Raw genomic sequence first — 72,089 nt, 5'->3', positions numbered from 1 at the left:
TGCTAAAATGCAATGCGCCAGTTTATTGAAAACAACTGGGCATTCCCAAAAGATGGCATTATTGCGGGTCATCCAGGCAGCTCACCAAGAAGAGAGAAGCCACGTTCTTCAGATAAGCCACCATCGATTGTACTTACGAACAGGTTGCGGGCTCCACAAAAGAGCAATAGCGAAATACTCTTGACGCATGTTGACGGCAGGCTCATTCCAGGTATGCTTGAAAAGATCCCGAAAGATGGGACAAGCACATAATACACCTACTTGGTAGATGAAAGCCGATAAGTTTTAGGAGACAGTCTGTCTGAACCTGATCATGCATAATTAGTCATGCGAGGAACCACGAACGAGGAGTAGGGCCCCGGGCCTAGATAAGGCTCGCAGGGATCCAATCGACACCAGGAGGAAGGAGGGAAAGGTAACAGGATTTGGTGTGGAAAGCTCCGCTGGGCGCAATAGCCCAACGAAGAAATTGGGCTAGAGGATGAGGGTCACCCTCCTTGGAAATGACGATCGACCATGCTTTGATCCAAGACCGACGCAGTGGAGAAGCGTAGCGTCTGCTGTGAGAGTGACGATCCAAGTAGAGTGACTCAAAGGAGCCGTACTTAGCGAGGAGGAAGTTAGCACACAGAGAGTTAGATTGGTGCGCGATCCAGCTTTGCTTCACGACAAGGATGATACTTCTCATTCGGGAGTCAAATATCCCCAAGCCCGCCCCACCCCTAGGAAGCGGCAAATAGTTTCAACCCACCAGATGATGCTTATTCTGAAGATTGCGCCCTGACCAAAGGAAATTCGCCAGTAAACGAGAGAGGTTTTTGTGCACTCCAATGGGCATCACGAACATGGGCATAAGGAATTTCGGGATAGACGTTAGAACATGCCTGATGAGAGTTAAGCGCCCAATGATGGAAAGGTAGGAAGCCTGCCAGGAGAAGATTTTAGATTAGGATTTTTGGAGAGTGGCATTCCAAGCGGCAGAGGAGATACGCGATAGCTGAAGAGAGAGAGAGAGAGAGCAACTCCAGGTCCAGATCTACAAAAGTGGATTTGACCCATTTTCATCATTGTTTTTGTGTAAAGAGAAAATCATGCTAACGTAGTCAGACCGGATGAGAGAGAGAGAGTAGGATTTTTACCGTCAGATCTACACTTTCTACTCTTTTGTTAGTTATTTCCTTTTTTTTTTAAGAACTCACATATAAGGATGTAAACAAGAGGGATTCAGGTTGGATTCAAGCATTACTGATTTCGACTCAATCAGATCTGGCATAATTCAGATTTAGATTTAGAGTCGAATAGAAATCAGCTAAACCAAATTTAGATCTAACTTGCTTAAAATCTGACATTTACTTGTATTCATATTCAGATTTTAGTTAGATACGGTTTTTTGTTGGATTCATATGCTAAACTTGATATCAAATATAAATCTGATTAATCTGATAAATTGGATCTCATTTTGGCTACTGAATCTGACTAATTGGATTTAGATTCTGTTGGATGTCTGTCCTGAATCCTAACCGTTTACATCTTTAGATATATAAGATGGACCAGATTGGACATGAAATGGGCTTACACTACCAAAAAATGGGGTAAGCTTGAATCATATCCAAGTTTCAAGATTCTTGTGCTGAATATGGGAAAACATGTTAAATTGGTAATCCTGATCCAATATTCATAACTGAAACCTAGTATGTGTTGGGCATCCAGCTTAGATCCTGCATCAAACTTGGTACTTTTAATATTTTATTTTATTTTATTTTCTATTTTGTTTCATGTTACATAGGCAAATAAGGGAAGACATTCATATCCTGATTGGTAAGGAACCCTTTATTGGGTTTTTGTCTGAAAAAACACGTGGGTTGCGCCAGATGTTATCTATCATCCACCTAAGTTAGTATTTGTAGGAAGAGAAGCGAGACCTTCACATGTGAGCAAAGCCCACGAAAGCATGATAATTGAACTTTGAACCTTTGACTTTGGATTTAGCTTGTTTTGGTATGTATCGAGCTGACCCTGCTCGTCTCAGTTTGATTTGATTTGGTTTGACTATAGTCAGTTTAGTTTGGTTTGGTCATAGTCATGATAATGGGTTTTGAGTAACTGATGCTAGCATTTATCATCAATCAATCATCCAGCCACCCCTATTTATTCTTTGCCATTGACCTACTTTGACTGATGATTGCACTCCATATTTTGAAGCATTTTGGACTTGGTAAGCTCTATGTAAACTATCTTAATTGTACCAGACCTATAATCATATTCTTACTAAGCTCATTTAAGGACTTGGTAAGCTCTATCTAAACTATCTTAATTGTACCAGACCTATAATCATATTCTTACTAAGCTCATTTAAGAACAATTATTGCTAGTTGTTGTGCCAATCTAAGTCATTTTTTTAGCATTAAATATAAGCCATTAGGATTTGGACCTATACAAACCCAAACCCCTTTTTATTCTCACTGTATCTCTCTCTCAATCTAGTGAGCTTTAGCCTTAACTTATTCAAGGCTCAGCCTAGTTGCGTGGATGCATGTTTGAGCCAAGAGGATATTCAAGGTGGCTCGTGTCGAGTTGTTTAGACTCACTTAGTGCAAGTTATGGATCAACCTTCACAAGTAGGCAAAAGCTCGATTTTGTCCTAAAAATGTGGTTGAATGCATCCCATTGCACCAAGAATCTAATATCAAGTGAAGCAATTATCACTTTTATTGCTTTAAAGACAATGTGTCCAATGTGTGCATCTAAATCTACCTTCTAGTGACCTCAGTGTATACACTCACTTAATTTTCAATAATTTTAAAGTAATAGTTTGCGACAAAGCAACTACATTGATGGTTGGCAAATTAGAAGACACGACCAAAAAAAGGTTGAAAAAGTATGTGCAACGATGAATATTATAGAGGTTCAATAGAAAATTGAATGAAGTACATTTTAATCTTATAATTAAGTTTGATATGCTTGGCTAAGATGCCTAAGTTGGGTGGTAGATGCTCTCTTAGTATATCTAGGAAAATCATTGAGCATGTATTAAAAGGTTCCTCATATTTCAAAGCCAATGTTATATATATGAATAATATGAGTGTCTTTTATGATCTTTTATTTGGACTCTTTTATGGATCCAAATTTTGTTGTTTGGACACTATATTAGATTGGTGCTCCTTTTCTTTTCAAATTGGATTTTGGATCCATTTGGCATTGAAGTTCATCCAACTTCATTTTATAGTCAAATACTTAAGTTGGTCCATTTTATTATCTTGTAGCCTCTATCGGATCTTGCATTAGGTACACTTCATTTTGGCCTACTCATGTTTTTGGATCTAAACCTATGTTTGTTGAGTTTGCTTATGAGATTCAATTATGCTTGAGATATTTAAAGTGTCATGCACATGCTTGTGTATAGTATACTTATCTAAAAGTGGATTGGACCTTATTGTGATCCATTTTAATTGTAACCCATTATCATCGTCTTTGGATCTAGTTTAGATCCATAATTGTATGGAATAACAATATACAATCTTAGACTTAAACTTATGTTTTGGTTATATATGCATATTTTTATGGCTATGTACAATTAAGTCCATTGAGATAATCACTTATCTTATTTGATGAACAAATTACTCATATTTGAATCAAACCAATAGTGTAATCTCTTTTAAGTAAGGATAGTAGATCCATATCTACTTGAGAAGGTTTTTACTTGGTATATCTGGAAACTTTTGACATGCATAACTAAACTATGACTGAATGATCTTTTGAATTGGTCATTGATAAGAGCTTCTATTTGAATATGTTGAACTAGAAGGACCTCTTGTTGATAATATACTAACTTGTGAGATCTTAATATATATCCCTAAATGAAAAATGTGATATTTACATGAACTCTTAAACTTATTGATCAACATCATGATGTTTTAATGGTATTATCCATTTCATGGGAGGTATGAATCTTTTAAATATTTAATTAAATGTTTTTTTTAAAAGAAGCTTGTGTAAAAAATAATAAATAAATAAAAATAAAATCGAGTGTCACCCAAGATTCAAAGTTGGTCTTAAGATCAGGAATGAGCAACATTTTTATCAAAGAAAGCAAAGATTTATTATTATGTTCATATATGACTAATTGGGTCCCTTTGCGAGAATAATCCTATTCAGATTGAATGGTATCACGACAAGTATGCCCAATGACAACACTTTAAATGTTATTTATTGATTCAGATAAGGGTGATACTGGGATTTTGAATCTATAATTTATTAATGTATGATATCATGCGGGTAGACAAGTAGTCTACATGAGTGATTATCCTGAAGCCAACTTATATGGTAAATGGAGAGATGGACTTTTCACCTCCAAGGAACATTTTTTCCTCTACGATATACATCATGTACCCACCGAGACAAATTTGCTAGCCTACCTATTGATTATAATTTTTTCTTAGTACTTTATCCGACAACTTCATATTGTATAAGAAGTATGTGTTTGGTGGCGAGTGTATGCTTGATAATAATTAATCAATTTGAATACATCTAATAAAGCTAATGTGATATTGATTCTTTTGACTCATGACATTGCTAATTTAGTGTGCTATTTTTCAAGGCATGAGTTTCTTGAACCTCGAGCGACAATCAAACAGATATGTACTATATAAACCTCATTGTATTGTATCCTTAAAATCTGATTATGAAACAAGTACATGCTAAAAGTTCATGTTATTCCGATCGAGACTTGATCCAAGTTAAAACTGCATCCAAAGATATGCATAAGTTGAGACACCCTATATCAAAATAATGAATAGGTGTTTGTGATGAGTTTAGTTATTTGGCTAAATTTTTGGATATATCAAATAATGATTTTATGTTATTTAATCATAAGAACCAAATTAAGTTTGAATTTATGTTTTGATGAATCTATATTAAAATGATTTGTTGAGTTAAATGCAATTTTTGTTTACCATTGATAGAATTTTGTTCAAAATGATTTTGTTATAATATATAGAGAAAGTAGTGATTTAAAATGTTGAAACTCATGAGGGTAACCATTATTTTTGAAAATTCATCATGTTTAATTTTTTATTGAATTATGTAATCTATGATAAAATTAATAATTAAATTGACTTATCGTGATATTCAAGGCAAAAACTTATTTAAACCTTGAAGAAAATTCTCTAAGAGATCCACTATTTTCATATAGTGCTAACAATCAATGTTGGATTCCATTATGTGTCAATTTTGAATGAATGTTTAACTTGATCAATTTTTATGACCTTTGTGTAATTTTTAAAAATTATTTTCAAAGTGTTTATGAAAGTTTCAAAATGATTTCACTTAAGATTTAAGTTAAAATCTTGAGAGATATAAGTTTTGTGAAAATCTCAATACATTAAAAAGCTTTTTGAGAAAATGTATCATCCTTTGACCATAAATTTGTTACAATTCTATAAAATCTCGATACTCTCATTAAGGAAATATATTTCAAGTAGAACATTGCAATGTTTTAATCACATGTTTTGATGTGAAGGATATGTTAATTATATGAAATAGTGTAGAATGCATAAATAATACCAAATATTTTCTTTCATTTAATTTTGACATGAAAGATACAAGATTAATTGATGTTATACTTAATATTAAATTGATGCATTTACATAATCCCTTTATATCAAGAAAATATCATCATCATGGTTGGAAGCTTATTGCAAATCTTTATTGACTTTAATAAATGCTGAAAATGTTGCGAGTATTATACTATGTCTCTCCCCTACGATGCGGAGGTGTTGCTTGATTTGCTTCATAAATGACCCTACCTACATGAAACATGCCTCATGAGAGGGTTCTACTAGCATATCGGTCCAAGCCAAAAGATGCAGAAACGCTACGGTTCACCTAAATATGGATTTAGACTTACATCTACAGAAAAATATGCAGATTTGATTATTTTGTGGCTACTTGCTGAAATACATGTATTGCAGTACATGTATTCTTATGGCCAAATGCATATATGTGCCCCACGGCACTGCGCACACACATAGTGGAGTTATGCCCTTACCTCGATTTGAAGAACCGTGCACCAAAAATGGTATTGCTTCCTTCACTTCCGGCTGGAGGCTCCACGTAAGGTGAGGAAGAGAATCCACATAGCAAAAATGGAGGTTCTTTGGAGGGCTTAGAGAGGGGAGAGAGAGAGAGAGAGAAAGAGTCTAAATCGTGTTTCACGATTTTGGATATGAGAGCCTCTCCCTATTTAATCTCCTTCATTTAAGCATTTCAAAAAAAATAGAAACCATCCCCCCCATTCACGTCTTCTCTTTTTTTCTAAGTTCTAAACCAAATGTACGATATTGCCCCTCTCCCTTCATATACATTTGGTCTTTCAAAACCGTTTTCCCCTTTTTTGGTGTGCCCTTCCTATACTTATGGTACAAGCTCTTCCTAAAATCGTGGAAGATGGGAGAAATCTTAGCTTCTTGAAGATTCTTTTGGCAAGTGGTAAGTCCCCACGTTACCACCTACCTTTTGATTTAGCAAAAACGTAGGAGCTTAGTCTCACATTTTTTTTTTGCAAAAAGGGTCAAAATGCCAAATTACAAAAAGCCATATGCGCTGGGAGGTTTTGAACCAGGGTCAGTCCCCAAAGGGGCAACGAATCCCACCACTACACTATGTTCTGTTTCATTGCAATTAGTGTATCTTTTAAACTATTTATACACGTCTAAGCCTCTATGCATTTTTGTCAAAAAGAGAACATGTTTTTCTCAAAATCGTGTATGTGAGCATGGTGGGATTTGATCCTGTGTCAAATCCCCAAGAGGTAACGAGTCGCTCCACTATGCTACACTCCATTTCATTGCAAGTTTTGTCTGAATTAATTTAGATAATCTCATGTTTGGCATTTTTTCCTAAATGACTTCGCCTTTCCCAAGTGGATTCTCCCAACTTTTCTTACACCTATGAAACTTCATTAATTGTTCTTCGGTTCTTGAATAGGGACCACAAGATATTTGGATCCATCAGGATCCAATTACAATCAGGTTGGGATTCGGATCTCAAATTTGAGTTGGATCTAAAAAATACTTTAGATCTTCCGAACTCTCTAATTAGAATTTTGGATCTTGATTAAGATTTGATCGTATTTGGATCCATTGAGATCCAATTGAATTCAAATTGGATTTCAGATCCATCAAGGATCCAAATCCACTTGCTCTAACTAAATTCAATTACTAGATTCATTTGATCTTATTCGGATTCAAGATCCATTTGGATTAGATCCATATCATACTATTGTATTTATTTTAAAGATATTTAACATTTATTTATTTTGATAATTACCAAAATTTTGCAGGTTTTATAAATGGTACTTGTTTTTCATGGTTACTTGGTTTAGCATGTGGTAGTCTATGTAGAATCACATGGACCCATCCTTCTTCTTGACAAAAAAAAATGGGTGTACTTTATGGTGACACTCGGCCTGAGGAAACCTTTGTCAAGAAGTTCTTGCAGCTACTTCTTCAGGTCAACAAGCTCTGCAGGTGCCATGCGATATGGCACGCACGATACTGGTGTCATGCAAGGCACTAGCTTAATCGAGAACCTGATCTCCCTATGAGACGACAAACCCAGCAAGTCCATGAGAAAGACATCTGAAAACTCATGAACCACGTCCAATTGCTTAAAAAGTGTCACCTAACTATTTATAATGAACACACTGACCAAGAACACCATACAACCATCCTATGGTACTTGGATATCTTCATGGCTCAGACGATCTTCACCTCACTCACAGGCCTAGTTGCCTGAAACACCAGTATAAACAAGTCAGGGTGCTCCAACAAAACCTTCTTTCTCCGACACTAAAGAGTGGTATTGTGTCTGGACAACCAGTCCATACTTAGAATGACATCGTAAAAGGTCATGCTAGTATGACCAGGTCGGCAGATAACTCATGCTCCTCGATTACCACTCAAACTGAAGGAAGGTACTTTCCATGAGTAGACACGCCTATAGAAAACATAACGTCAAGAGTCTTTTCTAGGCTAGACAGAACGAGGTCAAGCAATCTCGCAAAAGATGAAGAAATAAATGAATGAGTAGCATCTGAATCGAATATAACACGAACAAGATGGTCAACGACTATGAATATACCTTCGATCAGGTCAGCCTTATTGCCATGCTCGGTAGTTGTGTCAACGTAAACCCTCATGTTTGTCTTTCATTGCACCTATTGAGATCTATGTTACTGTTTCCCGCCCTGAGCCGCTGGCTTGTTTGGGTAGTAGGAGGCGAAGTGTCTAAGCTGCTGGTACTGGTAACATACCCCTTTAAAGATAAGGTAATGACCAATGGGATGACTCTTGTTGCAGCACCTGCAAACAAACTGAGCCTTCCCCTGCTGTTGTCTAGGCTGAGGTCAACCCTGTTGAGTCCTCTGCTGGTTCTCCAGATAGGTTCTCAGCCTCTTCGCCTTACCCCCTGCGTCTTGTCACCCGTAGGTGGGTTCTTCATCGCATCGCCACTGTTGTCACTTCTGTGTTCTTCCTTCTTCTGCAATCCACCCTTGAACCGCTCTCATTCCTTGTTCATGATGGATGCAGACTCAATCACATCATTGAACATTGTAGGACGACTCGCCATCACATAAACCCGGAGACCATCCTTTAAACCACGAACATACTTTGTTGCCCTCGCCTTATCATCGGCAAACAAATTCGGGCAGTAGCACTCCAAACTCCAGAATTTGGTGGTATAGTCTGTCAAACTCATGTTTTCTTGAACCAACTCGAGGAACCGATGATGCATGCGCTCCTGGGCATACAAAAGAAAATAGTCATCCAAGAACTTCTCTCTGAACGTCTCCTAGGGGATGTCCTCCACACCTGCTATTTCACTCATCGCACAGTGTCCCACCACTTCTTGGCATCGTCCTTCAATCGGTACATGCCAAAATCAATTTGCCTGTGCACGGGCACAGGTAGGACATGAAAAGTCATCTTTATCTCTTCAACCCGGTTCTCAGCTGCCTATGGGTCGGCCTTTTCTGAGAAAGTTGGCCAATCCAACTTCAGGAACTTCTCAAATGTCACTTCACCGAAGTTCGGAGTAACATCGGCATAATGGATACATGTTGTCTGTTGCACCACTTGTGCTTGGACGTACGTAGTCACTATCACTGCTAGGGTGTTGAGGGCATTCATGAGAAAGTCCCTTTGCTCCTGCCAGTCAGCCGAAGCGCTAGAATACGAAGCTTGGGTACGATTATACATCTATCACATAAAGATTTATTAGTAAATTTATACCTTGATCAAACATATCTCCTTAGGATTGATCCACAACAACAATCACAGTCATACAAACACGATAATTTTAGTTCACACATATGGAATTAAATAAAATCATCCCTACCGTCAATAATATAGAAATTCAATTATTTCACAATAGTAAGGATAAATTTTACAAAATAGCTCTTACCAGTGATATAGACTGCTTCTGGAGTACGAGTTATGACTTTTTTATAATGGTTTTGGCATATCTAACATGTCTCAAATACCAACTTTGTCTTATACAAAGACAAATTGGTATCCCAAAAATAGTTCAATGCAGAGTTTTGTGGTATGGCTCTAATACCAACTCTGTAACGACCTCAACCAGTCTTCATAAAAATAGTGGGTTTTTTTTAAACAATTGCAGAAACAAACCCAAGGATCTGGGGTCTCATAGATTTAATATACCAAACCATAAACAAACTGTGCATTGAATCAACAAAGAATAATCAACTTTATTAATCAATGAATAAATGTCAAATAAGCTAAAACAATAAATTTGTCTAAGACATAATGAGCCACTCTGTTAGAGAACCCAAAACTTGTCACATAAGGCTAGCAGTCTCCAACTAGCAAGTCAACCCATCACTGAGCACCCGCACCTATAAAATAGTTTTTGAAAACGGGTAAAAATCAGTCTTTTGTACGAATTCCTTTGAAAATTCAAACAGTAAGAAAATAGCATAAACCAAATTCATACATAAATTTTAGAGGAATATCACAATAACAATTCACTATAATCAACTTACCACTCAAGCATTTAAAAAATTATCATGCAATAACAAATATCATGCAAAACAGAATAAGCATAAATAAATAAACTAATGTTAAACAGTAAATATGCATGATTCAATACACATGCCTGAATAACTTATTAAGTTATTTATCAGAGTTGTTTTTTCATGCATGTCCCTATCAAATGCACACAAATTTAGTTTCAACTTTTCCTTAAACTCGCAGATACTCATAATAGGTACAAATTACCAAAGTCCAATTTAGGTTCGTATTTGTAACTTATCACACAATTCTTCGACCGATTTAAAAAATAATCATCATCCATCGGAACATTAGAAATCAACATCTATTGTCAGGATATCAAAGAAATCAACATCAATTGACGCTACTTTTTTGGTATACCAATAACTACAACTGAGTCAACAATACCACCCCTGGTTGAATCTCCCTAAAACTGTGGCTGAGAGGTGAACCACTATATTGGGTTCAGGGGCACAATCGCACATGGAGTTTTAGTATCCTCATAGGTCTCCAAAATCGTCATCCAAGATTCTCATATTATGGAAAGGACATCAAGGGAGAAATTAATTACATTGTTTGGTCTCTTTTACTTTTTAAAATAATTTTAGGTTCTTTACACAAGAATCATTTTGCAAATCAACATGCAAAACCAATTTCAGACCCTGGCTCACACAATTTTAATAGTGTAATTAATTTTAGAAAATCAATAATTTCCATAAATAAATTTTGCAATACATAAATAAAATCAACACAAGTAGAGAAACAATGCTCCCAGCGTACACGACCTGTAATGATTCATATCTGACCACAAAAGCATCTCAAAGTGATTTATGCATCTTTTGCAAAATTTTAGTGAACATACAACACACATCTTGTTTCAAAACATGTCTACAATGCACATTCAACACAAAACATAAATGCATATAAGTTCAATTGCATACGCATGCGAATAGATGCTTGCAACACACATTATCATGATCAATTTCATGCATAAGTACCCAAACATGCACATGATCATATTTATGCAAATATCAACATTAACTTCATAATTTCTATACGTATGATATGCACATTTTCAACATGGTATTCGAATGCATAAGCATACATAACCAATTGAAACACATGATCAGATACATAACCCTGCAACAAACATGTATATGGATCCGAACATAGCAAAAATTGTTTAGATATAACATACATGACACAGTAGCAAATCTGATCAGATTGCAAAACATACTCATTGGCAAAACTGGTCAGATTGCTCATGCACACCTCCATCGGCAACCTGACTAGATTACATATGCACCAAAGCTGCCAAAACTAGTCATATTGCAATAGCAGAAGACCTTGGCCAATCTGATCGAGATGCACAAGCACACACTCTATCAAATCTGATCAAATTTTATATAATACACCACTCGACAGTCTGATCAGATTATACATGTGCAATCAGTGTCAAATCCAATCAGATTGCATGTGCACAATCAGTGCCCAAATCTGATAAGCTTGCACACCGCACCCAACTCGACAAATCTGATTTTTCACTATATAATCATGCTCAACGACATGGTGTCAATAACATGTCGTTGTTGCACGAAAGTGAGCAGCAACATGTTGTTGCATAAATATGCACAGTAGCATGTTGTCACTACTCGAATATGAGTAGCAACATGTCAACAACATGTTGCATAAATATGCACAACAACATGCTATCGATAGTATGTTATTGTTGAACAAATATACAACAATGTGCTGCCCTGAACAAAACATAAAAAATCATCTATATGCAACTGATAACAATCCACACTTTTAATAAATAATCAAATTTGTGGATAGCCAACAAAACATGTATATACAAATCTGGAACAGTCTACATAAAAGCGTAAGAAATCAACTTTGATAACAGTCATCAGAATAATAGGAACTTAGATTTAATAACAATCCACAAAATAACTTGTATTCAAATATGATAATAGGCAACAATTAACATATGATCAAATTCGATAACAGTCAATGAATTAACATGAAATTAGATCGGATATTAGTCCACAAGATAATGTGTAATATAGACTTATAACAGCTAATAGATTCATGTGTCATCTTATCTGATAATAGCTACAAAATAGCATAAAAAAATAGTATGTAGTTAAATCTGATCAGCATCAAACTGTGTGTAATCAATTCTAATAACAACCATCATAAAAGAAAATTCATATAGTTAACTCTGATGACAGTCGACATGAAATCAGATTGAATAACATGAAATCAAGCCCGATAACAGTCAACCTAATGACCAAAAATCAACTTTGATGATAGTCCACAAACTAACATATATAAGTCTATTATGAGTCATCAAAGTGACACACCTACAAATTTGATGACAGTCATAAGGATTACCTATATGTGCAGGTCTTAAATAGCATAATAAAGTCACTTGCAGTTGGCCTAATTAGACTACGCGCACACGGTAAGTTTAACCAGACTGCACCCACACATGGTGTCGATCTGATCAGATTGCACTTGTTCAAACACCTCATCAATCTTATTAGATTGCACATCCTGCGCATAACAACAGTCTAATTAGATCACTTCTGCAATACATTAGCAATCTGACCAGATGCTCTGAATCCTAAAAGCATAAAGGCAAGGCTGATCCAACCCATGTATATATTTTTTTTTAGAACATGAACAAAATTCATCAAATATCAAAATTGATACATTATATATATATTCAACATGCTTGATTAAAAGAAGAAATCAGCAACTTAAACATAGGTTAACACATGCTAAAACAAGGAAAAATCGATGGCATGCTTACATCAAATCAAAAATTTATGAAATCATGACTTAATGCATACTCTTATATATATATAATTAGATTTTTTTCCCTCTAAATTTACACATGAACCCGATTTAAAATTGTTTCTTCCTCTAAGAATCTAGAGAGAAACCCGTACCTTAAATCGAATATGAAAAAAGATCAAAAAAATGCGAATATAAGGTGAGAACACTGATTTCTTCCTCTTCTTCTTCCTTTCTTCTCTTCCCTTTCTTTTTCCTTTCTTTTTTCTTTCTCTCTTTCTTCTCTCTCCCAACGAGTTTGGGCTCTTAACTCTCTTTGTCTCTAACTCTCTCTATAGAAACTCGAGTTTCTAGAGAGAGGGGAGACTACCTCTCTTTTATATTGTATTATCTCTTTGTTTTATATTTTGTTATTTCTTTTATTTAAGGGTTTTCTCTAGAAGGTGATGTCCTCTCTAGAGACCCCAATTAGGTAAAGTTCTACTTCATGTAGAACTCCAATTTATCTATTAGATAAATCTAGAATTTATTTATTTGTTTATTTTATTAATTATTCAATATTTAATTATTAAATAATATATTATACGAATATTCCAAAGGGTGTCGCCCCCCCCCCCCCCCCTCTGGAAGTTTTTTTATGGTAGAGTTCTACTCCAAGTAGAACTCTACCTACTCAATTTAATTTTTAATGTGATTTTAAAGTTTTAAATTGGTCATATTTAGATTTCGGATATAGATTTGTATCTAAGATCCAAATCCATATCTAAAATTCATATGGATCCTATCTGTACCAGATCCTAGTTAATATGAGTCCTGAACTGAGTCTAGATCCATATCAACATGCATGGATCAAATAGAGCAGATCCAGTACAATCCAATCCAAAAAAAAGGCAAAAACAAAAGAGGTCATTTTTGAAAAATGTGATTTTTGCGCCAACCATAAGTCGATTTTAGAAAAACAGGCACCAACATTCTTAGAATTACGAGACGCATCTAACGATATTCTTACATGATTTTCACCTTTGAATTTTGCCTAAATTTTGCTCAATTTTCACTCGAATTTAAAGGTTAAAAACAAAAAAGTTCTCAAATATTATCTTATTTTGGTCTTGTCAGTGGGCTCTGGGCCACACCCAGACCCAGCTGATGTCACCTATATTTAAGGATATTTTTCCATGATTTTATCATTTTTATTCAACACTTAGTTAAAAATTCAAAATTTTTGAATTTAAAAATCATGAAAAAATACACGATATTAAACCAAATCCAAGCGAGAACGAGAAGTCAAAGTTGGCTTGATCAAACTTCAAGGTGAGTTTGGTACGATCAAAAGGCCCTAGGTGCCTCAGTGTGTGTCTTGTGCCACTTCGAAGTGCAAAGTGCACTATATATTGCACCTCAAGCACCCTTATGCAGACATGTGTATGTGCGGGTGTGTGCATCAACACATTCAGTCCTAAGCTACCCTAAGATACAAGGATTTTCTAAACCACTAAGATTTTTTCTCCCTTTTAAATACGAGACTAAACATTTTTCAAGGTATTTTGGAGGAAACAATAAATGAACCAATTCTTTACATACCTATCATATAAAATAATAAATCTTGAAACTTTTTTCAACAAAACCTGCCACACAAATCTTGGCATCCCGATTTTTACAGCAAGGGAAAGATCTTGGGATATAAACTCACAAATCTGTTCTTTGATAAAATCTCAAGAAAATATCAACATATACAAAATTTTAAAAATTAAAAAAAAAAATATGAATATCATTATATGATATATAGGAACTCAAAAAAGTGTTAATATAAAATTCTGATACTTTGGATTTGGAAATGGATAATTGTTCAAAAATATGTACTATGCTTGAAACCAGACATTCAAGACAATCTAGTGCTATGTATTAAGAGTCCTACCAATCATGGCCCTTCGCGGTGATGCTGCAGAATTAGCAGGCAAATGCTTGTGGTCTGTAGTTTTATTTCTCCCAATCATGCATCTAGGCATCATGAGAAGCATGACCAGGTCCACAAGGGCAAAGCACGAACCCTAACTTGTACGTCTAATATCTGTCCCAGGTGAACACTGTCAATGGGGACATGCAGAATTGGATCCCTGAACTTGGTCAAGTTTCACGGTAGCTTGGCCCAACAATGAAATCAGAGTATCACATGTTATGTTAATAACAGTAACATGATTAATGGGGGCGCACATTCAAACAAAACTTCCCAGTTATCTGAAAAGATAGGATAAGTTCTGATTGCATTGTGCTTGACAATACAAGGTACCAGCTTATCTACATCTCTGGATAAGCAAGTAACAAACCATTTTTCTTTCATGGATGAGGAAACCATGTTCAGGATCAGAGACCTAGCCGCGCTGGATAAGCGCCCCGGTCGCGGTCTCGATGGTATAAACTCATGACTCACCCCTTGTCCCCAACCCAAGGAGTTGTCAAGCTTTGGCTGAGCAAGGGCATATCCCTTGCCCTCATTAATGCAAGGGGCTGATGCTCATGGGAATAGAACCCTGACCACCTGCTCAGTGGCCAAGTGACCATCCACTGCACCAAACCCCTTGGGAAAGCTCAAACAAACCATATAAACAGGCTGTTTGAAAGGCACATCAATGAAATAAGTTAGGGTACTATATCGTGCACCAGAGTGCAATCTACTAATTTATTCAGCTATTTTTGGCATGGGTTAATGCTTCTGCATGTCACAAAAGATTGAAGAGATCCTGAGTTTTAAAATTCCCCTACACTTGTGGGAAATGTAGTGAAGGTGAAAATGTTGTCTCGTTTACAAATTTCAAATGAATATTATCTACATCTCTTGAAAGGCAAGCTGGGGTTAGGCAGATCCCTACGGGTTTCACTAATACTGTAAAACTTAATTACGAAGGTCATACATTCTCCTTTTCAGGGGACTTAGTCCGGGGGGTGATCCTTCCATAATTTTTGGATTCCCCCATCATTAATTTGGCTAAGAATCAAGCTGTATAGTTAGAATTGAATTTAAGTTTCTGTATGACTAATCTGTCAAAACGGTACAAAAAATCCTTCACTTCCTGAGGTATAGAATTATCATGATCTCTACCTTCCAAAAAATTTTTTTTTTGATCCTAGCCATCAAATCAGCTCTTCCAGATTCTATAATCACTTTTGAATCTGAATTAACTGAAGACAGAATGTATTCCAACCCACACCATTCCTTCTCCTCCAACAGCCTTGTTAGATGAGAAACGACCAGCCGAGATATAGAAACCAGCGGATTGTGAACCCATAATGCCACCCGGCCCGAAAATTCCCACATATAACCAACACGGCAGACGCCAACCGGTTGCAACAGCTTCTTCTGAGTTATTAAGCACTTGGAGAACGTGTTCCCTCACGATCATAATAACTTCCTTATGTAGCTGTCTCGCGGAGCGTCTCTTAGCTCCAAAATTTTGCGTGTTCCTCTTCTTCCCTACCACCCAAAAAAAAAAAAGAAAAATTGGAAAGTCCTTTCCCAGCTCCACCTAACAATCTTCTCTTTGAATTTAATTTGGAACCAGGATCGGGCATCATTAAACAAGTTTCCTGTTGTGGACCATTGAATGCCAAATAAGTTGGTTATAGCGCTCCATAACCCTGCAATCACCGGGCGCAGCAGAAAGAGGTGGACTGGGTCTTCACTGGCTGCTACACAGAATTCACATGGATCGGCTAGGAAATAGCTGCTTTGCACAATGTTTACTATTATTTGAGAGAGCCGAAAAGCGATCAACATTACTTAAAAGTGAAACTCAACAAAGCGTTGAGTCTCACAAGCACAAACACAACAGCAAAACATGAAAACACCATTTACATAAAAACAGAAAAACCCAAACACAAAACAGAAAACTCGTCCAAGACCACATACATCTAGATGAGGATCGGTTGGAGGCATAGGCAGGTTTTTGAGATATATGCATAAGATAGCATACACCTCAACCAAGACCCTATGAGTCAAACGGTTAAGGTTGAATAGGACATGCCGAAAAGTAGCATCATTTCTGATCATTCATATATGAACCACCGCACTGTAAATAACCAAACTCTCCAAATAGTCCACTTCTTTTCGCGTCTAATTATAGCAAGGCCAAGGATAAGATCTAACGCAACAACTGATGGAGCCCTCCAAGTTTTAGAAAACAGTTCTCGAAACACTTCACACGACCAAAAAAGATGTGTGGTTTCTTCAGCCTGTGGACAAATTACACGTCAATTGGGAAACTGAAACCCCATCCTCTTGATATTGTTATGAGTTTGTATCCGATCATAAAGAATCAACCAAGTCAATACCTTGGTCCTCTGAGATGGTCCCTTCGTCCATAAAGAATTTTTGGGGATCCAGTCCGGACCTAGAGGTAAAAGAGAACGGTAGACCTTATGGACTTGGAAAACTCTCGCATTTGAGACTGCTCATTAAAACCAAGATCTGTCTACCCAGAAAGAGAGAGAGAGAGAGAACAACTGGCAATAATATAAAACAACTGGTTAGGCTACTGTAGAGGTCTTGGTCTAAGTAGGAAACTATATTCAAGACAGCATCTGATATTTTTTACATGGTTTGCATGGATGACAGATTTTTTATTTTGGAATCTTGGAACGGTTCATGTTTCAAATATTTTTTATTTCTTTTTGACCTTTTTTAAGATTGATTAAGAGTGGTTCAAACTCCATTTTGGGCATGACCTTAAAATCCCAATTTAAATAAAGATATTTCAACATTGATTTTTTGGACAGAGAAAACTGGGGTTAGGTATTGCACTAACTGCTCCAGCCAGATAAGCGGAGCCCCCGATGGAAAGATACTTCATCATAGTTATCACTTATTTCCTTGTTTTCACATTTTGAGACTGTAAACTTGAGTCAATCTCACTGTTCAATCCGTGGTTACACGAAACTTTCAAACACATTGGCAGCCTTCTGGTTGATCGAACTATCCTCATATCAAATGTATATCACACTCAGGTTCGACCTTGTGACAAGGGAAGCCTCTTTGTAAGTTTCGAACTGTGGTCGTCCCACCTCTTACTAAAATTTCCCTTAAGGCACATTAGCGTGCCACAGAAATTGGGGCGTTTTCGCAGAAATGCACAAGACTCCGTGTGTTTCCACAGGTTCCACAACATCCTGTTGAAACACGGGATTCGCTCCTCTTTTCAGCGGAGGCCCTTCCTTTGGTGAAAAGATCAGGTGCAATATGATTGCACAAATATTTGTGCATTACCATCTTGAGGACAGGCCTGTCAAGTGTGAGACCCAAGACCTGATGGAGGGTGATGGGGGTGCTTAATGCACAATTTTTTGTGCAATCATATTGCACCCGATCCGGACTCCTTTCTTTGACACACAAACGTGCCCTTAGTCAGGATGGTGGCTAACTTCGATACGCTTCTTGCAGGTTCTCAAACTTCACGAAAAAAATCCCTCCCTTGAAAAGAATGCTTGCTTCTTCTGAAATGAAAACAAACTTCTATATTAAAAGAATTCGTTTTTTCGGAAGTTATGTTTTTTCAATAAATTTCACATATATAAGAAATATCTGATAGAAATATTTAAAATTCATATTAAACATAGTTTTAAAGTTTAAACTATATTTAGATGTTTTTATTTGTCTATTGTTTACCTTCCCTCTACTACTCGAACATTTTTTCCCCAAATCCATACATCTCTCTCTCTCTCTCTCTCTCTCTCTATATATATATATATATATATATATATATATATATATATATATAGAGAGAGAGAGAGAGAGAGATGTAACATCTAACTCACAAATAGGACGTGTGCATGTTAAAGGGAAAAAATACCTTAATTTAGAGGCAGTCATGGCTGCCGCTAAAGCGCATTTTCTGCCCCAGACAATTAGTGGCAGTCAAAAACCGCCTAATTCTCCTTTCTCCACCAGATGAACGTGCAGCGTGAGTTCGATGTTGTGTTTCATCGAAGGGGGTTCGCCGATACCTCTTTCATATATATATATATATATATGTGTGTGTGTGTGTGAACGGGGATTGTGTTGTCCCCTTTTTTGTTAGGTTACCATTAGGACCCTAAAAAAATCATAGGTTTAGGTGTTTTATACTAAATATGAACCATTAGATGTATTTAACATTGTTTATTCAATAGAAAACATGTTTTGATTAAGCATCTTTATGCTATTTTAAAGTGGTAAAAAAATTAATGGTTGATATTATACTAAAATTTGATGATAAAATATTTATATTTTTATATCAAATCAATTCAAAACAAAGCATGTTTCTTTGATAAATAAGCAACGATGAGCATATCTGGATCTGGCATAAAATACCTAAAACTTTGATTTGTAAACGGTTCTAATGGTGACCTAATGAAAAAGGACCCCCTAGCTACGCCGCCACCATGTGAACCGCATGAATTTTTTAATGAGTGCCCCACCCACCAAATGAAACATCTCAACTGCCTCAAGGAAAGGTCACATGCTGCTGTATGCCTCAAAAATGGCTCATCTGCCTGTCTAACTTATTGCCTGCATGTGCATAGCAGGCGTATAAATGTTGGCAATTAATATTGGTGTCATTCCTTGAAAGTGAAAACTTTTGTATTCATTCCCCCTCATGTGAGGACAGCTTGGTTTTGAGAGGATATCACAATTTCTTGAACATGTGAAGAGTAAGACAACTTTGTTTTTGGGAGGAAATCAAATTTTTTTTTTTTGCATTAGTACAAGACCTTATTAAATGACAATTATCTTAGTAGTCAAAAACTAATTTGTCCTCGTTGAAAAAATTGGCATTGAGAATGTGTCCTCTTTAACCTCATGTCATAAATAATTGGTTTCTTGATTTTCCAACCTTTTTGTTGCTTGGGCAGTGTATGTGTGTAGGGATGGCAGTGGGGCGGGGCGGGGGACAAGGTTTCCACCCCCACCCCGCCTCAAAATTTTATCCTCCACCCCCGCCTCCATCCCTGTTTCATACCCTTCATCCCCGGTCCAAACGGGGATGAGGCGGGGATATTGCGGGGAAAAGTGGTCGGGGCGGGGTTGGGGCGGGGATGAGGCGGGGACGGGGCGGGGCGGGGAAAAGTGCACGTCCACCCCCGCTCCACCTCCGCGGTGGGGATGGATTTTATCCTCCACCCCCGCCTCCATCCCCGTTTCATACCCTTCATCCCCGGTCCAAACGGGGCGAGGCGGGGAGGGGCCCGCTTTCCCCCCGGCCACTGCCATCATCCCTATATGTGTGAGGAGGAGAGAGAGAGAGAGAGAGAGAGAGTTTCCACAAAGCGCGTTTAGAAAAAGACCAAAAAGGAATTGTGGTTAGCCATCTTTATCAATCTTTTTCAAAAGAAACGGTCGTGCAGAATTTAAAGGGTGGGATGTGAATTTGTCGATATACTTGTCCGTTGCAAAGATCCAAATCTGGACTTGATCTCCCCACTTCTTATTTTGCCCTTTTCTCCCTCACTTCTTTTCTTCTTAATTTTCTTCTTTTTGTCTAACTTTGGATTAAAATTTGATCTTGACTATTTTAGTTTTTATAATTGGATGACATTTATCCTTCTCATACTGGGGATGTAAACGGGTCGGATTCAGTTTAGAAGTAGAACTTAATGAACTCGACCTATTGAATTGGAGTAACGGATTTGGCTTTAGTGAGATCCAGACCAAATTCCAGCATTTGACATCCCCAAGATTAGGAATATGTCAACATATGGTCTTTCTTTTTGCCTTTTTATACGGATAAGAATCAAAACTCCATATCCAATGCATTCTGCTTTTTTTGTTTTCCTTCAAAAACAGTGGCGCGTGTGAAACACTACCATCGTTCCTTCACAAACCATGTGTCACTTTATGTCACGAGCTCATTTTAGGTACTCCTTTTCAACACATTGATTAGTATCTATTGTTGTTTTTCTTTTATAAATCTCTGACTTTTTTCTTGTGGGGGCTAGTAAAAAGTGTACTATGTCCTCTTCAAACGTTACCCTCCATATCTTGGTATTCCAAAATGCCTTATTTATCCCAATATGATGTTAATTAGATTGGCCATCTCATATTACTTGACCATGATGGACCTGACCTAGGCATACACTTGGTTCTATAGGGTTAATGTTTTTTTTTTTTACTCGGAGACACCGTCCCAGGCGTAGAGACCTAGCCCGACTGGCTCAGCCTGTCCTACTTACGGTCTCTGTCCATGTAAACCCCTCAACCCCTAGGAGCCGCCAAGCTTCTCCTTACGCAGGAGTGATGCCAACCAGATTTGAACCTAAACTGCCCATCAAATGGTCTAGGCCTCATCCCACTACGCCAAACCCCTTGGGTCTCTCTATAAGGTTAGTTATTGAAGTAGGGTAAAAAGTGAATTTTGATATAGGGATGGCAGTAGAGGGCGGGAGACAAGGTGTTCACCCCTGCCCGGTCTCAAAATCCTACCCTCCATCCCGGCCTGCATTCCCGCACGGGTTTTGATTTTAACCTTCATCCCCGCTTTCATCCTCATTTCTTGTCCTCCATCCCCAGTCCAAACGGGGCGAAGCAGGGCGGGGTCCCATTTCTCCTCAGTCCACTGCTATCTCTAAAGAAGAATCAAGGATGGGGCAGGGCAAGATGGGGATCAAGGATGGGGATGGGGCGGGGTGGGAGATGGCATAAGTCCATCCCCGCCTCCATCCCCACACGGGTTTTGATTTTAACCTCTATTCCCGTTTCATGTCCTCCATCCCCGGTCCAAACGGTGCAAGGTGGGGCGGAGGGGTGTGAGGCAGGGCAGAGGACCGTCTCCCCCAGTCTACTGCCATCCCTAGCCTGATAGGGTTCACTCCTGACTTAGGTCACAGCATATCTTGAATGTTAGTTTTGTAAAACTAGAATTGCCTCGTTAAGCAGATCCAGGTCATTTTTATTATATTATTTAAGGCTCCTTGACATTTTTCCGCTTTGTGCCAGTGGTCCTTTGTCTTTGGCAAACCTGTAAGGAGTATAATTGCCTTTTTTTTTTAGAAGTGTAAAATCTAATTTCTAAAACTAATAATTGTTTTTTTTTTTTGTTAGAAGGAAGCCACCTTATTATTTGGATACTCCACGAATAGTCCCCTTTTGCTTGCCACTAAAGCTTTCTCTTATGCTTGGTTTGCACATGAGATGCACTCCAAATTGGGGCTGGTAAACGAGCCAAAGAAATAGAACAGGGCGTGTTCAGGCTAGACTCATTTACCAATGCATTGAGCTTGTAACTCTGCTCATGCTCTTTTTAGCCGAGCTTGGCTCATCCTTGAATGAGGCGAGCTGAACACGAGCTGGCTCGTGAAAAAACATTCCATGTTATTTATACATGGAATATATATGTTTTTACATATTACACTTAACATATATAATTTTATATAATATATTTAATAGTTCATATTTTTATGTATATTTTGCATGCAGATTTTTCTTTGTGTATATGTTTTATGCATTCTTTCTTTCATATATTATTACACTTAAAATATATATCACACACATAAAAATATATATTTTTTATTTATACGAGCTCTCCTGAGCTGAGTAGAGCCGAACACCCTGTGTATGGGATCGACTCATTTAAGCTAAAAGAGCATCTCATGGCTTGGTTCTTCAGCTATACGAACCAATCGTGAACAAGTTTGTGACGAGTGAAACTGAACTGAGTAGTCACGGCGGTTCATTTACCAGCCCTATTCTCAGGTATTAGATACTCACAATGTCCCTCCTTAGTCGTGTGTAATACTCGTGGTTTTTAAGGGGAAAAATTTTATGCCCCCCCCCCCCCCCCCTCCTCTCTCTCGACTTTGCTCGAACCTCAACCCTCTCGCCTCTAACCCCCCTCATCTTCTTCTCCTTCTCGTTGATGCATAAAGGCCATGCCCCCCCCCCCCCCTCAAATACATTGCCTCTCTCTCTCCTCTATCTATTGCCGGTAGGAGGGTGCCGCCCTCTTGCCCTTCTTTCTCTCGTTTCTATGTTGCCTCAAGGAGGGCACTGCCTTCTCTCTCTCTCTCTCTCTCTCTCTCTCTCTCTATAGTGGTCCCCTTTTTGAGGTGGCGGCACTACTTGGGTGTCGCCTCTTCCTCCTTCACTGTCCCTATTGGCATGAAGAGAGGTTGCCAAGCACTCTCCACTTTTCTTCTACCTATGCGGCAGGCAGGCCAAAGCCACCTGTGAGGGTGGCTCTAGTTCGCCTAAAGGGAGGGTGTTGAGCACCCTCCCCTTTTCTTTTCTCTCAACATTGAAGGCTGACCAGACTCTGGTTCGCCTGAAAGGCACCCTCCCCTTTTTTCGTTTTTGTTGGCTGACCAGAGCCACTTGCGACGGTGGCTCTGGCTTGCCAGGACAGAGGGTGCTCAACACCCTCTTCCTTCTCTTTTATAACCAGTAGTCGTAGGCTGCTGCTACTTTACAAGGATAGCCGACAGGGGGTGTCGAATCCCCTTTTGCTTCCTTGTGAACCCCTCACCCTTTGCTGAAGGACCAAGCAAGGCTCAGTCCTATCACAAGATTGGGACCAAGCCAGGCTCAACCTGACTACCGAGCTCACTCCCTCCCGTTGGTTGCTTAGCCAACTGAGCTAAGCTTGAGTAGAATTGAGCTCAGCTTGGTCTTCGCTTTCATATCGAGCCAGCTTAGTTAGCAAACTGAGCCTGGCTCAATCAAGCTTTACCCCCCCCCCCCCTCTCTTGTATCGAGTATGCCTTGGTCTGATTGGCTCGAACTACGTTCAGGTTTGACCCCTGCAACACAATCATCATTACGTTAAGGTTTTAATACCATCATTTATGCAGCACAACGTAATCTTTTGAGCGCTCCATGCCAGCACAACGGACATGACATGCTTACCAAGGTAGGAGTCTTTAAAAACCTAAGCTCAGAATCATCAGCGAGTCCAACTATCTCTGAGGTAGGAGAAAGTTGCATACGAGGACAAATGACAGAATACTTCTAATCTATACGTATATATATGCTTTTAACTGAAGAACACAGTTTTGTGTATTCTTGTCCATTTAAAATTGTCATTTATTTTGTCATGGCGCTATTATGTGCACATGGTACTACTTATGTAATTTATTTAGCAGATATACAATTTTGTACATCGTGCAGTATTTACATAATTTATTTAGCCGATATACAGTTTCATACATCGTGCATTGCTTACGCAAATTATTTAGCCGGTGTATAGTTTCATACATCGTGTATTGTTCATACAATTTATTTAGTCGATATATGGTTTCGTATATAGTGCGTCGCTTATGAATTTATTTAGCTTGATGTGCAGTTTTGCACATCGGGTGTTGCTTCATGTCAATTACTTTGTCGTCGCACGATAATGTGTACAGGCTTATGCTTTACTATATATGTATTTTATATACATAAATATAACCTTATAAGGTATGCGTACTCCTACCTACTTCGGATTACGCATGCATTTAAAGACGTAGATTTGTGCATCCTCGCCAAGTCTCTATTTTTAAAAGGGTTTCACATGAGAAATTTCAAGCTCGTCTTATTCAATGTCTTGAAAAGCAAAGCAAGTATTTGGCGTTTGCATTTTCACAATTGAGTTTTTCTCTCAAACCTGCGTAACAGAAAGACTTCGACTATGTAGCTCTATGTGGTACATATGTCTGGTCCTTCTCTTTAGTATCTGAAATGATTAAAAGAAAATCACATAAATGGTGATGATTCGCCTTCATAGGCAAGATGTTCGATTTGGTTTGAAAGACCAGAGCATGCAGAATGGGTCGTCAATTAAAAATAGAACTTGACATACCCATTTGTCTCTTTGGTTCCGTCAAGGGAGAGGATGCGATGGTACAAAAACTTTGATGAACAAGTTGTTAACAACTACGCTCTTCGAGTAGCAATTGACTCGGTGTCCCTGATCATCGGAGTTATGGGATGAGGCTACCAAAATTTATCCTAGGTGGAAGATCGTATATACTTCTGCAGAAGTTTGGATGCATCCCTTGCTATATATGCCTCTGGAAAATTCTCTCTCAGTCATTGGTCGTTCCTTTATGAGCGGACTCATCTAGTTGTTCGGGGTATCAAAATACATACAATAACAAACCTTCGGACAATCTCAGTTGTTTCTACATTTCTCTTATGTATACCCTCAAGACGGTATATATCGAAATAAGATTATCATACTCATTTTACTTATTATGAATTATACATCATGAAAGGAACAACGCATATGTTAGTCTTGTTTTGAATTTTGATATTTATTCACCTACTCAATTTTTATAAGTCTGGCCCATTTTATGAGGTACAGGTGATGATTACGTCAGTACGACAGGCGATGACATGATGACGTGATGATATCAAGATCCCACTCTTTCTCTGACGTTTTGTTCTTGAGCACATTTTATAATTTTCCATAAGGGTTTCCTTTGAAAATTCTTCTTTTGTATAAACTTTAAATTATCAAAAAACTTGTTTTAAATATATGTGGTTTCAATGCTTATATGAAAATATAAATCTATTGTGTAAAGAAAGGTTCACCTGTAATTCGCCCAAGGTTTGTTGACTTGTTATTTCAAACACTATTTTTTACTGAACTGACATCTTAAACTCTAAAAAGGATTGATTATAAAGCTTTCAATTTTTTCCTAAAAAGTTACAAGTTCAAAATTTTTGGGTGTTACAACTTGGTATTAGAGTGACAAGAAAAATAATGATTTTTTATCATCCGGCATCTGCATCGCACTAGAAGTATTTATTGATTAAATTATTTTTATATCTATTCTAATTAAAGAAATATATTTTGGTTTAGATGTCATACAATGAAATGATCGAAGCAATAGATGCCTTGACCAAAGCAGTTTAATGGTCCAGAACTTGAATCATATGGTGGATAGGTTGGCTTACGAAAGCACCAACCTAGAATGACGTGATAACCGGATAAAATGCCATCAATCTCACTCGGGTCAAATATGCCCTCGAGATCTTATAAATTGTATCTTTTGTGTTAAGGTGGGTCATTCTATAAAAGAATGTCATATTAAACAAAGTCATGACAAGAGACAGTTGATCGTGCAAGGCCTGGAGGATGAAGCTTCCTTCGTAAGAGGTTCTTCTGACATACCTGGCACTTTGACCTTACCCTCCTTCTCCTCCACACACAGTTAGGCGCACAAGTATTGTGATGAGCAATGTCAAGCAGTACCCGAATCATTCTTAAGGGGGGAAAGTAGAGAATGCTAGGATTTTGATGCTTTTTGTAGAGTCGGTGATCTCTTATTCGACAGATTTTAAACTTTTGTAAAATCAACCAGCAATGTTGGGTTTTTGTAAAATACTTTATAGTATATAAAAATATTGTTGTACTTATTTACCACGATTATTTTAAATCTTGACTTACACATCCTTTGGTGTGAATAAAAGATGATGTGAAGTACGAATGGCGAATTGCCTAACGAATGGTCTAAATAACGAGGATTCAACATGGACTCCCTTAGCACCTTGGCCAACGCAATTCAAAGTCAAGTTCGTGCGCAGAGGGATCAGAGTGCAACTACTAAGGTAAACCATCATCAGGGCATAATTACTTATGACAAAAAATTTAAACTAGATCCTCCAACCTTCATTAGCAAGGCTGATCCGGAGCTCGTCGAAAATTGGGTTGAGGAGATGGAGTATGTTTTTTAATAATTGTTGGTACTTGGGGAAAAGAAGATGATTTTTAGTATTTATCGGCTTAAGGACGCAAATTGTGGGATGTAACTCGGGGCATCTATTTTTCGGGAGCGACAATTATTCTATGCAAAGCTTTTAATAGTGCCTTTTTGGCAAACTATTTTTTCTCTCATACACAAGACAAAGAAAATAAAATTTTTGGAGTTATGCCAAGATGACTCAAGTTTGGTGGATTACACCACGAGATTTCAGAACTTAGAATGATACTACTTTAGCCTGTTCAAAGATGATCACAAGCGGGACAAAAAATTCATTCGAAAAATAAAGGAAGGACTTTGTCATTGAGTCCTGACCAGTATGCTATCAACTTTCTCTACAGTTGTTGTGGTAGCCACCCTTTTAAATGATGATTGAGAGCAAGTTAAGGGTGGACAAGATAGAAAGTCTGTTGGGAATAGTGGAGGTAACAAACGATAACTTGCTAACGACAAAATGTAGAGACCCTCATTCAAGAAGCAAAAACAAGATAGAAGAATCAAGCTACAACAATAGCCAAATCAATCACGCCCAAAGTGCAACTATGTTCATCTTGGACAACTGTGCCATCGAGACACTGAAGGTTGTTTATACTGCGAGAAGATGGGACATTACACTCAGAAATGTCGAAAGAAAGTGGTAGATTGGCATAGACGAACCTCAATTGAAGGTCAGCAACAACAACAATAACAACATCAACAACAACCATAAAGAGAAGTGTTTGGCTGTGTCTATGCCACCATGATCGAACAAGTAGAGAATAGCAAGTAAACAATCTAATAGTTGTAGGTTAAGACTTTTTGTGATTCAGTAAATTTATGACTTTTGCCAAACAAAAGTTAATCAATGAAATCATGTATAAATCTTGTTCAACCGAATGAGTAGGCCAAAACTTTTTCGAAGAACTTATTGTAAGTTATCTTTATCATTTTAAAAGCTTATATGTTTGGGTTTACACACAGGTTGTGCATCCACGTTAGCCTCAATAAACTTAGACTACAATCTTTGCAGATAATCTCTAAAGGAAATTTCGAGGATGAAATTCTTTTAAAAGGGGTAGAATATAATACTCATGGTTTTTAAGGGAAAAAAATTGTTTGGATCCAGGTTGGATCTCAGACCCCCCCCCCCTGTGGGGTACTTAAACCCCCTAGGGGGGTTTCTTTTTTCGAAATGTGCAATCCCCCCTCCCCTCTCTCAACTTTGCTCGAACCCTAACCCTCTCACCTCTACACCCCCCCCCCCCCCCCATGTCTTCTTCTGCTTCTCGCCAACTCATGGAAGCCCTGCTCCCCCCCTCAGGTACGCTGCCTCTCTCTCTCTCTCCCCCCTCTCTATGTTGTCGGTAGGATGGCATTGCTCTCCTGCCCTCTTTCTCTCATCTCTCTGTTGTTGACAGAATGCCCTCATGCCTCTCTTTTTCTCGTTTCTCTGTTGTCGGCAGGAGGGTGCCGCACTTTCTCTCTCTCACTTCTTCTCGATAGTGGTAGCACCGCCTAGTGTCGCCACCTTACCAGAAGCAGCGGCATCACTTGGGTGTTGTTGCTCCCCTTTTTAAGGTGGTGGCACCACTTGTGTGTCGCCTCTTCCTCCTTCACCATCCCTGTTAGTCTGAAGAGTGGGTGTCGAGCACCCTCCCCTTTTCTTGTACCCATGTGTCTGGCAGCCTAGAGCCACCTATGAAGGTGGCTCTGGTTCGCCTAAAGGGAGGGTGCCGAGAGCACCCTTCCCTTTTTTTTCTCTCAGCGTTGAAGGTTGACAAGAGCCACCTATAATGGTGGCTGTGGCTCGCCTGAAGGAAGGATGTCGAGCACCCTCCACCTTTTTTTTGTTTCTGTTGGCTGACCAGAGCTACCCGCGATGGTGGCTCTGGCTCGCCAGGACAGAGGGTGCCCAACACCCTCTTCCTTCTCTTTTTTCAATAGTAGTCGTAAGTTGTTGCTAGTTTACAGGGACAACCGACAGGGAGTGTCAACTCCTCTGCCACTCCCTTGTACCCCCCCCCCCCCCCACACACACACACACACACACCTTTGTCGAAGGACCGAGAAAGGTGCGGTCCAGTCGCAAGGTTGGGACTAGGCTAGATTCGGCCTGACCATCGAGCCCACCCTCTCCCGTTGGTCACTTAGCCAACCAAGTTAAGCTCGACTAGAACTGAGCTCAGCTTAGTCTTCACTTTCAGATTAAATAGGCTCAGTCGAGCTTTAACCCTTGCCTCTTGTACAGAGCCTGACTCAGTCCGATTGGCTTGAACTGGGTTTGGGTTTGACCCTTACGACACAATCATCATCATGATAAGGTTTTAATACCATCCTTTATGTCGCGCAACATAATCTTTTTAGCGCTCCATGTTGGGCACAACAGATGCGACAAGCTTACCAAGGCATGAGCCCTTAAAAACCTATGCTCGAAATCGTTAGCGAGATCGACCATCTCTAAGGTAGGGGAAAGTTGCATACAAGGACAAATGATAGAATACTTCTAACTTATATGTATATATATATATATATATTTAACTCAAGAATGAAGTTTTGTGTATTCTTGTCAATTTAAAATTATATCATTTACTTTATTGTCATGTTGTTAGGTGCACAGGCTACTGTTTACGTAATTTATTAAGCTGATATATGGTTTCGTACATCGTGCAGTGCTTACATAATTTATTTAGTCGATATACGATTTCGTACATCGTGCAATGCTTACATAATTTATTTAGTCGATATATGGTTTCATACACCGTGCATTGCATATGTAATTTATTTAGTCGATGTACGATTTTGTACATCATGTATTGCTTATGAAATTTATTTAGCTGATGTATGGTTTCATATATCGTGTATCGCTTATGCAATTTATTTAGCTCGATGTGTGGTTTCGCATATCGGGTCTTGCTTTATGTCATTTACTTTGTCGTCATGCTGCAATGTGCACAGACTTATACTTTACTATATATGTATACGCGTACTCTTGCCTACTTCAGATTATGCATGCATTTAAAGACGCAGATTTGTGCATCCTCACCAAGTCTTTATTTTTAAAAGGGTTTCACATGCGAAATTTCAAGCTCATCTCATTCATTGTCTCGAAAAGCAGAACAAGTATTTGGCATTTTTATTTTTATAATTGAGTTTTTCTCTCAAACCTGCGTAATGGAAATGCTTCGACTATGTAGCCCTACGTGGTAGATACATCCAGTTCTTCTTTTTGGTATTCGAAATGACCCGGATAGTCTCTGGTCTAAAGCATGGCATATTGAAATTTTTAAATAAATGTTGTGGTTTCTTTCTGAGAAATTGATATCCCTCTCATTGTAGTGGTACTATCAGACATGCATGCCATGTTAGCACTATGATGATTGGACGGGAGGTTTATGGTAGCCTCATAGCATGAAAATATGCAATGATTAAAAAAAATCACATAAATGATGATGATTCACCTTCACAGGCAAGATGCTCGATTTGGTTTGAAAATTCAAAACATGTAAAATGGGTCGTCAGTTAAAAATGGAACGTGACATACTCATTCGTCTCTTTGGTTCTATCAAGAGAGAGGATATGATGATACAAAAACTTTGATGGACAAGTTATTAACAACTACGCTCCTCGAGTAGCAATTGACTCGCTGTCCCCGATCATCGGAGTTAGGGGATGGGGCTACTAAAAATTATCCTAGGTGATAAATCTCATAGACTTCTGCAGAAGTTTGGATGCATCCCTTTCTATGTATGTCTCTAAAAAATCTCTCTCTGTCACTGGTCGTTCCTTTATAAGCAGACTCAGTTAATTATCCGGGGTATCAAAATACATAGAATAATAAACCCTCATCCAGTCTCAGTTATTTCTACGTTTTTCCTGTGTATATCATCAAAATGATTAATATCAAAACAAGATTACCATACTCATTTTACTTATTCTAAATTGCACATCACAAAAGGAACAAAGTATATGTTAGTCTTATTTTGAATTTTGATATATATGCACCTACCAGATTTTTATAAGTCTAACCCGTTTTATGGGGTACAGGTCATGATTAGGTCAGTACGACAGGTGATGCATGGCATGATGATACCAAGATCCTATTATTTTTTTGACGTTTTATTTTTTAGCATATTTTGTAATTTTGCATAAGGATTTTCTTTGACAAAATCTCTTTTGTATAGACTTTAAATTATCAAAAACATTGTTTTAAATATACGTGGTTTCATTGCTTATATGAAGATACAAATCTATTGTGTAAAGAAAGGTTTGCCTGAAATGCGCTCAAGGTCTATTGACTTGTTATTTTAAACATCATTTTTCGTTGAATTGCCATTTTAAACTCTGAAAAATGATTGATTATAAAGCTTTCAATTTTTTTCTAAAAATTTGCAAGTTCAGGATTTTGGGCATTACACCATGTATGCAAAATCCACATAAGCATGGCATAGCCATTTTTTCTTTTGATGAGGAACCCTCGCCGAGAACCAGGCAATATTGATCAATGTTAAAGTTGTCAGATAAATGCAGTCCATCTTATAAAAGAAATAAGTTGATATTGCATTGCCCTTTTTGGGGACACCACAAAGGACTACAGCTTATTAGTAAAAGGCGGCAGAAGCTATCAATAACCTGTTTTTACAGGCACTGTGGAACCAAAAGGTCCTCAAGTTCCCCTCTTTGCTTGGGCATGTGACCGTACAGTGACACAAGATCCCCTTAACCTATTCAAGGTGAAAACTTTACTCTGAAAAAAAAAACACGAAGACTTGCCATCTCACGAAAAGAATCACAGTTGCCTACTTTATGAATGATAATGAGAGTGACAACCTTATTGCCCCCACAGTTTTACCCTGCAATAATGATCGCACGACAAATAAGGTGGATTACTTAATTTTTACTTGATTTGTTATTATAAGATTGTAGTTAAATTTCCACGGGGAGCTTAATAATTCTATCTATTTAAGTAATTTATAAATAGTTTTTTCATATCTACACACTGTTTTCATAGACTTGAAAACCACCCTCAGGATCAGAGACCTAGCTGTACTGGCTAAGTCTTACTATCACTTCCCCCCCCCCAATGGAGTCACCCAGCTTGGCTGGGCAAGGGATAAGCAAGGGTTTAACCTTGCCGGGTTTGGCACTTATGAGAATGGAACCCTAACCACCCATCTAGTCGCCAAGGCTCTTCCACTGCACCAAACCCCTTGAGGCTACTTATCTATACACTACTGGTATTTCATATTTACAAAGGTTCACTATGGGCTATCACATCAAAGTTTTTCAACAACTTTACAGGAAAATAACCCCAAAGGGTAGCACAGTTGGAACTGAGTACCCTGGGGTGAGGGTACTCAGCCCTGGCGTTTTTGCTGCCAGGATGACAATTATGTCTCTAGTACTGGTCGTTTTCCAAGGTAAAATATGAAAAAAAAAATGATTCCTTTAGATTTATCGTCTTGTAGTCTAATGATATCATGGTAGTTGATAGATATATAGATTATTAAAGTAAGATCTCAGTAGCCCCAAAAGGGGGATGGGACCTAGGCCAATAGGCAGGTGGTCTAGGTTCAAATCTCATGAGTGTCACCCCTTCCGTGGCAACTCCCTGAGGGCAAGAGGTAAGCTCACAGAGTTTTACGCTGCCAGGATATTGATCATAAGTACGGAGAGCCAGAGCAACTAGGTCTCTGATCCTGAGCCTGTTTCTTCATGTAAATATCCAAACAAAAAGAAAACAGTAAGATCTCAGTAGTCACATGAGCATTTCTTGAACTCAAAGCTTCCTTATTTTCTTTTCCTTTAGTTTTTCCTTTCCATTTGCCTTTATTTCTTGCTTTTTGTTTTATGATCAAGAGGAGAGATAGCGTTAATCTCCACCACCTGTTAACTAGAGATATTATGATGTCAATGAACAGTAAGGCTGGTAAACAAGCCGAATGAACTAAGTAATGGGTGTTTGCACTCGACTTGTCCGGCTCAGGCGAGTTGAGCCGAACCAAGCTTAAGCTCATATAAGCCTGACCGGACGAGCCAAGCCTGAGCTGGTTCGTTAAAATAAAAAAGATTCTGTAATGAAAATGGAATTCATGAATTGGAGCTTGCATGCACCGTCCAACAAATTGGGATGGTATGTTACTTTTGGTATACATACCACACAAACAATATATACAAATCAATGTTCTTTTTATTAAAAAAAAAAGAATAAGATGGGGTTAGGCAGAGCCCTACCAGTTATACAACTTTACCATTGAACCTGCAACGTCCCAACAATACAAGGCGACAAGAACTAGCTGCTCATATCAGACAACGCCCCAAAAAGCAATAGTTAGTTACTAACAAATGAACCATATCAAACACATTTTTATAGTAAGATCTACGAAAAAAACTGCTAAAAATGGTCAGTCCATACATGTTATGTACGTATGGTGATATGTGAATACTCAATCTATTATAATCATGCAAATATTACAAGTTTACTCCTAAATCCAAAGTTTAAATGAGATCATGGCTTCCAATTGGTAGTTCACAACCAAGCAGCCCGTTTGTGAGGTTAAAGGCATTACATAAACTTGAATCTCATAAATGAAAATTCATGAATTTCAAAGATAACTGGTCCTGAATGCCAGCCAAATGGTCACCTTTGTCAGCTTAATTCAGGCTGTCGGAGCCATCTTCAAAGAAACTCTCTTTTTCTCCTTTTTCTTTTGGGAAATTTTCAAAAACACACCCAAGTTATTAGTGTTAATAAGAAACACACCTAAACTTTTTCTATTCTTAATTAGAAAGCCCAGACTTTACTACAGTCAAAATTGTCATTAGATTGTATGCTGTAATTACTATTTTGACCTTCAATACTTGAGCGGGCGCTTCAGTTAATTCCTGCCAATTTTTGGAAGCAAACTTTTCCTGTTAGCCATTTAATTTGTTCAGTGCTGCTTTATCTCTTCATGAGGACCTTTCTTTCATCAACTATTTGTTCCTTCGGTCACTAAAAGACAAAAATTACAGAAAACATGGTGAAAGAACATAAATGTGGTGGGGGCAATAGCGGAGAAAGAAAAGAGACATGGTGGAAGAAATGAAAACATGGTGGTTGATGGATAGCAAATCGTGAGAGAAGGAAAATATGGTGATGGTGGTAGGAGGAGAAGAAAGTGGGGATGGTTGGTGTTAAAAAAAAGTGGTGGTGGTGGTGGTAGGGAAAGGGGAAAAGTGGTGGTGATGATAGTAAAGGTAAAAAAAAGAAAAATGGTTTGCTCGTTGTGGGGGAGAGGGGGGAGCGATAGCAGGTGGGGTTAAATTAGTAAATTTATGTTTAAAACTCATCTTGGGTTAATGTTAACAAATAATTTTTATTAACATTGATATAACTTAGATGTGTTTTTTAAAGTTAATTTTTTTCTTTTTTTAATCATATTGCGCAATTAATGGGGACAAAATTGTCACATTACCAGAGCCAACTCACACCAACCCTTGTTTTTTTCAGCAAACCCACCAAGGCCTGCCATTCCTACAAAGATATAAGGGCATTATGGTCATTAAAATTTTACTCTGAGCGTTGTGGACTTTGTAGTACCCAATGTATTAGCCCAAATAATTAATATGTAATCAATTCAATATTAAATTCCTTTCTTCTATTTTCCTTTTTTTCTCTCTCTAAAAAAGCATAACGTCATTTGTTTCAGAGCATCACCTCCTTGTTCCCATGCTCCTGTGAATTATATGCCCAGCCTCTTCCCCCCACCTCAGGAGGGATCCATACGAGGTAATTTCCGTTGTAGAGCAATACCCAATTCTTAATTTCTCTTATAAATATTTATTTTAATTTTTATTTGTATCATTTTTTTTTTGCGTTTCTGGGGCCACGGAATTTGAAATTCTCGCTTCCATTTCAGTGATTTTTTTGTGGGTGATCTTGATTTTGTGCAGGCTGGTTCTGATCTTGAAACCAAATTCAGAACAGGAGTTGAAGGGCTGAATCCTTCATCTTCTGATTTTTTTGAGATTTTTTGAGGTTTTAATTGTATATATTTTGATAAATGGGTATTGTCTCGAGGAGGGTGTTACCGGTGTGTGGCAACCTCTGTTTCATCTGTCCTTCGCTGCGAGCGCGATCGAGGCAGCCGGTGAAGAGATACAAGAAGCTTCTAGCCGATATTTTCCCTCGGTCTCAGGTGAAATTCTATGATTCAGAATCATGGCTTTTTTTGTTTCCTTTTTCGAACAATTGTATATTTTGGAATTGAAAAATCTATAATTTGCCATGATTGGAAATCATGGGTTTTGTACATGTGAGGTTAGTTTCACTTCTTTTTCTGTAATTCTTTCTTCAGAGTTCAATGGTGTTTTTTTTTTACACTTTCCAAAAGAAAAATTTGCGCGTGGTAGCGATATTCATTGGGTTCTTTGATTGATTTCTCTTTAAGTACTTAATCTGGGCAGTCTTTTGATGGATTCGATCAATGTTCTTCAAGTTTATATTCTCCTGCAAAAAAAGAATTTACAAATTTGATTTGAAAGTGAAAGTTTTGGAGTTCATACTCAGTCGTAATCATTGTTGGTGAAAAAAGAATCAATGTATTAATGATATGGTGAGAAATTGGTCTTTGATTTCAATCTTCTAAATTTTCAGCAAGGTTTTAGATCAACTAGTGCAAATATGTTATTGTTCTCCCACTTGATTGATAAAGTTGAATTTGCCAATTAAGGTCAATGTGCTAAGAAGGATTCATTTTCTCGAAGTCTCCTTTTTTTTTCGTGCTTCATCAGTGTCGTCTTTAATTCTTTTCTTCTTCTTCTTGTTCCCCTCTTTGTTGGTTCTCTTCTGTCTAGGAGGCTGAACTAAATGATAGAAAGATTGGCAAGCTTTGTGATTATGCTTCAAAAAATCCTCTGCGCATCCCCAAGGTAAACGTTCATCTTCCTTCTTTCAGTCAGGTTAAGTTTAATTGATCAGGTTAACATTAATGACTTCAAATACCAACCATATCTTATGTCATAAAGGAGTCAGTAAGAATTAGACGCCTATGCCAATTGTTATAGTGTTAGTTGCAGCTTGGATACTTTTTTAGCATCTTGACCTTAATTATTTGTGTTTGATTGATGTTTATGACTTCTTCTATGTACTCAATTGGCACTTCTTTTCTCCACAAATTTGAGGGAATCGTGACAATGAAATACAATTGAGATTTATTCTTTTAATTGTCTTCCAAACTCCACATGTTGTGTCATTTGTATGATTTTGACTTTAATCCTTGAGTCTGACTTGACTCAGTGAATGCCATACATCAAGGATTAATCCAAACATGTTGATGTTTTTGACACTTTGCTAGAATAAGATACTCCTCTGTTAAGCCTTATGGTACATGTTATTATTGAACTTAACGTTAGATAGATTATGAAATATCTTCAAGCTTGAGTTTCAACTTCAGCTGGGGAAGTGCCCTACTTTTAGATGCTATAATACCTTGATAAGCACATAAATGTCAGGCCTTTTGTGCTTGTGCTTTCTGGTGAAATGTATTGGTGAAGAGGGAAAAAAGGTATATTCTTTAGAATGAGTGTGCTGAAGCATGATGTCTTTGAGATGGTTCTTATGGTTATGACATGTATTATTTGAAATAAATTCTTCAAATTATGAGTTCTCAATCTCATTGTTCATGTTCTGATCCTTTTGTAATCATAACATCCATTTGACTTTTTGTGACAACTTAGATCCTATGTGAACAGTGTGTATTTCTATTAAGCACTCTACTTTTCAAAAAGGATAATCTATCAAGAAAGAAGTATGTTTCCATGTATTTCACATTCTTTGAAAAATACTTTCTGTGGAAGTGAGGAATGCTAGCAACGAACTTGTCCGCTTTGTCTCTTATGTAAAATGTCCTCCATGAGAAGTGGTTAAGGGAGAAGAGTTCCCCTGGTGAAATATGTAATGTAATGCATAATCATGGAAGATTATGTTGTTTTAGGGAGTGAATTTCCTTCAACCATCAACATTTCCATTGCCTAATATAATGAGCTCAAAGAGCTAGATCTACCTATTTCTCTTTGTAAATGTGAAAGACTATGTACTTCTTAGCTCTTGTGCCATTTAGTTTCAATTATTCCTTCTCTAAAGCTTTCAAACAGTCATTTAATATGAAAATCAGGCCTTTTGGATATTAGAATTTTACTTTCCTTATAGAGGAATTGTACTTCCTTTTGAAAAATCCTGATGTTCTTATATAATCGCTTTATAATGGATAATTTGGAAGAAATCTGAAAAGAAGATGCACACACATGTTACAACTGTTTTTATGTCACTTCCTGCCTGCTTCCATTGTCACTTCATACTCTTTTTTCTAATGCTTCCACACTGCTTCATGCATTAGGGCATCTCTTAAACACTCATTTTTTGTCTCCTATTTCATGCATTTCTTCTTGTGCTGCTGTCTTTCTCTGGAAAGTATGGGAAAAACACTATGTTGAACAGAACAATGTCATAACAAGAGGACTTAATGGTAGGTGTTAAGACATTTTTTTTCTGGAGCTCTCACCTTAGTAGCTTACTAGTTGCACTGAATAATGAAATAGTTGTAAAGACTTTCATGAATATCTCATGAGGAGATTTACTTGGTGCCACATAAGGTTTGTTATAAGGGAAAGCAAATTACAAAAAGGTGATTTATGGGTTTGAAGTGATTGCTCTTGGTCTGAGCTTACTAAAGCATAATCAGTTTTAGTTACAAGATAAGTGCATCTGATCACATTCTATTTGTGAAATATGAATAAAAATTATGCATCTTGATTATATATGCTAATGATGTTGTTGTTGCTTGGAGGATAGAGGAAACTGAAAAGTTAAACAAGTACTTTTAGTAAGCCTCTTTTGTTTTCTATTTCTTATTTTTCTTTAAAAGGGTCATAAAGGAACTCATTGTACTAATGATGACAAAAGGTCAAAGGCCAAACAAAAAAGATGAGATCTGCAAAACAGGAAAATATCGATAAACAACTCAATGCAGTATGAACCAGTTCAATTTAGGTCCTTATTTGGCCAAGCCAGGAAAGCAAGATTTAGAAAGCTTACTGCAATCATTGACAAGATGAAGTTTTGTTGTGTTTAAGTGATCAAAGTGATCACACTCTTCTCCATCCAAATGAACCATGAAACACCTTTCAGCAAACAATTTCTTACTAGAATACTATTTTGATGAGAAGCTTTTGATATTAAGTATGTTGGGAAGTTGCAGTACTGATGACGAATGAAGTTTGCAGATCTAGGGGAACTGAGATATTGTATAAAGCCACTTTTGATGTATCCAAGGATTTCTTTATGTTGGGTTTCAAAGCAATTGACATTTCTACTCAGCAATAGAATGGTTAGTAGGAGTAAATGATGAATCTTTCATAGATAATGTAATGTACTAAGCCCCTGTAGATTCAATAATATAGTTGACATCTGGTACATGATATGTTATTAATGGAACTGACATATAAGTGCCTCTCTATCTCGGATATGCAAGTAGTAAGTTGTATCTCTAGGCATCATTGACGAAATTTGATATACCATATGCTGCAAGTGTAGTGAGCTAACATATCTCAGATATGCAAGTCATAAATTGAAGATCGAGTTTCTTGAGGAGACTATCTTGCCTGGGTATCTAGTTGATATAAAACCATCAAGTATTGCATGTTGGTGAAATTTTGTAGCATGGAGAAGCAAGAAACATGAATGAATGAAACAGTGAAGTGTATAATTACTTTCTTGGATAATCTGGCAAGTGATTGGTAAAAATTGAGCTATGATCCTTTACTTGTGTGAAGGTCTTTTCCCGAAGAGAAGCATCAAATTGATGAAGCAACCTACATAGCTTCCAGTGAGTGAGTCATGAAAGAATGAAGCAATGAAATGGATAATCACTTTCTTGAGAAAACATTAATCAAACTTATCAAAGACTGGAAACCAATTGGAGTTCAAAGATTTGTGGAGATCTCTGTCAAATCGAGGGTATTACATTTTTCTCCCAAATGAGGATTAGTTAGTTTTTCTTTTGTGCTTTTGTTTATGCCGTCACTGCTGTTTAGTCTGTGGGTATATTTCTGTTATATTAGATGTTCATTTTTGTTTTTGCTGAGTTACTTGTATTTTTTATTTCATTGCATGTAATGATCAATTGAACTTTTTTTTTATCTTCGCATTCCTCCCTCTCTTCTCTTCTTCCTTATTATCTTCATCAGTAACTTCTATGATGTGTTTATGCTTGGACATGTATAGTTGATTGTTTCCCAATGCATGTAACTTAAGATAGTTTTTAACTATGCTGAATTTCATTTCTATCTTCACTTGATGCGTGTTGAAATGGTCACCTGACATCTCCTTGAACTTGCTTATATTGAGCCACTCATTTTTTATCTCTTCCTCAAAATTCCTTTTTCCCATTACCACCCAAATTGCTTGCTCACTGCGTTTGTTATGCATTCACTTTAACTCTAATTTATGGTTTATTTTATTTGGTGTAGATAACAAAGCATCTTGAGCAACGATGCTATAAGGATTTGCGAAATGAGCAGTTCAATTCAGTGAAAGTTGTCTTGTGCATATACAGGAAGCTCTTAACTTCCTGTAAGGATCAAATGTGAGTTTCTAGTTTTGATATTTGGTTCGCCTATGCATATTCTGTTTGGTGATGTGTCAAATCAAATATTGCTTTTAAACAAAGTGTTTCTATTAACAATCTCAAGGAGAAACCAGTGCCATTGCTGGTGCCAATTATAGTTGGTGGAAGAGATATGGTTTCTAAAGTGGAACATGAGCTCTGTATCTGGCCTAATTCTCCCTTTCTGAATGATGTATTTTTTATGTTGGATCCTCCCACTGCCTTTCTCTTTTCCCTACTATATCATTTTAGAATTGTAATTTGAATGTAAGCATAAATTTTTAGCAGTTTGCTGAATATAGAAATGATGAATAAACAGAATGCTTGGGAAAAAAGTATTAAAATGGTTGGAGAAATCAGATCATCTATGTTTTATGTAATCAAATTCCATTGAAGAACCATGACTATATCACTTCCACTAGAATTCCATTGGGTTGTATGTCTTTATCTTCTTGTAATGGAGTTTATATCTTGTTAGGATATCTAATGAGAGATCTTTCACTATGAGCTGTCTAATGAGCAATTATTCATTATGAGTTGTTTTTGTTATGTTTGATCTGCTTATGCATTTTGAGTTATGATACCTGGTCTTCCTTGTTGTCAACAATTTCATATACTCTTCTCAGAACCATGAATTGTTTTGTTGTTTGTATAATAACAAGAATAGTCTTATGCATATGGTAGTTCTTTTATTGAACTTCTTCCGAAGATCCTTATGCCTTGAATTTCTTGTCCTGGAATTCATTTACTCTCACACTCTTCTTGTTGGGCGCTGAATGCAGATAGCAGATCTGTTGAAAGCAGATCTCTGTAAAAGATTTTTCTTTGATATGTCTTTTGTTTAGGGAATCCTCTGTAGTGGACCGTCCGTCATGTCTAGAGGATGTTACTGCATTAGTTTCATTGATCTTTGCTTGAGTTCATGGGTATACTGTGTTTATAAGTCCTTTAAAGCAATTTTCAAATTCTTTCAGGCCACTTTTCGCAACTAGCTTATTGTGCATTGTACGAACTCTTTTAGACCAAACCCAACAGGATGAAATGCGGATTCTCGGCTCTGACACTCTTGTTGACTTCACAAAAACCCAGGTAACATAATTATTGCCATCATAAGTTACATGAATGATACAAAAGTCTATACATTTTATGTTATGACTGAATATCAAGAGTTATGCTTGATTGATAGTTTCTGTTTGATAAGCTGTGCTTTTTTGTCTAGAGTACATCCTTTCCTGATGCCTATATATTATGTGTAGACGGATAGCTCATATGTCTTCAATTTAGAGGGCCTGATACCCAAACTCTGTCAACTAGCTCAAGAGTTTGGTGAAGATGAAAGGGGGCAATGTCTCCGATCAGCAGGACTTCGTTCTCTAGCTATTCTGGTATATGTTTCTATGTGCTTTACATTTTCTATTTCAATTCATGAGCCCTTTATAGAATTCCAGATTTTTCACCAAATTCATCCATTCTTTCCATTGACATACTGGGTCAGATAGCATAGACCTAATATCTTTTCTAGTGTATGTAGTTGAGAGTGCAAACTTGATACTTTCATTATGGACATGTCGATGGCCATTAAAATATGCCAAGGGGATATTTTCAATATCCTGTGTTATTGTATTTTTTTTGTTATATGTGTTTACTTGCCATTTGGTGTAAAATCATGTTCATAGCTATGGTGCTTATTCAACAATATATCCTTTTATTTGTGATCCCTTGATTATATTAATGACGATGATATTGGAAGCGTAAAACCCAATTATGTGACTGAGTTTATGTCCTTCAGTAGATAAGAGTCTCACATCTTGTTTTTTCCTCCATTATCGAATGTATTTTTGTTCCATCCATGACATGTAGTGCATTTTTCAGTTGAATCAATTGTTATTCCATCTATTTTTTGTGGAACGTTTTATTGCATTTTTTAACTCTTCATTAAACAGCATCATATCAAATTTGAGACATCTGTTCTTTCTAGTTTTAGAAGTTTTTCATTTCTTGCATTCATGTTTAAATTTACTATCATTTCAAAGTATTTTGCATGATTTATTTTGTCCTATTTGTGTCCTTTGTTTAGGTTTCTGTTTTATGGTAAAATATGAATAAGTTTAATCATTTAATTGTATTTTTATAGGTAGCTTTAATCCTCTACTGAAATGACTGCATGGTATTTATTTTTTCTATCATATCTTGCTCAACAAATTTATATGTTGTTTCCTCTTATATTCAGGTGCGTTTCATGGGGGAACACTCCCATACTTTTATGGACTTTGATGATGTAAGTATTTTCTTTTAGTCAATGTGTTGCACATGAATTTGAGTGGCATCTTACTTGAGTGTATGCTGTTTCTTTCATTTCAATAAACATGTTATTTAAGTAAACTGTTTTGCTGTGCTGCAGTGAGAGATTGCTGGTGAATGTACAATTTTTTTTGCAGAATAATCATGTTGTGCCTTTTTTGTTTTTCTTGAGGATAATACTCTAATTATTGGACGCATATACGTGTTTATGTTTAACAAAGTCTATTAGCTGCATTTCTTTAAGCACATCTGTATCTAATTCAACCATTGGGTATCAAGCAAGATCTTCTTGCATCACATTTATGTATGAAACCTGGCTGTCTCTTGGCCATGTGTTGACTTCCAATTAGTCAACCATGTTGCTTTTCAAATTTCAACTGTCTGTTTCATTACAATATCACATTTAAAATGTGAATAAGAGAAAATTTTACTTGATATTGGAGAGACCATTAGTCATGTTGGCTACACCTCTTCTTTTATTCAAGCATGTGAAATAGAGTATAGTTATCCATCCACCAATAAGTCATATGATATGGATACAGGAGGCATTTGGGACCAAAGGTCTACCATGCTGGACCAAACAATGTAACCACAAAGTGTTTGTTTATATAATCAAATGGTTTGAACCCTATCTTTAGAACAATAGCAAGCTATGTCACAGGGACTTGGCCAGCAGGGTGCCTCGCCCGCATCGATGCAACGCGACTCGGGTGCAAGTGTGAGTGCGGCACCCGGTGCGGTCAAACCGGCACTGGATGCGGTCAATGCACCCAAGATCATAATAGTCCAAATCTGAACTCTAAAAAAAAACACGATGAAATGGGGGTATGGTGGGGCATTAGGGCAAAAGAATTTACCCCTCCCTCCTCGACTCTGGCGCCTCCCTTTCTCCTCTGAGTCATCCCCAACCCAGCTCATCTCCTCTGGCACGGCGACTGCAAGTATTCTCTCTCAATCTCTCTCTCCCCCCGTCTCTCTCTCTCTTTTCGACTAAACCCCTGCTCCACCTCTCTCTCTGCGTACCTCTCTCCCCTTTGTGTATCTCTCTCCCTCTCTCCCCAATCTCCTCCTCTTCTTCCTGAGGCATGCAACACTCCCCCGTCGCCCTTTTTCTTCCTCTCTACCTTTGACGGAGGCAAGGAGGGCAGGGCTCGGCCACCTGCGATGGTGGTGGCCGGTCTTCTCAAACCCGAGCTGGGCTCGGGTTTCGCGTTTCGGCCATGCCACCAGTGGTGGGCAGGGCCTCGAGCTCTGCTCTTTTGGCTGGCCGCGAGTTCCGATCTTCTCGAACTTGATCCCTGCTTCGCCCTTCTCTCCTTTCCCCTGCTCTTTCGATAGGTCGCTGGCCCTCTCTCCTTCCTCTTGTTGGTGGATCGAGCCAGCTCGGTCCTGTCTCGGTTTGGGACCGGGCACGACTCGGCCTGACTGTCGAGCCACCCTTGTTGTGCTCGAACAGTTGCTGTTATCTCGAGTCAGGCCGAACCGAGCTAGACCTAGCTAAGGTCGAGCTCAACATGATTCGGTCTAGCACTCTGGGCCAGCTCGGCCTGACTATTGAGTTATCTCCCCTTGTTGTGCTCGAATAGCAGCATCTTCTTCTGTTGTTGTCTTGAGTCGGGCCGAATCAAGTTGGGCCCGGCTAAGGTCGATCTCAGCTCGATTCAGTCAAGCACTCTGGGGTGGCTCAGGTGCGCCGAGTTTGACTCGGGGTGGAGACAACTCGATCGGACTCTGTCAGCCCTCCCTTTGCCTGCTTTGTCAGGCACAACCTCAACTAGCACCTACCCCAGCTCGGTTCTTCTTGCTTCGGCTTGGCTAGCCGTCGTTGGGTTCAGTGCCTATCACCTTGGGCTGTCAAACCCAACCCTTTTGATATGAATTTTATTTTAATATAATATTTATTTTGTTTTAAGGACGAAAATGATGGATAAAAGAAAATGACTTGCATTATCCTCATCCCTACATGTAAGTTATGTTGCTAGTGTTGCTGATAGTGGTAGTGGAAGTATTGATTCAAGTTTGTTAGTTGCATCATGTGATGATGGAGGGCCACTATAGGCACATGTGGATAAGCTTGAAAAAGCTAGAAGAGGTGGTGGAAATAAAAGATTTTGATGCAAGCTTTGTGAGAGGGATTATGTTGGGTCTTACACCAGAGTTAACGCTCATTTGTTGAAGATATCAGGACATGACATTTTAGGATGAAAAAGAGTTGACGAGGCAATGCGAAAATAATACAAGAAAATACAAGATAAATACGAGAAGAGGAAGACAATGAATGATTCTTGTGCAATTAGTGTATCATTTTTAAGCCACAAAAAAGATGCTCAAAAAAAAAAAAAAAGTGAATGTAGGAGGTACAGGAAGAGGAATGATACAAACATCATTCAATACATATGGAAGGGAGGAGATGGATAAAAAAGTAGGGAGGTATTTTTATTCTAGTTCACTTCTATTTAATGCAGCTAGAAATCCTTATTGGAAGGATTTAGTTACTTCATTGGCAAATTGTAACTTGAATCCCTATGTACCTCCAAGCTCAAAAAAACTACGAACGACAATTCTTGCAGAAGAAAAGGCAAATGTTGAGATATTGCTAGAGATTAAGAAATTTTCATGGGAACAAAATAGAATTTTCATTGTTTCTAATGGGTGAACAGATATTTAAAGGCATTCACTGATTAATTTCATTGTTTCTTCGCTTAGTGGCCCAGTATTCTTGAAAGCAGATGATGCATCTGGGCAATATAAAAATGTTGAGTATTTGAAGGGGTTGTTTAATTGTGGTGTTAGTTTTTATGATGAAGAATAGAATTGTAGATTGTTAATTTGATTTATTACATGATGAATTGATGATATTATGATAATTGTTTTTAAAAAATTTATATATATATATATACCCTCCCGCACCCCGCACCAAGTTTTTTTAAAGTGTCGTATCGCTGCACCTGCACCTATGTGGCATAGGTAGCAGGTCTGTGCACACCTATGTAAATCTCTAGGTACTTCTATGTATATTTGGCCTAGGATGTCCTGCTATAACCCAAAGCCATACATTTTGTTATCTCCACTCAACCTTGGTTCACGTATTCCAGCAGTGAGACAATCATTTTAGGTGTATCTTAGATCCAAATAACAGGTTTGAATATGTTCAGTATCTTAGATCCAAATAACAGGTTTGAATATGTTCAGCCATCCCGCAGTCCCTGCCTTGTTAAGCAATTCAAGTTACATGAGTCATCATCTAAGTAGTCAAAAGTGCTAGTCAGCACCTAGGTGCCAATACCCCTAAAAGCCCTAATTGGTGCCTAGGCAGGGCTAGTCGACATAGTCGAAACAAAAATAAAAATAATAAAAAATTACAATAAATTCTTAAAATTAATAGAAAATACATATTCAACACAGTTTATGAAGCTTAACAACTGAAACAAACACATAATTCATGAATGAAGCTGAACAATTAAACCATGATCACATTAATCCATTTAAACAATATTTGCTTAGTTGTGTCGCGTAGAGACACAAAACAATATAATAATTTAAAATAAATATATAAAAAACATAGCAAAATAGAAAACTTAAATGTTTCAAAATACACAATTAAAGCATGATTATAATATTTTAAGCATTATAAAAAAACAAATATAAGATATCAGTCTTGGTGTCTCCCCACTTAGGTACTTCTGGGTACCTAGGCACTTCTAGATGGCCTAGGCTTTCTAGGCAGGATTTTAATCACATAGGTCATCATGAATATGATATAGATGATAAGTTCATCCTTCACCAAAAAAGATTATTAAAACTGACATGTGATTTTGATTTAACTTTTTGTATATGCAAGATAAAGTAATGTTGCATGAATCTCACAAGTGTATGCATCACGTAAATAAGAAATAGTACTATTTTACATTTTCTATTTCATGGTTAAAGATCGAAGTGCATGCAATTGAAATTCTCCAATAGAAGGATATCTCCCAGATTTATGGACTATGAAAAATTAGAAGCTAATTGTTTAGATAAAATCTAGCGGCCATACCATTCCACACCACATAACTCTAGGTTCTTGCAAGATCATTGAGGATCTTTAACATCATTTTCATGTCTTTGTGTTGGTGACAATTACTTCTTCGACTGTATCTTCTGGAGAGGAGATAAAATTAATACAACCTATTCCTAATTGTTCTGCTGGTCTTGCCAAGATTTCTTCTCCAAGATACTGATAAAATGTCTACAGCAGTAAGAATTTTTTTTTGTTGAGTTATACAAATGGCCAATGTATCCTTTTTGGCAAATGGCAATTGTCCTAGATAATGATAAACACCTTCTTAAACTTTTTCTGACTGAAAATTATCTTTTATATTGGTTAGATTCTCTAAGGTTCTTCCCTCAATTACTTTTAGTTAATCTTTTATCATTAGATTCGCTGAGGTAGTTTTCTCAATCAATGTTAATCTTTTATTCATAGGGATTTTCTTCTATTTTCTATTCCTTATGCAGTTCAACTTGCCATGTGTTATATGCCCATTGTTTACCACCGTGCATGGCATAGTGGCCCTAATGGACTTGTATCTATCTTTTTACAGCCACACCAAACCCCTGCATGTCTCACATGTCGCTTTGGCCTTGTATGGTGTTGTAATGTACCGTTCTATGAGCATGGGTTCCTTCATTGTTTTCCACTTCCTTATATCCATGGGGGTTGGTTCCACATTCTGTACTACCTGGTGCTAAGGCATTTTTATGACACTTGTGGTGAGATTGTTTCCCATTGCTGTCAAAATTTATCTCCATCATGCTCTTCCAATATTAGCATTCATGTACCCCTTTTGCTATCTTGCATAAATTTAGCTTCAATTCTTCCTACATATTTATGATTTTTGCAAACATAACCTGCTATGGCCCCTCTTAAATGTTTGTCTTGTGTTGCAAACACCACATAAATACCACATGGTTGATGTTGTTTTGACCATGTCACATGGGTTGTGCTTCGTACGCTCAGTGGTGATTACAACTTGGGTACTTTACTGTCTATGCATCACATGTAATCGGTCTCGTGTCATTGTTTCTTCTCTTGAAGATAAATTCTGTACACATTCTTCAATCCTAAGGTCTTTACATGTTCATCTATTATGACTTCTCGGAGACGTAATTGTGCACCCAACCTGTATGTTAACATGCTCCTATCCTATGGGACAGAACTTACACCGATAGTCTATGTTCCCTCTTGCATGTACTGTTGATATATTTTGGATGAAAATGCATCAGCTTCAAGTGATTTGAAATATCTATTTAGTTTCTTGCTGTTATATAAGCCTGGCCATGCCTGCCTTCAAATTCAAATATATTTCTGAAGTAACTGTGTTGATGTTGCTTTAAATCATGAATACAATGGCTCTAGGAAGTTTGCTCAGCTGAAACCTTTTTTTTTTGTCATGCTAAATAATCTTTTGAGGAGCATGTTTCTTCCCATCTGTTGGTTCGTTGTTTATGGCATTCACGTCTTGGGGACATTCTGGTTGTTGTCTGTATTGACATTCATGCTAAACCTGCAAATACAGATTGTATCAGTGGTTTTGGATAATTATGAACCTGTTCAAATAATCACAAAGAGTAATGGCCTTGATGACCAGTGGAGGCAAGAAGTGCCCAAAGTTGAGAATGAGGATCCACCATCAGTAGATACTGTAAAAAATGTTCCCCCATCACAAGAAACTGTATATAGTAAATGCACACTGGATACAACAACGTGAGGATCTACATTATGATACATTTTTTCTTGGTTAATTCCATTGAAATATTAATCTTTCTAATCTGTTAGTTTACCTATTTGCAGCAGTGATGTAAAAAGTCCCATATATTGGTCAAGAACATGTTTGAAAAATATGACCCAGATAGCCAAGGAGGCAGCCACTTTACGATGCATCTTGGAGCCTTTGTTTCAGTATCTTGATAATAGAAATTGTTGGTCGCCGCATAATGGGCTTGCTCTCTCAATTTTATCTGATATCCAGCGTATGATGGAAAGCTCTGGTAGTTTGAAACTCTAGTCTTTTTAGCTAGTGCTTAGATTCATGGTGTAATTTCTTTTCCACTGTTTACTCTTGTGGAACGATATTGTTTACATATTTGGGTTATTTATGGCTAATTTTATCTGGTTTACCTGCAGGGCAAAACACCCACTTGTTGATATCTGTCCTAGTGAAACATCTTGAACACAAAAATGTTGTAAAAAAACTTGATGTGCAGGTTAATATTGTTGAGGTGATAACACGTGTTGCATATTACTCCAAGATGCAGGCATCTGTTGAAATTATTGGTTCAATAAGTGACCTGATGAGGCATCTGCGCAAGCATATACAGTATTCTCTTGAATATTCACATCTTGGGGATGACCATAAAAAACTGAATGGAATTTGTGTGTCTGCATTGGAGGATTGCATCAGACAGCTAACAAATAAGGTCATTTCATTGTTTTTTTCTGTTTGAACTTTGAATGCTTATTATACAAACGCAATGTTTCTCCCCCCTCTAATTATGACACTTTCATATTGAATGGTGCAGTTATATATGAAAAATATTTCGGTTGCTTGCTATTATCTAATTCCATTTCTTTATTAGTTTAGGGAAATATGAGGATAAATTTCTCTGAATAGAAAATTTATGGAAATAAGAAAAATGAATGTAAGAACATGAAGATCTCTCTTTTTGTTGATTCAAATAACCTCAATCAGAATCTCTCTTCTCTTGGTGATTGTGCTGTTTCATTTACACAAAAAATTGACCCATAGCTTGAGGGCCAAAAAAATTTCAAACGGTGAAGTTTGTTTCTCTTTCCAGCTTATAGGCAGAGCTTGGATGAAATACTTGCTTATTTATGTTCTTTATATGACAAATCAAACTGAATCATTGCAAGGGAGGCGAAATATTAATGTCTTGAGTTGACAGATTGGAGATGCTGGCCCTGTCCTTGATGTAATGGCTGTGATGCTGGAAAATATATCAAGCAACAGTCTTCTAGCCAGAACAACCATGTCTGCTGTCCATCGTACTGCACAGTTAGTAGCACCTGTTTCTAAGATATCATATCATGGCAAGGCAAGCTATTATTGTCTTATTCTCTGTTCCTCATTTTTCTGGATTTATCCTCTATTTTTTTTTCACTACTTAATCTTTTATGAGGTCATAACGTAGTTATCCATTGACTGAGTTAGTTGATCTATTATGTATTCAGGCCTTCCCAGAGCCTCTGTTTCATCAGCTTCTTATCGCAATGCTCCACCCTGATCATGAAACACGAGTTGGTGCTCATCATGTCTTCGCAGTTGTCTACATGCCATCATTTTCTTGCTACTGGCCTGGAGCATTTCTTCCAGAGTTGCCAAAAAAATCAAATGCTTATACAACGGCCTCCGAAACTACACCTTGTTCTTATGATCTTCCAATGAAGCTAAGTGCGGAAAGGATTTCCTTGGAAAGCAGGTCTCAAGGAAGTATGAACAAGGTTGATATTGTGAAGGGAGTAGAAAAAGAGCATGTTGATGTTGCAGAACCAACAGACAAGGTGAATGGAGACATAAAACTATATGCAGTCCATCCATCTCGCTGCCAATCTCACAACATCAAGCTTCCTCCTGTGTGTTCAGTAACAGATGGGAGAATTGTTACTGAGCCTGAAAAGGATGCAGTATGAACACTAATCTTGTTTCCTGATAACTTCATCCTTGTGTTTTTGGCAGTGTTTCTGTCACTCTGTGTCAAAATTATGTTGTACTAGGATTTATTGTCAAAACTCAGTACCCCGCATAATTCCAACCTAAGATCAGTTTCAACTCGGGACTAGAACTTAGCTGTCCTGAAGTGATTTTGAGACTCTGACTTAGTGAGATAGTGCCATCATTGACCTGGTTTTTCTTATCCCCTTTTCTTCGTGGGTTAGTTCCATGCTCTGAGTTTTCCTTTGACAGCTTCAGGTCAAATCTGGCATGGAGACCCTTCTTGTTTGTATATGAAATTTGATGGTTTATACTATTGTTTTGTGTGGTTATTTATCGGTTCTTTTAACTGGATATCTGGTAGCAGGCTTCGTTGCGGATAAGCAACGATCAGATGGGTCTTTTGCTTTCTTCAATATGGGCTCAGGCAACATCTCCAGGAAATACTCCTACCAATTTTGAGTCAATGGCTAATACTTACATCCTTATCTTGTTCTTTTCTAGAGTCAAGGTGAGACCTTTTCAGCATTGACTTTTTTTTATTTTTGTGTTGGTCTTTAATCTAAATTATTGCAGATCTGCAATACATGGCATTTTCTGATATGTATTTCATTGTGTTGTCTTAACTTGCTGCAATGAGAAGCTAGCTGTATATCGTAATCTTTTTATTGATTTTCTACCTCTTGGATTTCATTTTCTTCCATTTCATAAGTTGGAGGAGAAGATGAATCTTTTGCTACTTATGTTGGTCCTAAGATATTAAACGGAAAATTTGACTCACATAATATGTGCAAACGTACTTTTCATGCTTCATGCTGGACATACCAACATTCTAGGTTGGAAAAGTTTTTTCTCCTCCTCGAACCATGGGATTCTAAGTTGGAAATGACAAATTTGAACTATAGAACTTATGCCAGCCTTCATACATTTGGATTGTTTTCATTGCTTGCATGTTGGAGCTGGTTCACAAAACCATATGTGTTAAGAAAATTTCCTAACTGAGAGCCATGAGACTTTTTGCTCAAAGCCAAAGGTCTTGATATTTGTTGCCTTTTAAGAGATGTTTCTTTCCCTCGTACATCTATCTAACCTTTCCCCCTTCTGGACTTATCATCTGTTGGAGTTCCACTCATCTATTTTTAGTTTTACAGTATATTAAAGTGATTGTTGAGAGAGTGCGAAACAATTACCAAACCCGGTCTATGTAACCAACTACACCACCTCTGCTTTTATGGAATATAAGCTATCGTATTGTATGTAAATTCAAGTAGAGTTATACACAGTTGGCCAAGAATGCTATTACTCAAAATTTACAGATTTAGCCAAGAATGCAATTAAACAAACCCAAATACAAAAACAAATTCAAGAAAACATGTGTTGTATCAAATGTTGGTTAACCCTTATATACCCCAAATTCTACTTAACAACCACAACTTAATTAATCAACACAATCTACTCTTACTAGGTTATTTAATATGTGATTTCTTTCACAGAAGAACCATTAATTGTCCTTTAACATATCATTTACTATTCAAGAAGGCTGTTAAGGCTTATAGAAGATAGGTCTTGCAAAGTCACTGCAACCAACAGTGAGAGATCCTACAATTCATCCCATGTTTTATCTTATTATCTACAGCTACTTCTCCTAATTGGCAGGCTTTTATGTCAAAGGTTTTGTGATTTGAGAGTTTGTCTTCCCACATTAATGCTAACAAAGCTGCAACTTTCACAATATAGTAGGGTGTTTAGCTTTATAGATTGTTTGAGAGCTATGGTACCTGGACATACCACTTTGCCCTCTGTACCCATGTCGACACGCGTCGTCACCTTGAAACGCCATTTTACCCTCTGTACATACAAGTTCGTATTCAATTTATAATTTATAATTGTGTTTTCAGTTTATAACTTCATATTTTCAGTACATATATATAGCATATATATTTAGATTATGTTAAATTTATTTTGTATTTTTGTATTTATGTGATATAATATATATATATATAGTTGTATCCCCGTACCCATATTTTTTGGAATTGCCGTGGCGTACCCTTTGTACTCATATCCATACCCATACCCATACCCATACCCGCACCCGTACCCAGGTGATTGCATCACATTGCCCTATGTTCCATCAAAGTATCAATTAGCGGATTTCTTCACCAAAGCGCTTCCGTCACCTAGATTTTACTTCCTACTTAGCAAACTCTCGGTTGTTCCACCATGAGTTTGAGGGGGGGGGGTTAAGATATAGTTAGTATATATATATATATAGTGTTATGTAAACCAAAATATCCATTAGAGGTATTTCGATCTTTTCACCAAATAGGCGTCAGCCCCTAATGGGCTGACATTTTATTGTTTTTTGTCTTTTTGTCTTTTGTATTTTTTGTTTTTTTATTTTATTTTTTGTGATGCAAAAGGGGCAGCCCATATGACTGTTGGAGCTGCCCCAACGGTCACAAATGTGACCGTTGGGTGCAGTCCCAAGAGTCATATGCTCAGCCTTTTATTCCCCCATTGTATTATAAATAGCCCTCATGGGGCCATGTATTTGTATAACTCTTTGAGAGTGCCTTTTATGCAATAACAATTTGTTAAGACCCTTGTGTGGGTGGTTTCCTTGATTCAATCAAGTATTCTACTTATTGAAAGTGTGTTCTTGCATGTGTATCGGATTCAATCCACTTCATTACAAAAGTGTGTTTTTGCATGTGTATCGGATTCAATCCACTTCATTACATGGTATCAAAGCTTTGGTGATCCAAAGGCATTTTTTCTAAAAGAAAGATCTTGACGATATCAAGAGGAGGATCGTGGGCTTTGAGGATTCAACAAATCAATGATTGTTGCATTGGGAAGCGTGTCATTTCTCAAACAAGTCTTGTGTATCTATCTTTCTCCCTTTTCACTATCTCTTTCTCTACATTTTCTCTTCGCATTGTAAATGAATGGAGAATGAGAGAGAAGTTATAATCTTCATTCCCGTACGCCTAAACGATACAAACTATGTGATGTGGGCAACCATAGTAAAACACAAGATATGGGAAAAGGGGTTATGGGGTTTGATAGATGGTACCGAAAAAGAGCACAAGCTTATTCTTACGAAAATTGAGAATGGGAAGGAGGTTGCTCTTCAAGGTGAGAAAATGGGTAAGGTCATTTCCAATTATGAGAAAAAATGAAAAGAGTGGAGGATGGGCCATTCCAAAATAATTGGATGGCTTATCAATAGTGTAGATATTCATAAATTTTCTAGCTTAGCAAAATTTGATTTTGCTAGCGATGCTTGGAAATATCTTAAGGACATGTATAGTCTTAAAGATATTGCCCACACATGCAATGTCTAAAATAAAGTAAGAACCATGACTCAAGGAGAGATGAATATTAGAGAATATTACAATGTTCTCTCTCTCCTATGGGATGAATTGGCTCTTCTTGATCCAAAATGGCAGTCCTCAAGATGTAGAACTCCGTGAAAACCAAATTAAAACTGAGCATTTTTACCAATTTGTGAATGGGTTTAGGCTCGAATTTGAGGGAACAAAATCGACTCTCCTTCACAGAGGAGGTATGCCATCCATAGTCGAAACTCTTGAAGAATTGACTATGGAAGAGAATAGATTAAAGAAGCCATCTGCTCCAAAAGATGAAGAAACCGTTCTTGCTATCTCCAAGCCCGGTAATCACACTAGGAGTTATAAGCCTCCTCATTTTGTGAACAATGAGAATGGGAGAAATTCCAACAACTATGAAAGAAGCGATAAAAGAGGAGATCATGAGTACAAAAAAGATGGGAAAATCATATGCTATCATTGCTATGAACCGGGACACATCAAGCCTTTTTATCCCAAAAGAAAGAAAGAAGATCACTGTGATGATAAGAGAGTTGCTTCGGTAGAAAGAAATGATATAGACGACTCCAAATGCATTGGCTCACTATCTTTAGCTCAATTAATGGAGGCGCTATAATCAATGTTCAAAAGTCAAGCTTCTTCCCTCTCAGGGGCGGCTGTATCCACAACTGGTGACCCTGGTAAGACTTCTTGGATCTTAGATTCCGGTGCCTTGTTTCACATGACTCCAAATGAGTCAATATTATCTGAATATCATTCTAACCCAAATAATTCTTATGTTTTAATTGCCGACGGAACATTTTTAAAAATCAAAAGTTTTAGAACTTTTTAAAAACAACCAAACTTTCACATACCAAGTATTAGAGTTGTGCCAAAACTAAATTTAAATCTTTTATCAGTTTCACAAATTATGGATTATAGTTGCAAAGTTTTATTTTCTTCTAATGATTGTTTAATACAGGATCTCCAGTCCAAGAAGCCAATTGGGCAAGGCCATAGAAGAGGAGATCTCCATGTAATGGATAGTCTTGAGTTATCAAAACAATCTTTTTGTAATTTTGTGGAAAAGAAAGACATAGAAAATTGGCACAAAGAGTAGGACATCCTAGTGTGACCAAATTACATTTGTTTTCATTTTTCACTAGTTATAAGAAAAAAAATTGGTTTGTGAAGATTGCATTCTTGGCAAAATGAAAGCTTTGCCCTTTGAACAAAGACATTTTATACCAAAAAATCCTTTTGAGTTAATTCATTCAGATATGTGGGGACCGGCTCTTGTTATATCCAAAGGTGGGGTATCATACTATGTTGTGTTTGTGGATGACTATAGTAGGCATTCTTGGATCTTTTTTCTTAAGCAAAAATAAGAAGTATATGAATGCTTTAAAATTTTTTATTATTATGTAAAGACTCAATTCAAAACCAACATTCAAATTTTTAGATCTGATTCCGAGGGGAATTTGTATCAAAAGAATTCAAGAATTTTTTTGACCTAAATGAGATTATTCATCAAAAATCTTGCCCATACACTCCTCAACAAAATAGTCTAGCTGAAAGAAAGCATAGACATGTTGAAACTACTAGAACACTTCTTATTTCAAGAAATGTTCCAAAAATGTTTTGGGTCGAAGCCGCTCTTACGTCTGTTTATTTGATAAATATAATACATTAAAAAACTGTTGAAAATATGTCTCCCATTGAAAAATTGTTTAAAATCTCCCCCGATTATAAAAGGTTGAGAGTCTTTGGATGTAAATGTTTTGTTCTTACTCATAGAAATGACAAACTTTCCCCAAAAGCAATCCCTTGTGTCTTTCTAGGCTATGTTGAAAATCAAAAGGGATATAGATGCTATGACATGGAAATAAACAAGTTATATGTTTCACGAAATGTTACATTTCTGGAAAATGAAGACGGTTTTAGCAAAGAAAAGATTCAAGAGAACTATGATTATTCATTTCTTTTTTATCTTATCAATGAACATGATAGGTATGAAAACATTTGTAATGAGCATGAGAGTGAAAATAAAAACACTCATGAGGTAAGTGAAAATATAGACAATGGTCTTGATAATATTGACCCACTTTATACTACCATACAAACATACACTCGGCGGACCAAAGATCACCCACCATGTGCCTTAGAAAGATACTCACAAAATCAAGATGTAGATTCTGCTAGTATTAGAAAATCAATAAGAATTTTCAGGGCCCCTAGTAGATTTGTATCTTATGATTTCTTTGAACCAAGATACCGAGCATGTTTAATGGCTATACACTTATATATTGAACCATCATCCTATTATGAAGTCAAAAACGATCAAGAATGGATTCAAGCAATGAATGATAAATTAGAAGCTTTAAAAAAGGCAAAAACTTGGGAAATACAAACATTACCCAAAGGACGGGAAACTATAGGGTGTAGATGGGTTTATAAAATTAAAACTAAATGGGATGGGACATTGGAAATATATAAAGCTCGATTAGTAGCTAAGGGATATAGTCAAGAATATGGAATTGACTATGATGAGACCTTTGCTCCAATTGCTTGAATGACGACTGTCAGAAGCCTTATATCTATAGCATCAATTAAAAAATGACCTATCTTTCAAATGAATGTAAAAAATGCATTTCTGAATGGTAACTTAGATGAAGAGGTCTACATGGATCCTCCATCAGTAACTTAGCACATGAAAAAACTCTTAGGTTACGAAAAGCCTTTTATGGATTAAAACAAACTCCCAAAGCTTGGTATGATAGATTTAGTAATCTAATGACTCAACTTCATTTTAAATCTTGTTTTAGTGATACTCATTGTTTGTTAAGTCTTTTAATGCATGGATGGTCATACTACTACTCTACGTGGATGATATGATAATCACAGGAGGTGATAAGCAGGGAGTAAATCATATCAAAGATGTGCTTAAAGACAACTTTGATATGACAGATTTTGGTATTTTAAGATATTTTCTTGGTATTGAAGTGACTTACTCACCTCGTGGTTATTTTTGTCACAGACTAAGTATGCAGCAGAGATTATTGAGAGATCAGGACTCTCAGATGAGAAACGGGTTGATACTCTAGAGGTTATAAATGCAAAAATAAAGAAGGATGATGGAGAACCTCTACAAGATCCAACCTCATACAGACAAATGATTGGAGCTTTGTCTTATCTTTCTATTACTCGTCTTGATATTTCTCATGCTATTATTCAGTCAGTCAATTTCAGCATACTCCCACTACAGTACATATGAGTGTTGTAATGAGAATTATTAGATATATTAAGAACTCTATAAGTCATGGACTTTTTTGTCATCCTCTTCCTCATTAGAAGTCATTGCATACTCAGATTCTGACTGGGGAGGGGATGTGAATGATAGACTCTCAACTACTGGTTTATGTGTTTTTGTAGGTAACTCTTTAATCTCATGGCGATGCAAAAAGCAACAGAAGGTGTCTCTCTCCTCAACTGAAGCTTAGTATTGCGTCATGGCAACGACCACGTCAGAGTTAGTGTGGCTCCGACAATTACTGGAGGACTTGGGAATCCACATCAAAGAACCCTCCAAATTATGCTGTGATAACAAGAGTGTTGTATATATTGCAAGCAACCATACGTTCCATGAGAGGACAAAACACATTCAAATGGATTGTCACTATGTTCGTGAAGAATTTTTGTGAAAGACTTACATTGCCCTATGTTCCATCAGAGTATCAATTAGCGGATTTCTTCACCAAAGCGCTTCCGTCACCTAGATTTTACTTCCTACTTGGCAAACTCTTGGTTGTTCCACCATGAGTTTGAGGGGGGGGAGGGGGGGGTTAAGATATAGTTAGTATATATATATAGTGTTATGTAAACCAAAATATCCATTAGAGGTATTTCGATCTTTTCACCAAATAGGCGTCAGCCCCTAATGGGCTGACATTTTATTGTTTTTTGTCTTTTGTATTTTTTGTTTTTTTGTTTTATTTTTTGTGATGCAAAAGGGGCAGCCCATATGACTGTTGGAGCTGCTCCAACGGTCACAAATGTGACCGTTGGGTGCAGTCCCAAGAGTCATATGCTCAGCCTTTTATTCCCCCATTGTATTATAAATAGCCCTCATGGGGCCATGTATTTGTATAACTCTTTGAGAGTGCCTTTTATGCAATAACAATTTGTTAAGACCCTTGTGTGGGTGGTTTCCTTGATTCAATCAAGTATTCTACTTATTGAAAGTGTGTTCTTGCATGTGTATCGGATTCAATCCACTTCATTACAAAAGTGTGTTTTTGCATGTGTATCGGATTCAATCCACTTCATTACATGAACATCCAAGGTGAGAAATTTGATTTTTGGAACTGTGGGCTCTATTTTACCTAAAAATTCTATGACCCAGTTTTATAGGAACTGCAATCATTGGGTTCTTTTTTACTACCAATTTCTATCTTACCCAAACGTAGCCTTAAAATAGTCATGTATGTCCACTTTTTTTAACATGTGTTTAGGACCTCATAATGGCAAGAAAGCCCTAGGTTTAATAAACATAAGCTATGTCATGCATGTTTGTATGTTGGTACATGCTAGTGTAATGAAATACAAAGGTGTCACTTATGGACATACATAATCACAACGACCACTAATGGGTCAATTACACAATCACAAATCACCCACTTAAAGGTCCTACAACAAACATAAAAAATAGGATTTGTATTCACCAAAAGCTTTAAGCAAAAAGCCTTACAACATATTGGGTATGAACCCCTTTATATACACAACGCAAGAGAGCCAAGAGAGTCGTTGGGGTCTCCCCAACAACTAGAAATGTAGTCGTTGGGGAGATCCCAACGGTTCTATGGTCAAATGACATTATGCCCACTCCTATTCTAGGATTTACAAAAAATAAATAAAATGAAAGAAATAAAAATAAGACATATAATGTATACAATAACCATAATACCCCTATATTTATAATGACTAAACTACCCCTCAAACTGTATATACATTAACACTCTCCCTCAAACTTACGGTGTGATCACCAAAAGTTTGCCTAACAAGAAATGAAATCAAGGCAAAGTATGGGCTTTAGTGAAGAAATCTGCAAGTTGATATTAAGACATGACATGTGGCAGCGAAATCGTCTTCTTCAAAAAATTCTTCTCTGACATATGGCAGTCCATCTCGATGTGCTTAGTGTGTTCATGAAAGGTATGATTTTCAATGATGTATATGGCACTTTTGTTATCAGAGCATAACCTGGATAGTGTGGTTGATAGTACTCTCATGACAAAGACACCTTTTGTTGTTTTTTGTATTTCCAGGACACCAGTGAGTCTCCTATAAAAACACAAAAGCTAGTGGTTGAGCGTCTATAATTGAGATTGCCTCTCCAATCAGAGTCAGAATATGCAACTAATTCAAGAGCGGAAGAAGAAGACTAATAATCCTGTGTTAATAGAATTTCTTAAATATCTATGAACTGAAGTAAGAGAGTGTTGAAATTGACTAGCAATGTGAACTGCATAAGAAATGTTTGGTCTGGTGATGGTCAATTATGTCAAGGCACCGATCATCTATCGATATGGTGTGGGATCATCCAATGGAGTTCCATCATCAATCTTCATCTTTGGGTTGATAACTTCAAGTGTATCTACTCTCTTCTCGTCAGTCAAGCCAGACCTGTCAATAATTTTAGTAGCAAATTTAAATTGTGATAATAAATATTCTTAAGGAGAATAAGCAACTTTAATCCCGAGAAAAAAATCTGAGAAAGCCTAAATCAATCATTTCAAATTTTTTTTTAAGTACATATTTAATATGATTTACTCCATTTTTATCTCCTCAATACCTGCAACAGATTTCTTAACAAACAAAACGGTGTCAGTATAACATGAAAAATATCCAAGACTAGTTATAACATAACTAAAACAATCATACCAGGCCTTTGGTGCTTATTTGAGACCATATAAGACTTTTTTAATATGAAGAATCTTTTCTTTTGGAACATCGTACCCAGGTTGTGAATCCATATATATTTATTTTTTTAATTCTTCATTAATAAAGACATTTTTGACATCCATTTGATAGATGGACCATTTCCTAATAGTAGCTACAACTATAAGTGTTCTAACATTAGTCATTCTCACGACAGGTCCTATCATAATCTATCTCATATTCCTGTGAGTACTCATTGGCTACTAGTCTGACATTATGTCTTTTCAATGTCCCATCACTCTTAGTTTTAACCTTGAAGACCCATCTACATCCTATTAATTTCTTTTCAGGTGGTAAGATAGTCAATTTCCAAGTTTTAGATTTTTCTAATGCTCTTATTTCTTCACCCATGGCATTTTGCCATTCTGGATAGTCCTTAACTTGATTGTATGAGATTGGTTCAAAGTAGGAGAAAATCTTTGCTAGACAAACTCTGTATTGAGGGGCAAAGGACTCATATGTCATGAATTTATCAAGTTCTTTATGTTGTCTTCCGGAGTGCCTAATGTTACTAGTTACTTGGGCTTCTAAGTTGGAATATTTTTCTAAGGCATTAGGATGAAAACTTTCTTGTCTTCTTTTATATTAAATAATTTGAGAATGATTTTGATGTCCACCACACTGAGTATGTATTTGATTATCATCAATTTGATTCCCTTCTGATATCAAATCACTATCATTCTTAGGATCCATCTCTAAGAATATATATTCGGTTTTTCTCTTAGGCGCATTTTTATCAAAAAAACTTTTTTTTTCTAAAAAGGTAACATTTCTTGAAACATATAATTTATCATGTTTAAGATCATAGCATCGAAGTCTCTTTTGACTCTCACCATACCCAAAAAATATACAACGGATGGTTGTTGGAGATAACTTGTCATTTTTGTTTGTCAACACAAAACACTTACATCCAAAGGTTCTTAGTCTAAAATAATCAAGAGAAATTTCAAAAAGTCTTTCATATAGAGTTATATTTTGAAGTTTTGATGATAGAAGCTAATTTATAAGATACACTGCAGTAAGAGCTGCCTCAGCCCAAAAATGTTTTGGAACACCTTTGGAGATGAGCAGAGTCCTTGTAGTTTCTACTATATGCCTATATTTTTGTTCTGCTAATCCATTTTGTTGAGGTATGTTCACACAAGACCTTTAGTGTAAGATTTCATTGGATTCTAAGTAATATTTAAAAATGTTTGACAAGTATTCTCCCCCTAAATCAGAATGAAAGATAGATATGTTTGTTTTGAACAGTTTTGCAACTAATTTGTGAAAAATTTTGAAGTTTTCAAATACTTCATTTTTGTACCTAACAAAGTAAATCCATGTATAATGAGAATAGTCATCCATAAAGATAACATAATATATATATCCACCTTTAGATTTTACTAGAGCCGGGCCCCAAACATCAAAATGTATTAATTCAAGTGGTTTAGTAGCAAAAAATGTCCTCTCTTGATAAGGAATGAATTTCATCTTTGCAAGTATATAATCAATACATTGAATTTTCTCATTACAAAAATTTCTCAAATGAGATACATTTGATAGTTTAGTAATACTGTGATGTCCTAGTCTTTGATGCCACAAAATTAAATCCAAATTTTCTACATTGAGACAAAATAGTTTCTTTTGAATAATTAACCGATCCATGTAGTAGATATCTCCTTCTCTATGACCTTTCTCGATCTGCTTCCCTGTCTGAAAATCCTATATTAAGCATTGGTCATATGTGAAGGAAACACTATAGCCTTAATCGAGGATTTGAGAAACCGAGAGTAAGTTTAAATTAAGTTTTGGAATAATTAACTGATCCATGTAATAGAGATCTTCTCTATGGCCTTCCCCGAATCTGCTTTCATGACTGGAGATCATGTATTAAACATTGGTCAGATGTGAAGGAGACACTACAACCTTGATATGAGATTTGAGAAACCAAGAGTAAGTTTATATTAAGTTTTGGAATAATTCTTATTTTTAGAATACAAAAATTTGAATATTTTTTAAAATTTTAAATTCTTTCTACTTGAATCGATACTATGGTCGGAAAGCATATTACTATTATAAGTCATATGAAATGAAGCACCAGAATCTAAGAGCCAAGGTGTCATACCAGGTGGTAATAAAGTGAAGACGGCGACACCAATTGTGGAGGAACCTTTGAGGAGAGGTTGCAATGCTTTTATCAATTGAGATAACAACATATTCCCTATAGATTTACTTGAACTTTCCTTGTCAACTTGGGAAGCACCAACCGAAGCGATTTTCTTTTCCATTTTAGCTTTAAATTTCAGACAATATGGTTTGATATGTCCCGGTTTTCCACAATTGTAACAAATAAGTTTTTTCTTTTCATCTCCTTTCCTTCATAAGACCGAGGTTTTCCAAAATTATTATTTTTGTAGAAGTGTGGAGGCTTATATGTACGAAAGTTAGCACCTGGTTTTGAAACAGAAAGAACATTATCCTTGGACTCTTTTGATTCTGTTTGATATTTTAACCTCATTTTTTTCATGCAAACTTGAGCGAAAACTTCATAAATAGGTGAAAGTTCTTGTTTTCTATGAAGGATGTTACTCATTTGTTCAAATCTGGGTCATTGACCTCTCATAAATTGAAAAAACTGTTTATTCACAATTTATTTCTTTTGTTAGGCATCTTTTGGGGTTTCCCAAATAGGTTTCATTTTTGCCATTTGATCTCACAACTTTTTTAGAGTCCCATAGTACTCTCTAACATTCTTTTATCTTTGCTTGCAAGTATGAATTTTGTCTTGCAACTCCCATCTATACGCAGCATCACTTTGATTATAGGTTTGTTTAATAAAGAGTCAAGCTTCATCGACTCTTTCAAATTCTGATATGGTCTCACATGTGTCCTCACTTATGCTTCCCATAAATAATGGAAGGACTTTTACATGTCCCTTCTCTCATTCTTTCATGGCTTTCTTATAATTTAAGAGAGTTTTTTCTCTCTCTTCTCCTTTAAGGACCTCTTCTTTAGTAGTTTCATCCTTTTTGCTAAGAGTCTTTGTGAGAATAAGTTGTGGTTCCATTGAGGAACCAACAATATATTCCCACAAGCCTTTTTCAATTAGGATTCTTTTGATGGTGGTGGCCCACAATTGTAGTTATTTTTATCAAACTTAATAGAGACCACGGTCACCACTTCATTGATGGCCATTTAAGAGAGAAGAGAAATAAAAACAAAGAATATAGAGCCAATTAGAGTAGAAGGTACTTGATTTGGCAATGCTCCACAAATTTGTTATGCCGAACTCTTCTATTCTTCAAAAATCAGCCACACGAGCATCAATCTTCAAGTGACGCTATGGACACTCTTTCTGATGCTCTATCTGATCTTCTCGATCTCCCATGAGTCTCTTGAATACCTCAAAACTTATCAATAGAGCACCAAGGTTCTGATACCATGTAATAAAATACAAAGGTGTCACTTATAGACATACACAATCACAACGATCACTAATGGGTCAATTACACAATCACAAATCCACACAGATCACCCACTTAAGGGCATACAACAAACATAAAAAACAGGATTTGTATTCACCAAAAGCTTTAAGCAAAAAGCCTTACAATATATGGGGTTTAAACCCCTTTATATACACAAGAGAGCCAAGAGGGTCGTTGGGGTCTCCCCAACAGCTACAAATGTAGCCGTTGGGGAGATCCCAATGGTTATATGGTCAGATGACCATTATTGCCCACTCCTATTCTAGGATTTGCAAAAAATAAATAAAATGAAAGAAATAAAAATAAGACAAATATACAATGTATACAATGACCATAATACCCCTATATTTACAATGACTAAACTACCCCTCAAACTTATATACACTAACAGCTAGGACGTGAGTATGGATGGTATGACATGGTTGTTTTCCAAAAAAAGGGTGTGAGGACACACAGCCAGGTTGTGTGTGTGGCACACTGGCACTCGTAATATTCGTTGTGTACGTTTTGCAAATGGAGAGCCCTAGTAAAATAGTTGGTGTGTCTAGATTAAGGTTTGACCAAATAAATTTTAGTTCATATTGAGAGGGAAATGTGAATTCACATGACTTCAGTAAAAACTCACGGGACCCACATTTTCTGGAATTATTGATACATGAATTACTATAGTGCACACTTAACTTTGTCTTTGATTTTGGAAATTGAATGGAAAACGTGATTCTTTTCAGAGGGTTTACAAGCAAAAACTTTCTGGGGCCTAGTGAAAGTTCTTATTTAAAAGGTAAAACATAGAAAGCATAGAATATTTATAGGGTCATATACAAGCTAGGGATTTTGAAGTACCCCATGTAACATGCTTTAGGTAGTCATGCATGTCATCTGGATTCTTCCTTTAAATTCCACTATGAAAATATCATTATTGCACTTGTATAGGGCTACTTTTATTTTTTACATGTCTACAGCATTAAGCTGTCATTTTTGCCATTGGAGGATTATATGCCAAGTTAGTGTCCCTATGACAGATGATTAGACCATAACAATCATCGAGTGCCTTTTTAAAATTTCTAAATAATAAAAAAAATCATGATAAAAGATTGGTAGATTCTGAGAAAGAGATGGACCATAGGATATTAATATTTGTAATAAATAATCTCATGTTCAAATCAAGATAAAAGGAAGCCTACTTTAACATTGCTCCGATGGTACGATTTCTAACTTCAAGCAAAAAAATAGAAAGACGAGTTCCTCCTTGAGTTGGACTCTCTCTCTCATGCACTCAATGCATACCACATGTGTGTGTGCACACCCTGAACAAAGGTTTGAATTTGATGCATATGTCAAATGGTGTATTCTGTTTCTGCTCCGAGTACCTTAAAGGATGTGAACAATTTGTGTCAGCAACAAGAAAAAAAATCCATCTTAACCGGACCATTGACCTACCAATCTACAACTTAACTCATTTAATGATTCTGTTAAGCGCAGTAGTTTGTGCTTTAATTCATTAATTGGTAAATCTGTTCATGCCAGGCATCAAGTCATGGTGCTTTAATTCGAAGTTTTCAGCTGGCGTTGTCTCTTAGGGATATCGCTCTTGAGAAAGAAGGCAAGTTCCTACTAAGTTGCCTTTAATTATCCCTTGTTTTGCTTTGAAAATTCTTTTCTTGGCGAATGGATTTCAAATGACTATGATTGCATATGTTGTACAGGTTGTCTACAGCCATCTCGTAGAAGGTCGCTCTTTACATTGGCAAATTCAATGATTTTGTTTTTGGCAAGGGTGAACAATATTCTTCAGCTTGTTCCTTGTGTTAAGCAATCACTTACTGATAAAATGGTCTGTATTTATCAACTACAATTTTTAATAATTTTGATATGTAACTTTCATTTACTGGATCTTTTATGCTTTATCTTTGTCTGTCATTCTAAGACTTACACTGTTCATGCTTGATTAGCAGGCTGATCCTTATCTCCATTTGATCGAAGACAGCAGGCTTCAGGCTATTCACTTAGGTTCTGATAATGGAAAACCCACTTATGGATCAAAGGAAGATGACCTTGCTGCCTTAGATGTTTTATCCTCAATAGTAATTACAAGTGAGCAATCAAGAGAACATTTGGTGTCCATTGTCATGCATAGTCTTGGAAATTTATCAGAGGTAGGTGTAACTTGAATTGCTTAAAATTCTAGCACAAGAGCACATATTTATGTGTATAAGTGTGATATGCATGTTTTTCTGTTAAACTGCTGTATACATTAGAAATGTCTTAGGATCTTAAAGTGCTCCAACCCAGTCATCTGTATCTTTCAAGGTAATTTCTCAGTGAGGGTTTTTCTCAGAGATATTTTCAAAAAGTAATTTTCTTGGCAAAATATCAGAATCCTTAAAAATTGAAAAAATATAAATAATAATAATAAAGATAGTAAAATAATAGCTTTTCAATTATTTTTCTTGTAAAATATATAAAGATGCAAATTTTAAAAGGTTTTAAAATATAAAAGAAACCAAAGAATAGAAAAACTGAACTTAAAATATATAAAATAATAATAATTTTTTTAAAAATTATCACAAAAATATCATGATAATATCACCCTATTTTCATTTTGGCGATATTTTGAAAATATCATGATACTTTGCCGATAATATCATCCTAGCTGAAAATGCTGATAATATCGCGATATTTTCAAAACATCGGCGATAACGGTGACTATGCTCCAACCCCTCAAATTCCTCCTTAGAGAAATCTCACCATCTCATTGGAGTTCTTGATGGTCAGTGACATGAATTAGGAAAAACTCAGAGCAGTCCAAGGTTTGTCTTTAAAGATCCTGTTGAGTCAACCCAGTTCTTATAGGTCATTCCTCTTATTGTAAATCTCTAAAATTGACCTGTTTATCTAAAACGAGGTCAAATCTCTACGTTAAGTACAAAACTTTTAAATATTTGTTGGAGATATTGAAGGTCTAAATAAATTTCTATCATTAATCCTTGGTAAAAGCAATTGGAGGTGCATAAAAATAGTTACAATGACGTATATTTCTTAATGTGGATTATCTCGACAAAAGTTCAATATCTTTCATAAAGAGAAGGTAAATCTAAAATACACAAGAATGTGTGTACTCACTTACACATCCAAAACATGCTCTTGTTGTGGGACGATCCTGTTAGAAAATAACATATATATGTATATACTTGAATATATATATATATAGAGAGAGAGAGAGAGAGAGACTCTTCGTAATATAAGAGTATGTATATGTATATGTATATGTATTTAAAGTATATATGTATATCTTTGTAATCTTTATTTTTCTGTATTTTTGTTTTATTTCTTTTTATTCTTTTTTTCTGTTTTGTCTTTTTCCCTAACAGTCATAATGACTGTCACTCTACAGTCATAATGACTGTCAATGTACAGTCAACAGTCAATATTTGACTGTTGACAAAGAGCTGTTGGGCTACCCCAACTGCTCTAATTAGAGCTGTTGGGAACAGCCCAACAACTCTTTCAAGTGAGCCAACACTCTATAAATAAGGGTCATTTGTGCCCATTGTAATACACTTTTTGTAGAGGGTTTTACCCCTCAATAATATTCAGATTAACGTGCTTTTAAGCACTCCTTTTACATCTTTGTCGTGAAGCATTTATATGCTATTTTGTTCTAGCATATTTGGTGGATGTATGTTTTGTCAAGTTATTTATTAAACTTGATTATTTGTGAGGCTTCTTTTCAGATCCATCCCATGGTCACCAAGGTTGTGGGGTGCAGCCACAGGTCACTAGATGGCTAGAGATACTGAAAGTCAAGGTAGCACTTTTGAACATTAAAGACCTTGATATGGTGGCCAATGCACAGATTGGCAATGTAAAATGGAAAGCCTTTCAGTTAGGTGTGGGATAATGGGGAAGTGGTTATGGGTTTCCTATTTCTTTTCTGTTACCTTTCAGTTAAAACTTAAAACAGGTTGTTATTGCAATATGCATCAAAAACCACCTTTTATAATAGCCTGGAAACACCAGGGCAATAATCTTTAGTATCTTCATGTTCACAAGTCATTATCAATTCTATTAGAATTATTTTGTGTATGGTGCATTCATGCTTTAGCTGTTTGAAACAGAAAAAACACTGTTAAACAAATTGAAGCCCATGCAAGTCTCAATTCATGTGCATCCGTTAATATAGTCTTTAATGCATTCTTATATTTCAAACGTAACTCTACCATATTCTTTAACAAATTAAAGGCACATGACCTACTAATTGATACATTTGATAATGACATTAAATTTGACTGGTTTTTGCAGGATGAATCTTCTAGCATTTATAAACAACTCCTGATGGAATTTTCCCCTGATGATGCTTTTCCACTAGGAGCTCCACTATTCATGGACACACCAAGGCCAGGTTCCCCATTTGCTTCAAAAGATTACCAATCTTTTGATGAGGTTGTCTCATGTGCCTATGACTTTCTTTCTACCATTATGTATTGGTAGTTTGGTGCCAGGAGCAATTATATACGGTCTTTTTATGCATTTGTGGATTTTATTGCAGATGATGCCTTCATCATACTTCTCAGATGAAGAAACTTTGCCTGAAGTATCAGGAAGTCTATCAGATTTAAAAACACCTATGTCTATAAGCTCTTCAGAGGTTTTGAGTGTTAATCAGCTCATGGACTCAGTAAGTTTACTGTGGGGTGTCTTTATTAATTATATGTTCATGATGTTTGGTTAATATGCAAAACCATGCTATTACACCTAAGGCTATGTTTGGGAGCCTTGAATTGGCAGCTGTGTTGTGGTTTCCGCATGCTCCCATACTCTAATGCTGTTTAGGAGCAGTGGCATTGCTGAAACAATCGTTGGGACTGGTGTTGGCAGGACCAAGAACACATTTCAACACCTTTCACAAGAGGATGTTTTTGGCAACTTCATCTCTCAACATCACACATTGGAAAAATGATATTTTGGCATCACACTGAAACTGTGTTTCCATCCCATTGCAAGGCTCCCAAACATAGCCTAAATGAAGATTGTGGACTTTTCCTGGGCTCAAGCCCAAATGCAACTGGGCCTTGTCATCTCTCCACCCCTATTGATTATTTTATGTCATATATGGTTTTTGTTCCCATCCTCCATTTGTGTTGTTTCTTGAATGTTTCAGTCATAATAATCAATGTAATATGTGCTTTGCTTGATGATTGAAATGATAACAGGTGCTGGAAGCAGCTCTGCAAGTTGCGAGTGTCAATGTTTCTACGGTGCCCATACCATATGATCAGATGAAGGACCAGTGTGAAGCCCTCATAAACGGGAAGCAGAAGAAGATGTCGGTACTTTTGAGCATCAAGCATCCGCAGGATGTGCTACCTATTGACTTATCCTCAGATGCCGATAGCAATGAATCAACTTTCTCAAGAAAGGTAAGAAAAAGAAAACATGAAAACAAAATAAATTTACATGAACATAATCATATTTATCTTATTTTGTCCTCTATGATCTTGAAAATATGTCCAGAAAACAATGGATGTCCCTGAAGAGTGCTCCAAGTTGACTGTAAATGAGAACAACCATTCCGACTGTCTCTCATGTTCCAGTGAATATTGGCAGTCATTTAGGCTGCCACCTTCAAGTCCCTATGACAAGTTCTTGAAAGCCGCTGGGTGTTGAGAAAGGCTGTTGGCGTGGTACATATGCATGTTGCTCTCCTTCCTGCCGTAATCCCCATTCGTCATTATTTTTTATTCATTATTTGTTTTATTTCCTTATTTTTTAGAAGGTAATTCGATATATGATTAGGGGCAAATGAACTAAATCTTAATGCACATATATAATTTCTATTTGTGTATATTATATAGGTTTCCTGTAGGTTTAAGAAGAGGCACTGTGATTTTTCTCTAAAATTTGTCGCATGTACCTCTCTAGGTAGTATTCTTCCTATGAGCTTGTAATTCGTACTATATTGAAGGGAAGCACATTCAGAAGTTCCTTTTATCATTTTATATATATACAATATGAATTTATTGCAACATTAGTGCCAGTTCTAAGCTTGGATAAAGGAGGGTTAGTGTTAATGGCTAACGGCCATGAACTCGAGCCACATCCTATGAATATGAGTCCTAACAGATGAAAAAATAGGACTTGTAAAGCTGACCTCATGTAGTTGGGATAAAGCTTGATGATGATGATGATGATGAAAATTTGTTAAAGACAAACATGCAATCTACTAGAAAATACCATTTTTCCATATTTTTTTTCAACTTTTTAGTAGATCTAACCTTATAAATGTTAACGTGTCAGTTTTCTAAGGGCTTAAAAATCAACAGCATGCAATCTTCCAAAATTTCATGACTAAAAAAATCATATTTTCCTACAAAAATAAGTTATCCAAAGTACAACCCTAGCAAATAAACCATGTTGAACTCTGGTAGGAGCAGCTAGTTCTTGTCACCTTTTGTTGGGACGTTGTAGGTTCAAAACCCAATGGTATAGTTGTATAACTGGTAGGGGTCTGCCTAACCCCAGCTTGCCTTTCAAAAAAGAAATCCATGAGATCAAATTAAGTGGATACAACTTGCAAGTGTGATTTTTCAACTAGATTTTTTATATATATATATATATATATATATATATATATATATATATATATATATATATATATATATATATAATGAAAACCTACAAAATGGGCACAATGCTGAATGAAACATGCCATTAGATTTTTTATGTTTTTTTTTAATCTCAACCATACAGATGTGATTTATACTTTTGTTTTTATAGGAACCAGAGCATTTGATTCCGATGCATGGATATGTTTTTTGTAAGGTTTCAAAACTCAATGGCGTACAATTTTCATAAATATTCAAGGTTTCAAGTATCATTTTCTTCATCCAAAATGCATGATCCAAGTGTCAATTTTTAGTAAATCAATCATGCTGAACACATCAATGGGGTAGGAATTTCAAAAAAAAAAAAATAATTCAATATCATGTTTCATTGAGCACAGTGCCCATTTTGTAGGTTTTCATTTTTCTATATATATATATATATATATATATATATAGGGTGCTCTGTAGTAGCTTTATATTTTCAAACTTCTTAAACTTTTCTTGTTGATCAGACCTTGTAGATATGATCTATAAGCATTATTCAATAAAAAACAAATTTTGGATCATGTGATTATATAGCATGTAGGTTTTTTAAGACCTTTAAAAATCAATGGCTCACAATGTATCAAAATTTCGTGGCTAGAAAAATCATATTTTTTTTATCCAAAAAAATATGATCCAAAGCATGATTCCTATCAATAAACTATGTTGAGTACATCCATAAGGTTTGATTGAGAAGATACAAGTACAAGTATGATTTCTAGTATGTGGGAATATTCTCTCTCTCTCTCTCTCTCTCTCTCTCTCTCTCTCTCTCTCTCTCTCTCTTTAAATATGTATATTATATATATATATATATGTGTGTGTGTGCATTTTTACTGGGATCATTGAGGTTTCAGACAGTTCTCTTTTGTTTGTATACTATCGAGTGCATGCTATTTGGAGCTTTGCATGAACTTTTGTTGAGATCTTATTTGAACTCAAAAAATTAATCCATGAATTCGAACTAAAGCATTGGTTTAAAGTCAAGTGATTTGTTTACTCTCTCTCTCTCTCTCTCTCTCTCTCTCTCTCTCTCTCTCACACACACACACACACACACCGTATGGGTTTGTCAGTCGTTAAACTTTGATACTAAACTTAGCAGCATTCGACTGATTGAAATGGCTAAAGCGCCTTGGTTAAGTTGAGACTAGAAAATCCGCTAAAGAAGAGAAATTCCATGTGCAACCCCATGGCTGCACGAGAATCCTCCCATAAAAAACCACACCCTGATTTGCCTTGAGATGATGAAACAACAAATTCTTGGAGATCATATTAGTCTCTATCTCATTTTGAAGATTTTGGGTCATTCATTGCCAATTCAAACCGTTTCATTGAACACAAAAGAGACCAAAATGTTTCCCTGCTTACTTTGGTGCTTTGCATACTTGTCAGCTGAGGAGGAGCTTCCACATGAAAGAATGTTAACGCCTCCTCCTAAATGCTCTTGAAATGGTTAACTATATAATTTGAATAACTTTCGCAAGTAAAAGTTTTAGAAACCTGGATGTGTGAATTTGATACGTTGGGGTCAGATGTAACAGCTGAAGTTGTAGAATTGAACTCTCTCTCAACCCAAGAGTCTAATGTTTTAATCATACAGGAACAATCCCCCCAAGCTTATTTGAATGATAAAATGAAAAATTAACATATTGGTTATGGCATTCTCTAAATGCCATAACTACCGGACAACCAGCTATTAGTGCCCTATCCACATCCATGTGTCTCTACTAAGCCCACCAGCACAGTTTCTGTCTCAAAACAAATTTTAAACCATAAATATTAAATACCAAGTTCTACCACTTCTTCAAATTGGGTAGTGAGGGCCCCGCAGTCCTACACTAATTAGTTTTCAGGGTAGATCAAATGATCGTGGACAAGACATTCCAACCAAGGGGCACGATGTAGAGGCTGCTCCTCTATTAAAAAAAGGGGCCCACGCCCACTACCACCCCAATTAGAAAGGGTCAAACACTTGTGAAGTGCTCGCTCGATCACCTAATGTCTCGTTTGTTTTTCCCCAAACTTCAGCAGGTCTTTGTGTGTACGTGGATCCGAGAGAAACAGGCAGAGGCTACGTTACAGGCACACATCGCTTAGGGGGTGTTTGGATCGCTGTCCCATCCTGTCCGTGGATGCCTGCTGCATGGGGCCCATGCACATCCACGTGGACGGGCGGGACACGGCACACTGTAAGTATGGCACGGTGAGCCAGCACAGCTAGGTCTCTGCGCTTGGGGCGGTTTCTCTGAGTTAAAAAAAAAAAAAAGTATAGTTTCATTTGCATTCTGCTTTTCAAGAACTGATAAAACATGTCCTAGATGGAATTTTGTGAAGTATGGATGAGATTTGTGGGAGGGCCGGCAGAGATGGTACAAAGACTGAACGACTTAGTGGTACAAGAAGTAAAAGTTGGCTAGTCTCTCCTTGATTTGGTTGAGGCATAAGTCAGGGCTGTTGTCTTTTTCTTTTTTTGAATTTTTGTACGAAAATTTCAAGTAATTTGTATATAGCTTCCCAACTTATGGCTATTCTACTTATAACATCATAATATAAAAAATCTCAAATGAACTCTTGAGTTTCTGAGAAATTGCTTAAACAAGTGCACCTTTTTTTAACCAACAGGGACTCCGCTTGTCTGCTAGGAGCAGCTAGTGCTCGTCACCTTTTGGGACATTGCAGGTTCAAAACCCAATGGTATAGTTGTTTAACTGGTAAGGGTCCGCCTAACCACAGTTAGCCTTTCAAAAAAAAAAGGTGCCCCTTTTTGTTTAAGCCGACTATATTCTTGTCAAATGATACACGCTGGCCAACAACTCACGAACGTAGAAGAAATGATAATAGGTACCAATCATCCGGGTTTATTTGTAAAGTTCAGAGATTTATGAACTAGCTCATGTTTGACTAGCCAAGTAAATGAATGGTCCTTCATCCTCTTGATCTCTCTCATGTATTTGTATAAGTGCTTTACATTTATAATGAATGATTAAGTTAGTTTTTTTTGTGATTTTCTCTTAAATTTATGCATGATTTAATTTATGTTATTTTCTTATTATTGGATTTTTAGAGGAACTCGGAGACTTTGGTTTTTACCTATTTTCAAAAAAATATTTTTCAGGCAAAGAGGCTCAGTGATGAGTGGAATTGGCTAGCTGGAGGACTCGAGGCTTTATGACTTGGTGGATTGGGTTCTGACGTGTGCAGTATTGGATAGAGTCAATTTTGAATTTTGAACCTTTTGACTTATTGATTAAATAAATGAAGTTCAATTTATTGTTTTTAAGTGACTCTATGCTTGGAATGGTTGATGAAAATGATACATTAAATCTGTGATGCGCCCCTGGTTCTTGGGAGGTTTCGGCAATTGTTAAAAAAAAAAATCATATTTTTCAAGGGTCGGTTTGGGGTTGTTACAATCACAAGGGTGAGGTGGG

General features: G+C 36.7%; 1 protein-coding gene across 9 annotated transcripts; it reads left to right on the top strand.

The window, feature by feature from the left end:
- Positions 1–34,208: 34,208 nt before the first annotated feature.
- Positions 34,209–68,032, top strand: LOC149840907 (protein SEMI-ROLLED LEAF 2-like). 9 transcript variants are annotated; one of them, XM_090003450.1, is made up of 20 exons: positions 34,209–34,323; positions 34,488–34,732; positions 35,394–35,465; positions 39,063–39,178; positions 40,174–40,288; positions 40,456–40,584; positions 41,430–41,477; positions 47,059–47,246; positions 47,334–47,530; positions 47,667–47,959; positions 48,446–48,595; positions 48,732–49,184; positions 49,577–49,723; positions 63,536–63,611; positions 63,715–63,842; positions 63,961–64,164; positions 66,311–66,451; positions 66,558–66,686; positions 67,222–67,428; positions 67,523–68,032. In XM_090003450.1, the coding sequence occupies exons 2-20, from the start codon at positions 34,598–34,600 to the stop codon at positions 67,673–67,675; spliced, it is 3,081 nt and encodes a 1,026-aa protein (XP_089859576.1). In that variant the 5' UTR covers positions 34,209–34,323; positions 34,488–34,597; the 3' UTR covers positions 67,676–68,032. The 9 variants fall into 9 exon arrangements, with proteins under 9 accessions (XP_089859576.1, XP_089859575.1, XP_089859580.1 ...); XM_090003449.1 differs by having other exon boundaries at positions 35,391–35,465; positions 47,337–47,530; XM_090003454.1 differs by having other exon boundaries at positions 35,391–35,465; positions 48,732–49,061; positions 49,580–49,723.
- The last annotated feature ends 4,057 nt before the right edge of the window (positions 68,033–72,089 follow it).

The sequence above is a fragment of the Nuphar pumila genome, chromosome 4, assembly GCF_984573655.1.
Source record: "Nuphar pumila chromosome 4, dmNupPumi1.hap1.1, whole genome shotgun sequence".
NCBI classification, from domain to species: domain Eukaryota; kingdom Viridiplantae; phylum Streptophyta; class Magnoliopsida; order Nymphaeales; family Nymphaeaceae; genus Nuphar; species Nuphar pumila.
The sequence above is the reverse complement of the archived record's forward strand: the minus strand, read 5'-3'. Positions and strand labels throughout refer to the sequence as shown.

Bases quoted from the DNA above. Each gene is read 5' to 3' on its own strand.
- LOC149840907 (XM_090003455.1), top strand. From the start codon at position 34,598: ATGGGTATTGTCTCGAGGAGGGTGTTACCGGTGTGTGGCAACCTCTGT. The intron at 40,289-40,455 runs GTAACATAATTA...TATTATGTGTAG, and splicing joins TTGACTTCACAAAAACCCAG to ACGGATAGCTCATATGTCTT. The intron at 63,843-63,960 runs GTCTGTATTTAT...ATGCTTGATTAG, and splicing joins AATCACTTACTGATAAAATG to CAGGCTGATCCTTATCTCCA.